The sequence below is a fragment of the Setaria viridis genome, chromosome 3, assembly GCF_005286985.2.
Source record: "Setaria viridis chromosome 3, Setaria_viridis_v4.0, whole genome shotgun sequence".
Classification (NCBI taxonomy): domain Eukaryota; kingdom Viridiplantae; phylum Streptophyta; class Magnoliopsida; order Poales; family Poaceae; genus Setaria; species Setaria viridis.
The window spans coordinates 19351623-19420501 of NC_048265.2; the positions used below are offsets into that span (position 1 = coordinate 19351623).

General features: G+C 45.8%; 9 protein-coding genes across 10 annotated transcripts; 5 read left to right on the plus strand and 4 right to left on the minus strand.

Annotated features, from left to right (window-relative positions):
* The first annotated feature begins 13354 nt into the window (after positions 1-13354).
* On the plus strand, positions 13355-14558 carry LOC117847635 (uncharacterized). 2 transcript variants are annotated; one of them, XM_034728877.2, is made up of 2 exons: positions 13355-13765; positions 13858-14558. In XM_034728877.2, exon 2 carries the CDS (start codon positions 13925-13927, stop codon positions 14267-14269), a length of 345 nt encoding a protein of 114 aa, XP_034584768.1. In that variant the 5' UTR covers positions 13355-13765; positions 13858-13924; the 3' UTR covers positions 14270-14558. The 2 variants fall into 2 exon arrangements, with proteins under 2 accessions (XP_034584768.1, XP_034584766.1); XM_034728875.2 differs by having other exon boundaries at positions 13357-13765; positions 13848-14558.
* Positions 14559-19957: 5399 nt separating this feature from the next.
* LOC140222106 (uncharacterized) lies at positions 19958-20507 on the minus strand. Its single transcript, XM_072292305.1, has one exon. It carries the CDS (start codon positions 20459-20461, stop codon positions 20093-20095), a length of 369 nt encoding a protein of 122 aa, XP_072148406.1. The 5' UTR covers positions 20462-20507; the 3' UTR covers positions 19958-20092.
* An 8717-nt stretch (positions 20508-29224) lies between these two features.
* LOC140222181 (uncharacterized) lies at positions 29225-30046 on the minus strand. The gene has a single exon (XM_072292383.1). The coding sequence runs from the start codon at positions 30044-30046 to the stop codon at positions 29225-29227; it is 822 nt and encodes a 273-aa protein (XP_072148484.1).
* A 1215-nt stretch (positions 30047-31261) lies between these two features.
* Positions 31262-32062, minus strand: LOC117847294 (uncharacterized). Its single transcript, XM_034728474.2, has one exon. It carries the CDS (start codon positions 31844-31846, stop codon positions 31538-31540), a length of 309 nt encoding a protein of 102 aa, XP_034584365.1. The 5' UTR covers positions 31847-32062; the 3' UTR covers positions 31262-31537.
* Positions 32063-33962: 1900 nt separating this feature from the next.
* Positions 33963-38673, minus strand: LOC117847293 (uncharacterized). Its single transcript, XM_034728473.2, has 6 exons — positions 38419-38673; positions 37946-38038; positions 36293-36506; positions 36005-36081; positions 35026-35142; positions 33963-34677 (listed from the first exon to the last, which is right to left on the minus strand). The coding sequence occupies exons 1-6, from the start codon at positions 38479-38481 to the stop codon at positions 34516-34518; spliced, it is 726 nt and encodes a 241-aa protein (XP_034584364.1). The 5' UTR covers positions 38482-38673; the 3' UTR covers positions 33963-34515.
* A 1079-nt stretch (positions 38674-39752) lies between these two features.
* Positions 39753-44165, plus strand: LOC117847292 (26S proteasome non-ATPase regulatory subunit 14 homolog). Its single transcript, XM_034728471.2, has 7 exons — positions 39753-39914; positions 41082-41292; positions 41373-41550; positions 42615-42696; positions 43224-43400; positions 43514-43681; positions 43791-44165. The coding sequence occupies exons 2-7, from the start codon at positions 41166-41168 to the stop codon at positions 43980-43982; spliced, it is 924 nt and encodes a 307-aa protein (XP_034584362.1). The 5' UTR covers positions 39753-39914; positions 41082-41165; the 3' UTR covers positions 43983-44165.
* Positions 44166-46981: 2816 nt separating this feature from the next.
* On the plus strand, positions 46982-51775 carry LOC117847289 (protease Do-like 10, mitochondrial). The gene is made up of 8 exons (XM_034728469.2): positions 46982-47480; positions 47953-48198; positions 48922-49117; positions 49203-49462; positions 49747-49874; positions 50653-50856; positions 51019-51069; positions 51174-51775. Exons 1-8 carry the CDS (start codon positions 47063-47065, stop codon positions 51417-51419), a joined length of 1749 nt encoding a protein of 582 aa, XP_034584360.1. The 5' UTR covers positions 46982-47062; the 3' UTR covers positions 51420-51775.
* Positions 51776-52871: 1096 nt separating this feature from the next.
* On the plus strand, positions 52872-54691 carry LOC117847291 (thioredoxin-like fold domain-containing protein MRL7L homolog, chloroplastic). Its single transcript, XM_034728470.2, has 4 exons — positions 52872-53730; positions 53953-54034; positions 54130-54241; positions 54345-54691. Exons 1-4 carry the CDS (start codon positions 53033-53035, stop codon positions 54464-54466), a joined length of 1014 nt encoding a protein of 337 aa, XP_034584361.1. The 5' UTR covers positions 52872-53032; the 3' UTR covers positions 54467-54691.
* A 634-nt stretch (positions 54692-55325) lies between these two features.
* Positions 55326-60455, plus strand: LOC117848880 (uncharacterized). Its single transcript, XM_034730459.2, has 4 exons — positions 55326-57045; positions 59213-59429; positions 59528-59726; positions 59937-60455. Exons 1-4 carry the CDS (start codon positions 55414-55416, stop codon positions 60052-60054), a joined length of 2166 nt encoding a protein of 721 aa, XP_034586350.1. The 5' UTR covers positions 55326-55413; the 3' UTR covers positions 60055-60455.
* Positions 60456-68879: the final 8424 nt, after the last annotated feature.

Genomic DNA, 68879 nt, shown 5'->3' on the forward strand with positions numbered 1-68879 from the left:
AAGAAGACAGTTACCTGCAAGAAGAGGATCAGGAAAACAAGAACACGATCAAGGAGGATCTACATCAGGAGAATAAGAAAAGGATCAGGACGATCTACATACCTGCGACGCTACAGCCCGAAGCCAGAGAGGACGACGGGAACAAGATCAGGAGAACAGGAAGAGGATAAGGAGGATCTAGATCCAGATCTAGGAAGGCAGGATGGGAGGAGTCAAGGAGCAGGGAGCGGAGGAGTCGAGGCGAGGAGGCGGTGCTGGTGGCAAGCCGACAAGGCACCAGGGAAAGAGGAACCAGGGAGGCGGTCAGGCAGAGGTGTGGAGGAGGTGAGTCGGGAGTGGAGGAGTCAAGGTGAGGAGGCAGCGCGCCGGTCACCGTCGGCCGTCACCGGGACGTGGGACTGCGGGTGCTGGACGGGACGGGAGGAGCCGAGGAGGCGAGGAGCCTGGAGCGGAGGAGTCAAAGTCGAGGCGAGGAGGCGGCGGGCGGAGGGGAGAATGGGGTAGGGTTTGCGAAGAGGGGCACGGCCGGTCGCGAGGGGCTTATATAAGCCCCCCTTCCCGACCGTTGGTGAACTGGTGGGCACCTGGGCCGGCCGGCTGTTCGCTTGATGGGCCGGCAACGGGCTAGCGGTTTGCTTTCGTGCCGGGCCATGCCACCTGTTGGGCCGAGGCACCAGCCCACGCCCGAAATGAGTATGCGGGCCGGGCTAGCCCGAGTTCGAAGAGTTACGGGCCAGGCTGGGCTATGTCTGGGCTAAAAATACAGGCTTCGTGCCGTGCTCTCGGGCTGCGGGCTGCATGTACATCTATATAATATCCGATTGCGTAGGCCGCATGCGTGCATCCCGCGACACGCGGAGCACGGACATTTGCGCATGCGAGGCCCTACCGCCTAACATCGCACGCAACGCAGGTAGCGGAAGTTATCAATGAATGGTCACGGTAAACCGAGTTACACGCGGCACCATAAAAATATATGAGAGACGGCGATTCACTGCGAGGCCTGGGAATTCTTCCGGACTATGAAGTTAGGGGTGTTTGTTTCTTACCTCCTAAATTTCCTACGACGTCGAATATTTAGATACTAATTAGGAGTATTAAACATAGACTAATTACAAAACCAATTGCACAGATGAAGACTAATTTGCAAGACGAATCCATTAAGCCTAATTAGTCTATGATTTGATAATGTGATGCTACAGTAAACATGTACTAATGATGGATTAATTAGGCTTAATAGATTCGTCTCGTGAATTAGCCTCCATCTATGTAATTAGTTTTATAATTAGCTCATGTTTAGTCCTCCTAATTAGCTTCCGAATATTCAATGTGACATGAATTTTAGTTAGGACTAAAGATCCAAACGCCCCCTTTGTTATGCCAGAGTGTTGGCGGCTGGGCGGCCGTCGTGGCTGCATGTGTGCTCAGGGCCATTGTGGCCTTGTGTATGGGCTATGGGCCAGGCCGGAATCTGGGGTTGCTTATCCCATAATTCGGCTATGATATGTTGGGCCTTTGTTTCGATCCGAATGCAATTTTTCTATCCAAATGATGTGGCCCACCCAAGCCGCCGCCGCATGAAAGAAACTTTGGACGGCCAAGTCTCTTTCCCCATTGTTGGCAGCAGGTGCTGCTCTCACATGCCCCACTGCTTGCCAGGGAAAAGAGACTGTGTTGGCGAAACACTCGAGGTTTTATTTAGTGATGCAAGTTATAAATATTTTAGATAATTAAATCGATCCAAAGATTGATAAAATGAGGTAAAATAGTATTCTGCATATTAATTTGAGAGGTAATAAAATAGTATTATGCGTAAATAATTTGAGAGGTAAAATAAACTAAAGTGGTATGTCACCATAATTATGAGATGACCCTCGTCACTTGCATCACTGGTTTTGTTCGATTAATCCTGAATTGAATGAGGTTGAACAAGATTAGAAGGAATTAATTTCCCTACAACTCTATGCATGGGTAAGCGCGGAAGCAAGAGAAAAGTATGCAACAATAAAGTGTTTAGAGCCGTGGGAAGACAACAAAACTATGAAAGCTCAAAACTGTGGTGCATGAAAAGAGTGTATGCGGTGATGATAGGGGGGCGGAGGAACGCCTAGGGCAAGTATGGCCATGGCCCTAAGCATTGGGCCGATTTCTCCACAGTGCAGCTACTGTAGCTATACAAGGTTGTTACGGTCCTGTTATGCTTGGTCGTAACTAGAGGAAATCATCGGGGAAGTCACGAAGGAGAGCGAGGCAGCAACAGGAGGAAGAAAGGGAATGATGAAGAACAGCAAGAACAGACTAGCGTAACGAATGCAGTTATCATTTTTTCCCCTTTCGTCCGAAAACAGGTCACACCCTTCTATCATTTACATGCCAAGCCTATGGCCCAACGCACGATCACAGACACGTCATTGCTTACACCCAAAGCCGGCCCAACACCCAACCCAGAACTCGCACATCTTGCTTCCCGCACCGAGCACCGCTCCTCAAGGCCATAACACTGCCCCCTCCTCAAAATCTAGCTTGCCCCCAAGCTGGAGCATCAGAAAAATGCCGGTGCAAATCAATGATTTCTTCCCAGGTGGCTATCACAGCAGGTAAGCATTCCCACTGAACAAGCACTTGAGACACCGAAGAAGACCCATGTTGAACCAACCGATGATCAAGCAAGGCAACAGGATGGACTTGGTCAGGTGAATTATCTGGCAACGAAGGCAAGTCTGAACTTACTATCATTGAAGGAGAAATGTGACCCTTGAGTTGAGACACATGAACCACAAGATGAATTCGACATCCTGCAGGAAGATCCAACTTATAAGCCATAGAACCAACTCATAGCAACACTCTGAAAGGCCCATAAAATCTGAATGATAGTTTCTGATTGGATCTAGAAGCCACAGAAGATTGGATATATGGTTGAAGCTTGAGGTAGACTAGATCACCCACATGAAACTCTCTCTTAGTTTTGTGCTTGTTGACCTGATTCTTCATCCTCTGTTGAGCCCAAAGAAGTTGCTGCTGAATCAACTTGGACTATAAATCTCTTTCTGTCAACCATGCCTCTAATTCAGGCACCGATGGAGCATTCAAATTGGTGATACCAAAATGTCTTGGTAGGTGTCCATAGAGAACCTCAAATGGTGTATGTCCCAATGCTGAATGGAATGATGTGTTGTACCAAAATTCAGCCAAAGGTAACCACTTATTCCATTGGTGTGGACAGGAATGCACAGAACATCTCAAGAAAGCCTGAAGGTACTGATTTAACCGTTCAATTTGACCATCAGTCTGAGGGTGATAGGAAGAACTCATCAACAACTAAGTGTCAGACAACTTGGAAAGCTCCTGCCATACATGACTAGTGAAAATCCTATCCGTGTCAGAGATAATTGCCTCTGGTAATCCATGGAGCTTGTAAATGTTGTTCATAAACAATTTGGCTGCTTGCAAGGCTGTGAATGGGTGAGACAAAGCTAGAAAATGTGCATACTTGGTAAACTTATCCAGAATAACCAGAATGGCCTTCATCCTGTTAGAGGAAGGCAACCCCTCAATGAAATCCATGCTAATGATAGTCCAAGGTACAGAAGGCACGGGAAGGGGTTGAAGTAAGCCAGGGGACTTGATATGCTCAGACTTAGCTTGCTGACATACTGAACACTGTTTGATAAAATCTCTGATCGTATCCTTCATCTTGGGCCATGAGAATAAAGATTTAACTCTGTGATATGTGCCATGAAACCCAAAATGTCCCCCAATGCCACTGTTATGCAAGGCTTGCAACACATGTTGTGGAGCCAATGTATTGTTACCAATCCACACCCTTCCTTTATATCTGATGACTCCATCCACAATAGTGTAGCCCTTTGAATCAGGTCCTGCAATTGCCAGTTCTATCAAAATCTATTAGGAAATGGGATCCTCCTCATAACCTTGCACCAATCTCTCCACCCATGCTGGTGTGCAAGAAGAAATAACAAAAAATATTGTAGTGACAGGACATCTTGACAGAGCATCAGCAGCTGCATTAGTGATACCTTTCTTGTACACAATCTTAAACTGCAGATCCATCAATTTAAGTAAGGCCTTGTGCTGCAACTTTGTATGAATTCTCTAATCAGTTAAGTAAAGAAGACTCTTATGATCAGTTCGAATGATGAACTCTTTATCTTGCAAATAGGATCGCCATTTCACCACTGTCATAAGGATGGCCATACACTCCTTCTCATAAGTAGACTAGCCTTGATTCTTTGGGCACAATGATTTGCTCAAATAAGCAACTGGATGCTTATACTACATCAACACATCACCCAACCCTTGATCACTAGCATCAGTCTCCAATACAAATTGTTTGCTGAAATTTGGGATAGCCAACACAGGAGCTTTCCCTAAAGCTTGCTTTAGCAATTGGAAAGCTTCCTCAGTGACATGTGTCCACTGAAATTGAACCCCTTTCTTCAACAAACCAGTGAGTGGCCTGCTGATCATCCCATAATGTCTGATGAATTTCCTATAATAGCCAGTTAAACCCAAGAACCCTCTCAACTCCTTAAGAGTTGTTGGAATTGGCCATTGTTCCACAACCACTATTTTAGAAGGCTTTGTAGACACTCCTTGAGCTGAAATGCAATGGCCCAAGTACTCTATATGCTGATGAGCAAAAGAAAATTTGGACAACTTAATTAGAAACTGATTATCTTGAATTATTTCAAGTACCTGTCTCAGCAACTCCACATGTTCCTCAAAAGTAGCTGAATAGACCAACATGTCATCCATAAAAATCAGGACTCCTTTTCTCAACAAGGGCTCAAATATTTGATTCATAGTGCTTTGAAATATAGCTGGAGCATTTGTAAGGGTAAAGGGCATAACCAGAAATTCATAGAGACCACTGTGAGATCTAAAAGCAGTCTTATGCTCATCACCTTTGACAATTCGTATCTGATGGTAACCAGACCTGAAATCAAGCTTTGAAAACCATTTGGAGCCAGCTAATTCATCCAAAAATTCATCAACTATTGGTAGGGGGTGTTTATTTTTGACAGAGATGACATTCAAATGTCTATAGTCAACACAAAAACGTCGTGTACCATCCTTCTTTCTTACCAATAGCACAGGATATGCATAAGGGCAAGTACTTGGCCTGGTTGTTCCATTCTTGAGCACCTCAGCCAGCTACTTTTCAATTTTAGATTTCTGGGCAAGAGTATATCTGTAGAGCCTAATATTCACTGGTAAGGCTACAGGAATCAGCTCAATCTGATGATCATACTGTCTTGGAGGAGGTAGTGTTGTGGGCTCCTTAAATAAGTGCTTGTATTGAGACAGCAGTTGTTGAATTTCATGTTGAACAGACAACTTGTGACAATCTAAAATTGAGTGAAGGTCCTCCAATTCATCTTGCAACTTGCACTTAGAGAGTTGAGGCATCATCATTACACAATGAGTAACAACATGTCTTCTCAGTAGGCCCTTTACTTTTCTTGCACCATTAGGTGTACATTTTGTTACCTCAGACTGTACCCCTCTCAAAGTAATCCTTTTGCCTTTATGAGTAAATTTCATAATCCTTTTCCTCCAATTCAACCACATAGGATTACAGTCCTCCAACAAATCCTCACCTACTATGATGTCAAAACACTTCAGAGGTAGTACTCCCACATTTGACAGAAATGTATGTTTTTAGTAGCCCATTGCAAGTTCTGAATCTTCCTGGTACAAGTCAAAGAAGTGCCATCAGCTGTCACAAACGAAGCTGCAACACAATCTTGGTGTGGATACTTTAACTGATCAGCCAAAGTTTCACTGATAAAAGATCCTACACTACTTGAGTCTACCAAAATCAGAACCTCCTATTTGCTAATGAAACCCTGCAACCTCATAGTTTTTCTCTTCATAGGATATTAAACTTGAGCATCTTCAATTGTCATAACAACATCTTGTACCTGTTCATCATCACTGGGACTACTAGCACTGTCATCAGTTGGTTCCAATGCATCCATCAGTTCCTCGATGACATGTAATGGAACTTGTGGAGGACACTTGTAATTTTGACCCCATTTTTCTCTACACTTGTAACACAAACCATTCTTCTTCCTAAATGCCATTAGTGACTTCACTTTATCCTCAGAATCACTTCTATCCACCTTAGACTTAATTGGTCCAGGTTTGTCAGAGGCAACCATTTTAGTTCTGTCAAACCCAAAAGATGCTTTGAAAGATGACTTGGAAAGCTCCTTGGCAAGATCTCGTCCCATGCACACAGCTATCTCTTCATCTTGTAAGAAAGTCAAGGCAGATGCTGTTAAAACATCTTTTGGCCTATGCAAGGCAATTGCTGACCTAATTTCCTCTTTGAGACCCCCAAGAACCTGGTCACAAAGTATGTATCGTTGTAGGCTGTGTTATACAACAAAATGCCATGAGAAAGCTCCTCACACTTCTCCACATACTATGAAACCAAACCAGATTGACGTAGAGCATCAAGATGACGCAACTGCGTTTGATATTGATCTCTGTCAAATCTGTTCATAACAGCATCACAAAATGTTTCCCAATCAAGCACCCTGCCCCTACGCTCAAATGTCTGAAGCCATGCCACTGCAGTACCCTTTAAGTTGAGTGCCGCAAATCATGTCTTCAGATGAGAGCTCACCGCGTACACCTCGAAGTACATCTCACAATGATCATGCCATAGTCGTGGGTTCTCGCCATCTAACTAGGAAAATTCATGTTTGGGAAAGGAAGCTTGCCGAGGCCCAAACTCTCAGTTCCCGGTCAGTGACTCAAATTGAAGGGAGGAAGGGAGGGAGGATCCCACCACCAACATCCTGGTTCGTCAAGTCGATGCGGTGCCCGCTGGGCCGCTCCGGCGTCAACGTGGGGGACTGCGCTGCCTGAGGTGGAGCCATGTTGAGGTCGAAGGGGTTGAACCATCCTAGTGGTGGTGGAGGCAACTGGCGGGGAACTAGCAGTGGCGCTGACTCCAATCGATACAGGCGCGTCACCGCTTCCTCTATCTTGGTCAATAGCGTGCCCAGGGAGCTATCCGTTGTCGACTGCCACGCCTCCAACCTGCTGATTTTGTCCAAGGACTGCTGCATCATCAACTTGAAGCCTTCAAACTTGTGCACAAGGTCCTCAAGGGTGGTCGCCATTTGAGTCTGAAGCTTCATCGGTTTATGAGACAGTGCCAGATCTTGCGGCTTGAAGGGTGCGAGAAAAATTATGGTGGAATTTTGTGGTGGAATCGGCTCTGGATACCAATTGTTACGGTCCTGTTATGCTTGGTCGTAAGCAGAGGAAATCATCGGGGAAGTCAGGAAGTAGAGCGGGGCAGCCAGAGGAGGAAGAAAGGGAATGACGAAGAACAACAAGAACATACTGGCATAACGAATTCAGTTACCGTTTTTCCCCTTTCATCCAAAAACAGGTCATGCCCTTATATCATTTACAAGCCAAGCCTATAGCCCAACGCACAGTCACAGACGCGTCATTGCTTACACCCAAAGCCAGCACAACACTCGACCCAGAACTCACACGTCTTGCTTCCCGCACCTAGCACCGCTCCTCAAGGCCATAACAGAGGCAAGTTCCAACTAGCATATCATCTCCACTGAATGACTCTAGGTGTGGGCTTGGCCCAGCTCCATCCAGGTGACAGCGGAGGTATTAGGTGGACCAAGACCACCACACAAAAAGAAAATAATGAGAAAAATAGGATGGTCATCATTATTATATTTGTAGCCTAGCAGCATATAGTATTCTTATTTTCTAACAAATAAATTTCAGGGGTGTTTGGCAGCATTCCACTCCAGAAAAAATAGCTCCACTCTGCCAACTCCACAAAATTCCATACAAAACACGTCCAGCTCCACAAACTCCAGCTCCAGAAAAAACATGGAGCTAGGAGTCAGATCCACGTTTTTCCTGAGTACCTCAGGTGCTCAAAAACACAAATTTCAAAACTCCTCGTGAAGTTCAGCGTTATTAACCCACCACTGCCACGGTTAGGCAACTTACGTCACTCTTCTCCCTCCCTCCCGTCACCCCGATCCTTTCTCCCCTCGTTTTTTCCCACCGGACTGCGCCTCCTACGCTGGTGTAGCCCGCTGGGGTGCCGCCCCTGCCACGGGTGCGTCGGCCCTATCCTCCATGGTCGGGTCACCGGCCGGGCTGCGCCACCCCTCAGGTCGCACCGTCGTTGCTCCTCCGGCCGCTCCTCCACCACCCGCTAGGGTCATGCCTTCGTCGCTCCTCTGCCCGCGGCGCTTCGTTGCTCCCTGTGAGGCCGAGCCACGCGAGCCTCCTCAGCCTGCGGTGCTTCGCTGCTCCCCGCGGGCGGTGCTTAGCGTGGCCGCGCCTGGCATAGCCGTGCCGCACAAGCCTCCGCTGCCCACGGTGCTTCGCTGCTCCTCGCAGGGCCGTGTACGGTGCGGCCGCACCACGCCATGTGAGCCTCCGCCGACCGTTGCGCCACACGCGCTGCTGCCGCTTGCAGGGGCCACGCTGCTGCCGTCCTGCAGGGCCAGGTCACACGAGCCTTACGATCTCGATTCTGCTTCCGCTTTGCAATCCCTCTGTCCGGGCAAGGAGCAAGCAAGCAAGCAATCGTGCATGCTTTTTGTTCTTTTGTCTTCGATTTGTCAATTCTGAAATGAAACCGAGTGATCGATTTTGAGGGATTGAGGGTCAGGATGCAGTGTGCAACGGCATCGATCAATTCTTCACAAATTGTTTTTTATAATATCAATCCTTCACGGATTGTTCTTCCCCAGAAGCTAGAGAACTTGGAGCATCATCCCTCCATCCATGGCCCATGTGGCAAGGATGCTCATGGTGTTCGTGGTGACGCTGGGCAGCGCCACTCGCACCCGCGTCTACCCGGGCCGCCGCTGTGCGTGAACAAAGGAAGAGAAGGGGAGAAAAGAGAGGAGGGAGGAAGATGAGGGGGTGAAAAGAGAAAGATTTATATGTGGGTCCATTTATAAAGGGTAAACTAGACTATTCACAACAAGTTCTCATGTTTCTAGAGATGGAGCACTGCAATCAGCTAAACACGTACAACAACTCCATGTTTTCCTAGAGTTGGTGGAGTGGAGCTGCAAAAGAATGGAGTTGGTTGAGTGGAGCCGCAAAAGAATGGAGTTGGTGGAGTGGAGCTATTTTTTTAGGAGTGTAGTGTTGCCAAACACCCCCTTATGAACTGTGAAAGACTTCTTGCAACTGGCCAACCTGTTTGGTCGAGTTTTTACGACCTCGTTCCCTTTGCTATTTTGGAGGTCCTCTTACAACGGTGTACCTAAAATTCTTACAACACGAATCCTTGAGTCCCTCGCTCCTTCCCCCATCCTCCCATCCTCCTCCATATATGGATATGGTGGCCCCTTCTTGCTAGACACGCGGCCACCACTTAACATAAAGGTCCTCCACCATATGCAATTGGTGATGTCTTATCACTACATCCACACCTACCACAATGGGTAACAAGCCATTGCCCGTATGCTCTCACCGAAGAAGAGCCCTGGCTATCTGAACCCTAACCTTAACATACCCAATGGTGATGATAAAGCTATTACAACGATGCAAGAAAGAGTGCGGAGGAGGGGGTAAGAACGAAGAGGAGCAAGAGTCCGCGAATAGAGCACTCTTAAGTTTCGGAGACTAAGAGGTTTTTGGCAGCACTCCACCTCACAAAAACAAGCTCCACTCCACCAGCTCCACACTTTTCCAGCTCCACTCCACCAACTCCAGAAAAATATGGAGCTGTTGTACGTGTTTGGCAGATTGTAGTGCTCCAGCTCCAGAAATATGAGAAATATGAGGATTTGGTGGGAATATTCTATTTTGCCCATGGTGGATACCCATGGTGACACCATCAGCTATGGATCCCACTTGTCATCCACGGGACCTACTTGCCATCCTCTCACGCTCATCTTCTTCCTCCCCTCTTCTTGCCCAGTTGTTCTTCCCAGCCGCCATTAAAGAAAACCAATCTCTCTGCCCCTTACTTCTCCCCACGCCGAACAAGAAGCTAGCAGCAACAGCAGGCACCAACCCATCTAATTTTTCTTTGCTCCCATCAAATCAAGCATGCAGAACTGGTCATCATCTTTCTCCCATCGATCTATTGCCGCATGACAAGCTTCTGCTCTTCCCCAAAATCAAATCCAAGCACCAACTTAGCTGCTCCGCCCCATGCCTCCCCGCTGATGTCATGCCCAAGCCGTCCGCCTGCGACCATGCAGTGCTCCGCCGCCCATGCCTGGAGCCGTTGAAACCGCATGCTTCGCCGCCCGCGAATGGAGCCGCGCTACAGGGGCGTGCCCATGCCGCCCACACAAATGCAGACTCCCCGCGCCGGCCTGCTCCGCGACACGACGGGATGAGGGGCGTGACGGGATGAGGGGGGCAACGGGATTTTTTCTTTTCTCAATTGAACCGGTATTTGTGTAATGAGTGGCAATGGTGATAAATACCCACCAACTCTATGAGGAGGTCCGAAACTAGAGTTTTTGGAGCACCCCTTGAGGTACTCCACCAAAAACGTGGATCTAACCCCTAGTTCCACTTTTTTTGGAGTTGGAGTTGGTGGAGCTAAACGTGTTTGGCTGCGAGTTTTTTTAAGTTGGTGGAGTGGAGCTAATTTTCCTGAAGTGGAGTGCTGCCAAATACCCTAATTCAAGAAGAGATGGGGTTAGAGCAAAGGCAGTGACCAACGTGCTAAGGCCCTGTTTGGCATGACTCCAACTCTAGGTGGAGCTGCTCCACTCCAGAACTCCAGGTGGAGCCAGCTCTGGGTAGAGTTGGAGCTGTCTGGTGAGGGTGTTTGGCTGGGAGGGTGTCCCTAGCTCCAGAAAAGAGAAGTTTGAGGGTAGATTGCCTTTCTTGCCCCTGGTTCAACTTGAACTACTTATCACAAATATAAAATGAAACTACATGCATTGAAGTCCAAAATAATAATAAATTACATGTTCCAAAAATAAGATGACTCCCTCGCAGTGCCTCTCCCAAACAATTGATTGTATCAGAGGTATAACAAATGTGAATGGCCATATGTAACTTCACAAATATACATATATGTATTTTTTACATCTATTTGAAAAAACAAGTTTTACTTGTTCTAAAAACACTACACATTTAGAATATAGTTTCAAGAGCCCAGTGACAGTGACAGAAAGTGTACTTTATAATATACTACGACAAAAATGCTCTACATGTAACATATTCAAGGTTGTTGATAAATGAGTAACCATGGACTAGGCATGCAAAATTCTTTGAAGAATATAAATGAGACAAACAAGCTATCTAACTGGTGGAGCAGGCAGACATTGCTCTTTGTTCGGATTGCTTCCACAATTCAAGATTTGTTACTGGGCATTCAAGTTTAGATTTTCAGAGAGTGGATGGGATGAAGGATCGATCAGACACTGACGGGGACAGATCAAAAGCACAATGTATTCAACATTCTATTTGTCTCCCAGTGGAAGATCAGGAACCGTACCTTGGGATTCAGCGGCGGGGGATCTCCTCCGGCGGTGGGCGCTGTGGCCGGCGGCGGCCTTCGGCGGCGGGGCGAGACGCCCAGCCTCGGGGCGCAGCGGCCGGCGGCTGGATTCAGCGGCGGGGCGCGAAGGCCGGCGGCGGGCCTTCGGCGGAGGGGCGCGAAGGCTGGCGGCGGGCTTCGGCGGCGGGACGCGACGACCGGCGGCGGGGCGCTGCAGCCGGCGGCGGGGCGCTGCGGCCGGCGACGGGCCTAGGGGCCGGCGGTGGGGCGCTCCGGCAACGGGCCTAGGGGCGCCTAGCGGCGGGGCTAGGCGGGCAGGCGGACCGGCGTCGGGCCAGGGCGCTTGGCGGCGGTGGGGCGCTGCAGCCGGCCGCCAGCAGGGGCTACGGTGGTGGCGAGCCTAGCCGCTAGCGCAACCCTAGCCACCGGCAGGGGCTACGACGGGCGGGTGAAGTCACGGGATGGAAAGAACAGAGGCGCACGGAGAATGGAAAGAAACAGGAACAGATGAAACGTTATTTTTGTGTAATCAGTGGCAGTGGTGGGTAATTACCCACCAACTCCACGAGGAGGTTCAAAAGAGGGGGTTTTGGAGCAGCAAAAGAGGTGCTCCAAAACTCCACCCCCATTTGTACTACAGCTCCATGGAGTTGGCAGCTCCATGGAGTTTTGGAGTTGGAGTGTTTGACTATTTTTTTTGCTGGAGTCGCTGGAGTTGTGGAGTGGAGCTGTGCCAAACAGGACCTAACTCTTAAGCGGGATGAGCACTAACCCTCCAAGCCAAAGCTGCCGCCACCGCCATTTCCGGAGTTGTAGGAGATGATCGAGCGCCCCATCATGCATGGTTACCTGTGGGTCGCTGTCTTGTGAACGTACGGCCCGGTGGGCGTCCGGTCCCCGTCGCAAGTCGCAACCACGCGTGCAGGACACCTTTGGCATCGATCGCGCGTGAGCCGGAGACGGTGCCGGTGCATGCACCCTGCGATAGCCGGGGAGCGCGGGAGGAGTCGGCCAGCGCAGTCGATCGACCAGCAGCAGGCCAACTTGCTGCGCTCGCTTTCCCAAAGCGATACCCGTGCAAACATATATGCGATGCCAATCAACGCGTAATCCCGCAAGCAGATAGCCCTGCGGGCACGGCTCGTTTACTTTAATTGACCCAGATATATATTTGATGCTGCTTGCTCGCGTCACGTCTCACAAGTGGAGGGGAGATACACACACAACTGGTTGTCTTCTTGCTTCAGTTCAGCTCGCAGCCATGGACTGCCAATAATCCCATGTCCCTTTTTTTTCGTTCTAGTGAAAATCTGTGATAATTCAGCAGGGGCGGCTCAAATTTATGGCATGTTCGCTTCAGCTTATTCAGCCGGCTTATCAGCCACCAAACAGTGTTTTTCTCTCACAACAAATCAGCCGTTTCAGCTTTTCAGACGGCTTATAAGCTGAAGCGAACAGGCCCTTAGTCACGAACGTACGAGAAAAGGTCGTCCGGCCGGTCAGTGTTGGACTACATGAATGTGTCCTTGAGATTTTTTTTAGGGCCTTGTTTAGTTTCCAAAGTTTGGAGGTGCCAAATTACTGTTACAGCACTGTAGCACACTGTAGCATTTCGTTTGTATTTGTAAATTATTGTCCAAACATTGACTAATTAGGCTTAAAAAATTCGTCTCGTAAAGTATAACAAAATTGTGCAATTAGTTTTTAGTTTCGTGTACATTTAGTACTCCATGCATGTACCGCAAGTTTGATGTGATGGGGAATCTTCTTTTTGCATAGTGCCAAAGTTGGAAGTTGGGGTGAACTAAACAAGAGCTAGAAATCCCTACTTCCTAGTACTAATCCACTAGCTACCCTCGGAATTCGGACCCAGAACCTCGAATGTGCATCCCAATCGAGGGTGTCTCATCACTCTGACTGACCTCACCGCAGGCCGGAAAAGTATTCGATCGAGCACGGCACAGGACGACCAACTTGCCCTCTAGTCTGGCCATGTCGTCCTGCATCCGCCCAGATGCACCACACCTAGACCCTTGCGACGCCACACCTACGTACTCCTCGGTCTTCATATCTCGCTGGTACAATCGCGTTGATCCGCATACACTGCACCGGGCCTTTCCAAATCTTCCTCGTCCGTGCTCAGTCCCAGAACGAGTCGAGAGCGATCCAGGTCGATCAATCTCCGCATCCACATCAGTATCCGTCCTTGGCCGTCGCGCCATGATCAGATTTGCTTGATCGAAGGCCATCAGAGGCGAGGTAACATGAGCAAATATCATTATCTATCTTCTTCTATATGTATGCGCCATTCCCAGCTGCCACTTCAGTTCAGCCTTGAAAGGTATTCGTAGCTGTCGTCGGCAGCAGCCAGCAGTGAGTGAGTGAGGTGGTCGACCCCGAGTGCTTACTTTCTCGCGCATGGCGCCGGAGAAGCGGTGGCCGAGTTCCCGTCCGGCCGGAGGCGGAATGCGCGGCGGCGGCGCCAAGTGCGTGAGCGGGAAGCTGCAGGCGCAAGGCCGGGCGCGGCCGGCTGCGGCGCCGGGGCAGGGGTACTTCACGGCGGGGCTGGCGGCGCTGTTCCTCTGCCTGACCGCGCTGCTGGTGGTCCTGCCGCTGGTGCTGCCCCCGCTGCCGCCGCCGCCGTTGCTGCTGCTGGTGGTGCCGGTGGGGCTCATGGCCGTCCTGCTCGCGCTGGCGCTCGTGCCGCTGCCGTCCGACGGCCGGGGCGCGAGCGGCGCCGTCGCCTCGTCGTGCCTGTACTGATGAGGAGCGCGCTTGGCACGTGCGCGAGGGAGGGGGAGCCGGGGAGTGCGTACATGTAAAAATGTGAGGTTTAACAATATTTTCTTTGTGTTAATTAAGGCTAGCATTTTCTTTTCCTTTTTGTTCTGTGCTCGGAATGATCTCTCCGCTTGTTTATGCAGAGGCCTGAGGGCCTCAGGCGGGTTCACAGTTTTCACACTCAATTTTTATTTGTATTTTTATTTATTTGTCGCATATTGAGAATGGAGATAATATATGTATAGGCTTGGGTACCGTATCGTGATCCGAACCCATTAGCTTTCAAAAATTTTCTAATGCGCCGCGCCCACACGTTCAATGTCGCTATAAGTAGTGTGTAGCGATGAAGCACACTGGGTGTTATGTTGTTAGTAGAGATTCATTGGTCGGAACCATAGAAGGTTGGGTCATAGGAGGTGGGGTCAGGCTTTAGTTATGATGATGCCAAAATAATACAAGAAAAAGAACATGGTTGAAAGACAGCCCCTCTTGCATTGGGCAGATGTGCGCTGTGCAACTGCACAAGGTCTTCAAATGGCAGCAAGTTCCATATGTATAGTGTAATGGTGTGCCTCTTTCCACAGCCTAGTTGAGTGATTCAGCATGCGTCGCTTCTAACGGCTTGTGAAATTACATCCATTGTCAAGCTCTTTCTGGCTGCTAGTACCGACTCGGTCATCCTCGACTCAGTCCAGCGCCGCTTCCATGATGACGTCATCTGGATACGTATCATGTTGCCAAGTATATGTGTATTATATATAAGGTGAGAGGAGAAGAAAGAGAAATACACGAGGGCACAAGGCTCATTCACCACTCACTTTCTCTAGTTACATGTAGGAAATAATTAAAATAATATGCGCAATATGTTGGGATAAGCCATATTTTCGCAGTGTGCTAGATAGAACAACAAGTACGGTGTGATGTGATTTTGTGGCGAAGCTTTGTTTTTATAGTGCCATAGCAAAAACAACAAGCACGTGGTGGTGCGCACAAAACTACACTTTTATCAGTGTTCCGAGACAACAATCCCAAGTTAGAGCACGAAGAAAAGGTGGTGTAGTCCAAAATTATCATTCATGGTTGCAGGAGGATAAAACTGAAAAGTGTAAAGGCCACAAACACATCATTCTCACATTAGCATTTAGCGATTTAGATCCTAATCGGACGGCACCAAATAGATCAATTTGCCACGAACCTTGCTCACAAATAGAATTACATGGTCGACGAACAACAAAAGGAAAATGATTTAGTAGGTGGACACATAGCAAGAAATTCGTAACACCTCCAACTCTTATTATCAATGATCCTCTAAGATCAAATCATCGGTTTAGGTGGAATGCCTCACGAGATGTTACTCTATACATTTTGACATTTTAACTAGAGAACACTAGTTTTTTATTTGGTAGGAGGGATCCATAGGAATCGGACGGTTGGTGTTTCCAACACAGTTAACCTCATCATCCATGGGATAAATGTACGTGAGTCTTATAGGGGTGAGTGCCAGGGGTGAGTGCCTGTGTATACGTTAGTGTCCATGGTTATCGGTGTTTTATATTTGGCAACCTACCGAGGGGTATCCCGAGGTAGTAGATTGGTTGGTGGGGGATCGCTAGATCTGAAACTCGAAGGTAAAAGTGAGGACACAAGACACGGATTTATACAGGTTCGGGCCGCCAGAGTAGTGTAATACCCTACGTCCTGTTTGGGGTATTGTATATTGCGTCCTGCGTTTGGGTGTTGTTTGGTGTTAAGGATTTGATCCTCTATTGTGGTTCTATGAGGTTTTTGCCTACCGATCTAGGGACCCCTACCATCCTTTATATACTGCAGGGGGCGGGATTACTAGTCAGTTGAAAGGAGAAGTTCTAGTAAGATTATAGGGGAATTCTAGTAGGATTTCACCTTCTTCTTTCCTTGCGGATATTGGTGATCTATCCCCGACAATGCTCAAGCGATTCGGGAAAAAAAAATCAAACCCGATGATGCGTAGGAACGCCTAGCGCCTCACGGGCCACTACCATCGAGCCGGCTCTGACGATCGCGATAAAGAAGAGGGTGCCGATCACCGAACCATACTTGCCATCATTTTCTACCGCGTTGTGTTGCTATAGGTGTGCGTGTTAGGTTTTCACCATGCTGTCCACATTTTTGCCTTGGATCCCCATTACCAAAGTGACTAACACGGTGCGTGTGGCTGAGACACTTGTGTGTGCTACACATATATGATCCCTACTAAACACACTTGTGCCACTCCAAGCACTTATGTGCTCTATCGTGTCAGCTGAGTGCCACCTTTATTTTTCGCTGCAACGTTATTATTTTTCTTGACTGGAGCCACCTCAGATGCATGCTACTCATTCCCACCCAACCGTTGGGTCTGGGTAGGACATATGGGAACCTCAATTTTACTTTGTGTTTGCTATCTTCCATTTTGAAAGAGAGAAAAAAGTTGTTTCTCCTCTGTCGCGCCGCACCTCCCCTCCTGCTCCGTCGCGTCTCATGCTCCGTCAAGGGGTTTGGTTCTTTCAAGGGGTGGGGGTCCGATGCACCGCTGGCTCGCAGGGGCTTAGAGGGATGTTGGAGGTGGCGGCCAACGGTGGTGGGTTGACGAGTAGTGGTGGGGTGTCGCCGATCAAGTGAAATAAGACAACCAGTAGGTGGGGTAGGCGTGGGTGAGCGTCGGTGAAGGCGAGCTTCAACGTGTTGATGTAAAATTTGAACTTCAGGCTTCTACATTGAACAACACGAAGAATTTGAGAGATCTGCTTAGCTCCAGTGCAGGCTCCAAATTGGCTAGCGAGTGGTGCAAGGCGTGCTAGTCAATTTGTCCTGAAAATTAATAAGGTAAACATTAAATTCCTAAGCCGATCAATGGCGAAGCCTCTCGAACTCATGGGTAGGCGTTCTTGAAATAAACACCACAACAGATAGATACTTAATGTAAGCATGCGGTGTAAATAAATAAAATATTAATGGCATATGCCATCGGCTATATCATCCGACGGACTAAAATAAAGCATTGTAACACAACCCCCATAAAAGAGGAACCCTTGTTAACCGCGCGCTTATCAGATAAGCTAACAGATCTAGCCAATGTCTTGATAAGTGTATTGAACTCGGACAAGGTAACACGAATGAGAGAGCATTGGTATCAATCTACTAACTTAAAAGATTAGAACATAGCAACAAGTACCGGCCGATACTGATTGTACGCAAGCCAGATACATTAACAGATCTTACCTAATATCTTGATAAGTGTATTGAACTTAGATAAAGCAACACGAATGAGAGGGCATTAATCTCGATCTGATAAAGTAGAAGACTACAGCACAATCACCAAAGACCTCTTACCTACCGCTTACAAGCCTATTAAGGTAACAAAGTCTAACCAATGCCATGACCGTGTAATTGAATTTAGACAAAGTAACACGGTGAGACAGCATTAACTTGGACCTGTTAATCTTAATAGACAAGCTCGCAGCAGCAAGGTCTCACATGTGCCCATGCAGAATTGGGAGTGAGGATGAAATGAAACTGAACGAACGAGGGCGAGCGGGTCCCGGTGCCGGCTTGCGGGCGACGGGGGCTTGCCCCAATCGCCGGGCACACAGGGACTGTTTGGATCACGACTCCATGCATTGAGCTGAGCCAAATTCTGGCTGTGGCTAAAGTCAGGGCCATGACAAATTTCAGCCGACACGGTGTACTAGCGCCATGAGCTGTGGCGTCGTGATGTTCAACCTCAGCGCCGCCAATGAGGCTGGTGTAGGTGTAAAGGGTAAAAAATTTTGTGAAAGGTTTCATTTTTATAAATAGTTTTGGAAAAGATTAGAAAAATGTGACAAATCATGTTGTGTTAAATCATCATTGGTTCATGACTCCATTTAAGTGTGAAACAGAAAGCCACGCACATGGATTTTTCAAACCCGTCGTCCCGTGCTCACGTTAGCCATCTAAATCCCGATCAAACGGGTGATCAATTAAGAAGTCATGTTGTCAAAAATCATCATTTATTCATTGTTCCATATGGATGAAACAGTTAGCCATCTAGATCCTGATTGAACGACACCAAGTGGAATTATTATTAAGATTTAAGAATTGTCGTGTTGATCCAAATTATCATTTATTTTATGATTTTAGAGGGATGAAAGTGAAAACCACCGTACGCACATTCTTTAAATGGATCGTCTTTGGTTCCGCGCTCACGTTGGCCATCAAATTCTGATCGACTCCTACCAAATGGAACCATTAAAAATTGCCGTGTTGTCCAGTCATCATTTATTTGTGCTTCTAGAGGGATGAAAGTGAGAGCCACCTATGCACATGCTTTAAATGGATCGTCTCCGGTTCCCGCGGTCATGGTGGCCATCAAATTGTGATCGAATGTTATCAAATGGAACCATTAAGAATTATCATGTTGCCCAATCATCATTTATTTATGATTCTAGAGGGATGAAAGTGAAAGCTATATGTCATATGTGCACATTCTTTAAATGGATCGTCTCCGGTTCGCGCGCTCACGTTAGCCAGCAAATCCCGATCGAACGGTACCGAATGGAACCATTAAGAATTGTCGTGTTGCCCAATCATCATTATTTATTTATAGTTTCAGAGGGATAAAAGTAAAATCCACGTATGCAGATTCTTCAAACACGTTGTTCCTAGGGATGATAATGGGGCGGGTCAGGACCGGGTGAAGCTTTCACGGACCCGTCCCCGAAATCCAAACAGTAAACCTGTCCCGAACCCGAAACCCCATTCGGGTGGAAATGCTGCTCCGACCCCGAAACCCGATGGGTCCCCCGACACCTGAGCCGTCGATGACGGCGGCCACGAGGCCACGAGGTGCAGGAGGTCGGATGCCGCACGCGAGGGCCGCGCTACCGTCGTGACCTCGCCAGCGTTGCCCCGTGGGGCCGCACCGCCCGCCGGGTTCCCCATCATACTGCGGAGGACTAGATCAGAGTGCTAAGGCAGTAGGGCGGGGCAACAAGGGGAGGCTCCGGCTGCAGATGGCCGAGGCAGGGAGCGGCTCAGGGGCGGAGCTGTGCATGCACTCGCGGGCAGCACATGGACATGAGGAGCAGGGTCGAGCTCAGCTTGGCCGGTCTGGGTTTGGGGCGATGGCGTCCTGCACATGGCGTCCATAGGCAGATGGAGGAGAAAGGAAAGTGGGTGAGGGAGGAGAAGTGGGTAACTGGGTCTGGCCGTCAAGATGAGTCGGGAAGCCGGGGAGTTGTGGCCTATGGGAAATTAGATGGACCTCTCAGCGGCGGGCCTTGGTTGCTAGAGGTTGTGGGCTCGCAAAATAGCATTGGATGCCGCTTCGTGGGCCAAATTCAGGGATCCGTGGGCCCCTGCGGGGGAAATCTTCAACCTAGCTCTGCACCCACCCTGTTTTGGTCCCTGAACCTGAGACTCGCGGGGAGAATTTTGCACCCGCCCCCACCTCCCTCGGGTTTGAAACCCGTGGGTCTCAGGTCCAGAACCGGTTCCCGCGCTCACGTTAGCCATCAGATCCCAATCGAACGACACCGAATGAATCAAGATGGCGCGAACCTTCCCGGAATTTGAAAATATGAAATAGATGAATACCAAAATGGACGCAGATAATTTAGGACTCACAACAAAGAAGCAAAAGTAATCGGAGAACCTCTCACCATTCTTGATCTTGATCCTCCAGGACCAAACATTTATTTTGTCCTCAGAACGCCTTACAAGATATCACTGCATACCATGGCATTCTACGAAACACACACCGACATGGAGGCTAGCTCCAACAAGAGAAGTCACTGCTTTTCTACCCTACGGATCTGAGGCGGCGCCGGCGCTCTCCTCTTCCTCCTCTTCCGCGGGGGGCTCTGACGCCTCCACCTCCTCCGCGGCCTCGGGCTGGAGGTCGTGGCACGCCTTCTTCTTCACGGGGTGCGCGCACGGCGGCTTGCCGCGGCCAGTGCCGAGGCACACGGCGAACTTGCGCTGCACGTAGGCGTCCAGGTCGTAGCCAGTCCGGTAGAAGGCCTGGGCCCCGACGCAGTAGCGGGCCACGGCGAGCGAGCCGGCGGTGACGATCGCGATGAAGAACAGCGCGCCGACCACCGGCCCGTAGTTGCCGCCGTGGTCGTGGTGGGACTCCGCCATGGCGCTCCCAAGTCCATACTGCCCCGACGACATTTTCACCAGGACGACGACGATGCCCTACAGCCCGTACGCTACACGCTCTCTCTCCGAGAGAAGATGGAGGGGGTCTCTCCGGTGTTTAATTTTGGTCGAGCTCTCTCCAATGGCTTTGGTTTAATAGGAGAGGGGGCAGGGGTAAAATGGGGGTGGTGATTAATGTGTGAGTTGCGAATTTGCCTTGGATCCCATCATTGCAAAAGTAATTAGTTCGGGCGCGTCTGACTGAGATTTTTTTTTCCTGTATGTGGACAAATACGGTTGAGACCGTCACAAGAGCCTTGCATGCGAATGTGCACAGCTAAAACGACACTTGTTCGTGCTACCATTCCATATGTATGCCACCCTCTTTTTGCTGGTGCATTACCGTTTCCTTTACCGGGAGCCAGCTCACGTGTTTACTCACCGCCACCCAAACGGGGTTTTGGTTTTTGCTCATCGGGCTCAGCTTTGCCACATCATGGCCCAATAGCTTGTTCTGTTTGTTTGTGCAGACCCCCCCTGCTGGGCTCATTGGGCCAGTCACACCACAGACGGACGCTAATTCCTCTGAAAACTGTACGAACACAAAAGGACGTGTTTAGAAATTTCAAAGAATTTGAGAAAATCGTTGTTGAATTAAGGAGCATGCTCTACAAACAAGGAGGAACTTAAAATTTAAAAATACACCACTATGGCTCCTTCGCCACAAACATGTACCGCCGCGCAGGAAAGCCGGAAAGGTAAGTGAAGGACAAAGAGGAAAATTTGGAACTTCTTTAAGAATGGCCAAAGTAAGTTGTTCAACTGGTAACGCTTCCGCGTTTAGCCTGAGAGAAACATTTACTTAGTGTTGGGTTGGCAGAAGGAATCGTACGTGTATACGCGGCCGATGTGTCCAGTGGAATACAGACTGCAAAATCAAGCTGTCCGTTGTGCAATCTTTGCCAGACCGAGTGCAAAATCTTGGCATGATCACTCAAATAAAATCAAAAGGAAATATATGATACCGTTAACATTTTGCTCAGACTTTGACTAATATTTATTTAATCAATTAGTTAAATAAAGTAAATGAGTGGCACCATATCTATCATACATTTGTATAAATATCTATAGAAAGGACCCGCAAAAAAAAATATCTATAGAAAGGACCAAAGGCAGTTGTTGAACTGGTAACGCTAGCCACCTTTTCCAGTGTTCGACCGGCACACGTTTACCAGTCGCGGATGAGCACTGAAGCAGAGCGGAAGCGCTGATCTGTCTGAAATGGAGAGGCATGTGGTATATCCCCTTTTGTAAATTGTAACCCCATCGTTAAACTTGTTGATCTTTTTGTTGCAGTCTATGTTAGGAATTGTTGTCAGTCTGTTTTAGCATAGGCTATTAGTACCTTGAATCAAGTCCGGTATTCCAGATTTATCTCTAACTGTGTCAGTTACTCAGTTTACTTCTTGTCAAAACTGCTGTATTTCCGTCGATGCTAATGGAAATGGAGCATCGAGTATAGCTTCGCGTCGAAAGGAATGGGGCAGGTGGAAACAGGCCGATCGATCGAGCTGCTTGTTGTAAAAATCTTTGCCAGACTTAATGCAAAATCTTGGCAGGATCACTTGAGATCAAAGAAATATTTTTTATTTTCCGAGAATACGCAGGAGAGCTGCGTACCTTTGTATTAAGAAGAATGACTAGAATTGTTACAACGCGGGCCTACCGGGCTCACGCACACGGTTTTGAAATGTAGCTTGAGCTTACATGGCAACTTATTTACATCCGTTTAAACACAAAGGTTAGGGTAAGAAACCACTAAGGTACCGTTGCTTCAGCGTCGTCCTGCTGTTGTCGCGGCCATTAGAACATTGCTAAGTGTTTGGCTCCTGCCGCGCACCAATCAGCAGCTTGTTCTCGGATTAGCTCAGTTAGTTGCAGAGGATTTCTTTTTGGGGCTCTATCAAAGTTTCTGTCGTTGCGCTGTTTCCAAATTGTCCAGGAGATCAACATAAACATGGAGTCCATCCCTTTTCTTAGCGATCTGCTCATGGCTTGCCGCTTATGCACCCAGTAGTCCGTTAAGGAAGTTTCAGATAGTGAGGTGGTGTTCTGTATGTGCAGCACTGTCGAGACGATGTGCCAAACCTCCTTTGTGTAAGGGCAAGCAGCTAGCAAGTGCACTGTCATTTCTAGCTCCTGTTCACAGAATGTACACTCCGCGTTTCCTTGTAGCCCATGTCGATATCTTCTATCAGCCGTCCACAACCGCTCCTTAACTGCCAACCAGATGAAAAATTTCACTTTCATTGGTGCCCATGATTTCCAAATCAGCTTAGCGGCAGCAAACTTTGTGGCGCCACAGAAGAAGGCGCGGTAGGCTGAACGAGCAGAATAGACTCCAGAGGCTTCCCATCTCCACAAGACTCGATCTTCAACTCCCTGGATTAGATGAACATTGGCTAGTTCGTGCCAGAGAAGAACATATTGTGTAAGAGCAGGCACTGTAGCGCATCCGGCAAAGTCTAGAATCCATTGCTTCTGGTGCAACGCCTGTGCGACCGTCCTTGTTCTTTTCACCTGCGGCGCGATCAAGTTACAGAGATCTGGTGCCAGAATAGAGGGTGAAGATTGTCCTAGCCAAGCATCCTGCCAAAAGAGCGCTAGATTGCCGTCCCCAAGCTGTATCTGAATGGAAGCCTGGAACATGTGCTGAAGAACAGTGTCTCGGGCAAACTCCAATTGCAGGTTCTTCCAAGGCCGGTTCGCGTCAGTCTTCTTCAGCCATAGCCATCGTAGACGGAGGGCGAAGGACGCCAGCCTGAGGTCCAATAGACCCAAGCCGCCATAGTCAGTAGGCCTGCAAACTGTTGGCCAGGCAACTGTACAGTGAGCACCTAAGACTTTTTCTTTGCCAGTCCACAGGAAACCGCGACGCCTTTTGTCAATCTCCTCTAGGACCCATTCTAGCATTTTCAATGAAATGAGTGTGTGAATAGGTATTGAAGTCATGACCACCCTAACTGTTGTCAGTCGGCCAACTTTGTTCATCAATGGCACCTTCCATGTGGGCATACTAGCTGTTACTCGGTCGATCAACGGTTGGAAGTGTGCCTTCCTTAATCTGCCAACTGTCAATGGTAGCCCCAAATATTGAATGGGAAATTCAGAAACCCTGGCTGGCAAAATTTCAGTGATTGCTTCAATCTGCTGTTGAGAGCATGCTATGGGCGCCACCAAGCTTTTCTGAAAATTGGTGTGCAGGCCAGACGCATTTCCAAAGAAGAGTAAAATTTCCCTAACCGTGACCATGTCCTGAATTGTCAGTGAAGCAAAAAGGATCACGTCGTCTGCATATAAAGAACATTGGTGTTGTATGCCATGATCGGCCGGTGCAGCCAAGACACCTTGCTGGACTGCTCTTTTGAACAGACGATGCAGCATCTCCATCAGAAGGATGAAAATCATGGGGGACAGGGGGTCTCCCTGCCGTAGCCCCCTCATATTGCGAATAACACCTCCTGGCACTCCATTGACTAATACCCTTGTTGTGGCTGTTGATACCAGTATAGATACCCAATCTCGAAATTTTCCCCCAAAACCCAGGGCTTGCAGGACCTGTAGCATGAACGGCCAACAAACCGTGTCAAAAGCCTTTGAGATATCCAACTTGAGCAGCACAAAGGCTTTTTTCTTCTTGTGTAATGATCTAGCAGCTTGCTCTACAAACTTGAAACTGTCATGGATGGATCTCTTCTTAATGAAGGCGCTTTGATTTACATCCACTAAGTGTTCAAGTTTAGGCGCTAGCCTGTTGGCCAAAAGCTTAGCGATAAGCTTAGCAAAACTATGTATCAAACTATGTATCAAGGACAGAATGTCCCCGCTTTTATCAGACTGCCTTTCCCTACCCAATGATTTTAATATGGAAAAACGAAGGTCTGGCCAGAACCCCAATATTTTCAGACTTTGGGCCCAACATTTCTCTCCTGTTGGCTGTCCTGAGCAGGTGACCCAGATACCCTCTGATTGGGCTGCCTTCTTCATCAACATGCTCATGTCTCCAGAACACTTCGATTGGGCCAAGCAGTTTCTGGCCTCCAAGACCTGGGAATTCCTGCTCTCGTGCTCCAACTCAACAGCTATGATGGCCTTCGCAATACCTCTGAAATATCCAAGCTCTAGCCCCCTCATCTGCTCGCTCCCCCAGGAAGAGGTGGGAACTTCGACCCCTGGAATTAGCAAGACAGTTGAAGCTGAAATGAAGGAAGCAAGGACACACAAAAGAGCTAGAATCCGATTGGGTACAAAGGCCACACCGGAGTGTGAATCTTCGGTAAGAAGGAGTGACCGCATCAAAGCTAAGAACAAAGGCTTCCGCAGATCTCCTTGCCAGGACAATACCTGCTTAGCCTGCAATGCTTGCCCGCCAACAATCAATGCTGAAGTTATTCAGAGCTTAGGAACAAAGGTTTGTGCGCTCGACAGATCCAAGGTATGCCCGGGAAAGCTGCTCTCCAACCCTGGATCTCAGATGCCTATAGGGAAGACGATGGACAGAAGACGCACTGAAGCTTCCAGCAAGGGGAAGGAGGCCATGTCAGAAGTCTCGTCCAATAGCTCTATCGGCGCATAAGGCGACCCGAAGCTGCTGAAATGATCTTGTCTTTTGTTGATTACTTGGGTTTTCTTTGGAGCCGCTTGATTAGTGCCTCTATAATGAACTTTGTTATATTATCCCTTGAACCTCTTATGGCTCCTCTTACTAGTGGTCGGTTATGTTCTTTGACAGATTTTGGGCTATATGTGCTTCAGACTTTTGTTCATCAGTGGTGCCTTGTTTATACTCCTTTTGCTTTTTGCCTCCTATGCTTCACTAAGCTAGGCGTAAAGGCACAGATGACTCATCTCTTCGTTTAAATGACTGCTAAAAGATCTTGGAATATTCTGTCTTGGAATGTGAGGGGTATCAACTCTGTGACTAGATGGAATGCCATCAGAAGCAAAATAGCTGAATCTAAGTCTGATATTATTTGCTTACGAGAAACTAAAAGAGACTCTTTCTCTGAAGCCTATCTTAGGAACTTCTGCTGCTCAAAATTTAACCAGTACGATTTTGTTCCATCAAATGGGAATTCAGGAGGTCTGTTGGTCATTTGGAACAATGACAAACTCAGAGGTGAACCTCTCTTTCAGAATAGATTTGCTCAGTCCATCGAGTTCCATTGCAAGTTCTCCGGGGACTCCTGGATTATAACAAACATCTACGCACCCTGTACCCCAGAAGGAAAATCTGAGTTTTTAAGATGGTTCAAACGAATTGACATGCCGGATGAGGAACGTTGGTTAGTTGTGGGGGATTTCAATCTTTTAAGAAGGCTGGAAAACAGAAACAAACCAGGGGGCAATCTTCAGGATATGTTCCTCTTCAACGACGCCATCAGCCGTTTAAGCCTGAACGAAATTCAATTAAAAGGAGGGAAATACACCTGGACTAACAAACAAGTCAGTCCCCTTCTGGAGAGATTAGACTGGTTTTTTTCTTCCTCATCCTGGATCCCCAAATACCCCAATACCAGCGCCTCTATCCTCTCCAGAGATTCATCGGACCATAACCCATGTGTAATTTCAGTTTCAAACCACATGCCAGTACACCAACTGTTCCGATTTGAAAACTATTGGTTGCATCATGAGCAATTCCCAGCACTCTTGCAAAGAGGATGGAACTACGATCCCCCTTACAGTCACAAGGCTAGGATCATTGGAGCTAAGTTCAAGAATCTAAGAAAGGAGCTAAGATCTTGGAAATCAGATCTACAAAGTTTAGCTAAAACTATTTAAAACACCAAAGATGTGCTTCTCTTCCTTGATGTCATGGAAGAATTCAGAGACCTATCTCTGGATGAATGGAATTTCAGGGGCGTAATTTCATCACATTTGACCTCTCTTTTACAACAACAGAAGATTTACTGGAAGCAGAGAAGCTCTATCAATTGGGTTAAACTGGGAGATGTACTCACTTCTTTCATGCAAGAGCCTCTATTAGAAATAAACTCAATCATATTACCTGCCTGCAAGATCAAAATGGTCAGCAAATAAAGGATCACCACGCCAAAGCCACCTTGCTGTGGGAAGCCTTCAGAGACAGAATGGGAAGAAGCAATTTCTCTCACATGTACTTTGATCTCCAATCTCTTCTAACTCCCTCAGATCACCTGGATCTGTTAGAAACACCCTTTTCAAGACAAGAAATTGATCGTATTATTAAGGATTTACCTGCCAACAAATCCCCTGGTCCAGATGGTTTTAATGGTGAATTTATAAAGAAATGCTGGCATCTGATAGCTCATGATTTCTACTCTCTTTGCGATGCCTTTTATGATGGGGAAGTATGTGTAAGGAGTATCAATTCTTCATATATCACTCTCATCCCGAAAAAGGACTGTCCCGTGGAGGTGGGGGAGTTCAGACCAATATCTCTCCTTAACTCATCAATCAAGCTTCTCACCAAAATTCTAGCTGAGAGACTTCAGAAGGTCATCCCAAGGCTGGTTCATAAAAACCAATATGGTTTCATCAGGTCCAGAAGCATCCAGGATTGCCTGGCTTGGGCCTTTGAGTTCTTACACATCTGTAAAGCCTCTAGGAAGGATCTTGTCATTCTTAAATTGGACTTTGAAAAGGCCTTTGACAAAATAGAGCATCGGGCAATATTGGAAATCCTAAAACATAAAGGTTTCGGGAACAGATGGATCAAATGGATCGAAAGTATTCTTACCTCAGGAACCTCTTCGGTAATTTTGAATGGGGTACCTGGGAAAGTTTTCCATTGCAAAAGGGGAGTCAGACAAGATGATCCACTTTCCCCGCTCCTCTTTGTGTTAGCGGCAGACCTCCTGCAGTCCATTCTCAACAAAGCCAAAGAGGAAGGTAGGATTAGACTACCCATTGAGAACGGGGCGGGCACGGATTTTCCAGTTATTCAATATGCAGATGACACCCTGTTAATCATGGAAGCATATCAGAGTCAACTCCTACACTTAAAATCCATCCTAGACATGTTTGCAGAATCCACTGGCCTGAAGGTCAACTTTGCCAAAACAGTTATGGTCCCCATCAACACAAGTCCAGAAATCCTGCATGACCTTGCTAACTTGCTCAATTGTCAAGCTGGCTCCCTCCCCTTTACCTATCTTGGCCTGCCCCTGGGAATGACCAAACCGAAGATTGAGGATTTTCTTCCCGTTATTAAGAAGGTAGAAAGGAAGTTGGGTGGTATTTCTACCATGTTATCTCAAGGAGGAAAGTTACAACTTGTCAATTCGGTCTTAACATCAACGGTAATGTTTCACATGGCTACCTTCAAGCTTCCAAAAGGGGTCACTGCCCAGATTGATAAATTTAGAAAGCACTACCTTTGGCGAGGTTCGGATTTGACATCTAGGAAACCATCTAAAGCGGCTTGGCCTTTGGTGTGCCTGCCCAAGAAACAAGGGGGTTTGGGGGTCATCAGCATCAACACTCAAAATGAAGCCCTCCTGCTCAAATTCCTGCATAAATTTTTCTCTAAAGTAGATACTCCTTGGGTACATCTTCTCTGGGAAAGCTATTACCAACATGGTAACCTCCCTAGAGGGCGTAGGAAAGGTTCCTTCTGGTGGCGAGACATAGTGAAACCCATTGACCTATACAAGGGGATAGCTTCTGCTAGAGTTTCAGATGGTAGTACAATTTTGTTCTGGAAGGATACTTGGAACAATCATCTCCTATCCCGTGATCTTCCACAGCTAGCTTCCTTTGCAAAAGATGAAAGAATCACACTCAAGGAGGTTTTACAAGGCCATTTGATCAATACAGTGCATCTTCCTTTGTCAGCAGAGGCACATGGACAGTTTGCATAATTACAAGAAATCTTACAACAGATTGACAATCCACAGCCTCAAGACCTATGGGTTTACAACTGGGGTAATCCTATCTTCTCAGCTTCCAAGACATACAAAACCCTCATCGGAGAAAGAGGAGCTCACCCGATCCACAGTTGGCTATGGAGATCCAAATGTCAAAACAAGCACAAAGTTTTCTTTTGGCTACTTATCAAAGACAGAGTTAATACCAAAGATGTCCTAAGCAGGAGGTCCATGGTTTTGGAATCCACAACTTGCAAAATGTGCATCCTACAGAAACGTGAGACAGCAACACATCTCTTCCTGCGATGCAATTTTGCTAAGGCCTGTTGGTGCTCGGTTGGCATCACTTACCCCTCCACTAGATCGGCCACCTCCATCTTCAATAGTATTCGAAGACAGCTACTTTTACCTTTCTCTATGGAAATCATAATTCTCATGACTTGGAGTATTTGGACAACCAGAAATGATTGGACTTTCAATAATGTGGCTCCGACGATCAGGGACGTCACAAGGAAATTTGTTTCAGAATTTCGTCTGGTAGCTCTTCATAGGGCTAGGACCCATTTGCAGCTCCTTATGTTAGACTGGGTAGACGCTTTGTAACTTGCTATTTGAACTCCTTTTTCTCCCTCTCCTTTCTCTGTTTTAGTCTTTTGTTCTTTTTGCTTTGTTTTTGTTTTGTACTTGTTTTAACTCATTTATATAATCAGTAGGGTCACCCTCCTGTTTCTTCAAAAAAAAAACTAATAGGCCTGTAGTCTGATGGTGACTTTGGCTGCTGTCCCTTGGGTAACAAAGTGATGAGTGCCCCATTAAGTTTGTGCAGTCGACCGCAAGCTACTCTGTAGAAGGCATCGAAAGCGGCCAGGATGTCTTCTTTGATCACTGATCAAGCCGATTTGTAAAATTCTGCAGTAAAGCCATCGGGGCCTGGAGACTTTTTATTGGGCAGCATTTTTATGGTGGCCCAGATTTCTTGCTCAGAGAATGGGGCATCTAAGTGTGTCAGATCAAGCTGCTGGACGCCAAGGGATTGCAGATCAATCACCTCGCTACGCTGCACGGCCGTTCCCATGATGCGTTTGAAGTAAGCATAGAGCATCTCCTCTTTTTCATCATGGGTGAAAGCAACAGATCCCTCATATTCCAATTTTGCTATGAACCTTTTCCTCGTTCTGTGGCTGCATTGCATATGGAACAGCCTAGAACTGGCATCCCCATCCCGAAGGTATATTATTCTCGATCGTAATCTGGCAATAGTCCTCTGTAATGATAGGAGGCCCAGCATCTTGCGCTTGAGGTCTTTTCTCAAACTACTTTCTTGAGAGGTTACTGCTCTGTGTTCCTGTGCAGCATCCAGCCACGAAATTATAGCCCTGGCAATGAGAATTTGGTTCCTGACATTCCCCACCGATTTCTGACTCCAACTGTCCAGCTCTCTCGCAGTGTTTTTGAATTTAATATCTAACCTTGTGAAAGGGTCAGTAACAGTTGACGGGCAGACCCACCCTTTAGCCACGGCCTCCAGGTACCCAGGTAATTTTAGCCACCAAGACTCGAAATGGAACCTGCGCTTGTTGGTGAACAGTGAATGTGTTGCAAGGTGCAAGGGACAGTGATCAGACATGTCTGAAGAGAGAGCTTGAAGGAAAGAGGAGGGGAAGTTAGCTTCCCACTCGACTGAAACGATCACTCGGTCAAGCCTCGCCATGGTGGGTTGAGAGCGTTCATTGCTCCATGTGTATTTCCGACCGCGTAGGTAAACATCTTTTAGTTGTAGGTCATCAGGGAGGCGTCTGAATCTTGCCAATGTTCTACGGTTTGTTGTTTCTATGTTTCTATCTTCGGCCTCCAGTACCATGTTGAAGTCCCCTGCAATAACCCACATTGGCGTGACCATAGTATGCACCATTCTAAGTTCATTGAGGAAATCGATCTTGTCAGCTTCAGCTTGTGGGCCATAAACATTGGTGAGACACCAGTGGTCGGAAGAGCCAGTCGTACTGATGGTGACAGTGACCGAAAAACGCCCAATGTGAAGTGTGGTGCAAGATAGGTCTGGCCCTTTGCATGCCGTCAATATCCCCCCGCTGGCCCCAATTGATGGTGCGAAGGCGTAAGAGGTGAAGGAACTTCCAAGCATTTCAGATACAAGAAATGGAGAAATTGAAGCAACTTTTGTTTCTTGAACACAGACGATCGTGGCTCTAGTCTCACGCGAGACATCACGCAAAACGTCTCGTCGGCAACGTGCGTTCAACCCACGCACGTTCCAAACCAGGACATTCTGGTTTGTATCTTGCATGAAGATAGACAGCAACCCAAGGCAATGATGCTTCCGGCGTCAGTCATCAGGCACCGGCTGCTTGGCCAGCAATCTGCAATAGATCATTATCAGTCAGTTCTCTTGCGGCTGGAAAAACATCACGCAGAGCTTCAAAATGAGCCGGTTGCATGGTTGTGGCAATGAATTTATCAAAGTTTCTTGCGTGCTCGATGTCGCCGTCAGCTGGAATTATGCCCAGTTTTCTCATAGCAAGAACCTCACCCTTTTTGGATGGCCTGATTGCAATGTTGAGAGCCTGTTTAGCTAGCCGGCCACTCCTTCTAGTTGCTGTCGATGGGGCAGGCGTTGCTGGTCTGGAAGCAAATGGCACCTGAAATGCTAGCCTGACAGAGTCCAAGAACATCGCTGCTTTTTCTTTTGCCACCGTGAGATGCTGTTGCGATGGCGGCGATGAAGGCAGCTGTGGCACGCCTGGATCCCTGTTTCGCCGGCTATTGGCCGGTGTAGCCTGGGTTTCAGCTCGGAGTACAGGCACGTTATCAGGATCTGGTTCAGGAGTTGTTGCTGGAGCGCCTGCCAGCAGGTTGGCACTTACGTCGTGTGCGCTTCGTTGCCCGTCCGGCATAGATCAAAGAAATATGAGACAAATAAAACTCCGCATCCATAACAACTACTCAAACAACCGGGAAGAATCACAAACAAGATCACCACTGCTGGGCGCTGGCTCTCATAAACGTGATCAAACCAAAAGAAAAGGCAAGTAATAATTCGTAACTTTGTATACAATCTCGAGTTCTCAACACATACGGCCACATCTATATACCTTGTACAACTTGAGGAACTCGCTGACTGTACTGTCTCACGAACGGAGCCTAACGTACACCTACGCCTACGCGCGCGCGCGCGGCGGCGTCATCAGGCAGCGCCGATGCAGGCGAAGGCGCGGACGCTCCGGGCCTTGGGCAGCGGCACGCGCAGCCGCCGGTCGTGCGAGAGCCCCACCTCGCCCGCCAGCTCCTCCAGAGACAGGTTCCGCCGGTGCAGCAGCGGGCCCTCCGCCGACGCCGCGTGGACCGGGGACCGCAGCTCCTGCTGCAGCCACCGCCGCCTCTGCTCCGGGTCCTCGAGGTCCACGGGCGCGGAGGCAGCGGAGGGGGCGCCACCGGCGACGTTGCTCCGCCGGTCCTTGATCGCCTTGTAGAGCAGCGGGATGAGACCCTCCATCAGCGTGCGGATCGCCGGCGCGTGAGGCGGAGAGGGGTTGGTGGGAAATGGTTCGTGTTTGGTCTGGTGCTTGGGTCTCGGTCGGGGGAGTTGGGTTTGGTCGGGTCCGACCTTTTATGGGATACTCTCTTCCGTGGCTAATTACATAAAGCATCGAAGCAGTCAAATCATATGTTTTTTTACTTTTTTAAGTATAAAAAAACAGACTTTTAAAGACACCTATCTAAGCGTAATTTATGACAAATTCCAGCACAACCGTGTCCGCGCATCTGAATTAGCCTCTGCTTTTCCTTGCTTCACAAATTTCTTGTACGACTTGGCTTCTGCGCGTGACCGTGACTGTGTGTGACGGCATCCTACTCGGCTGTTTGCTGATAGGTGCCATTTGGATTCTAATAAGTGTGTGATTTGATGGTAGTAGTAGTGGCTTTTCGGTTGCGTACCGGCAGCCGATTAGTTGGACGACCTTTCCTTTCCAATTGAAGATATTCTAAGATAAATACAAAAACGTAAAATAACTTTGTCTTACTCGTAGAACATGTCCATTGCTTGGCGTGCAGTCTACTCGAATCGCTCTCTGTCTCCTATCATCTCCGCCTTAGCATCTTGCTGCCTTCACTGATTTAATTGATCTGATCTTTGCCACGAAAAAAACTCTGAAATACCCGCATGTTCGAGTCTTGTAGTTTGTCGACTTGTTTCAGCCTCTTGGAAGGAAAGAATGATTGACAAAGAATGGAGTGTTGTGTCGAGTTGATTTGCTTGATATAGAGAAAGGTAAAAACTTGCAACGAAGTTCCTTTGCTTGGTGACTGCGGATCATGATATTGATGTCTGAAGCTAGATAAAGTTCTTCCCAGATTATTTTGTGGGGCATGGCAGCAACTTTCAACCGGTGCTGTTGTGCGTGACTTTTACTTGGCTGTCCCTCTTGTACTTCACTTGTATAACGAAAAGATTAGTGGCGCTTGCAATGAGAGATGGCTACACTGTCTTTTCGACTGTGATATTGTACCTAACTTCTTCCTTATTGCCTAGGAGTAGGTTGGATGAAGTGCGTGTGCGTGTGTTGGGGAACATTTTTTATTTCCAACCCTGACGCAGAGGATTTAAGCATATGTTTTCTGCTATCTTGATTGACTGGTTCAGATATCCTGATCTACCTAACCTATCCCAAATTTGCAGTATTGACTGTACCTAGTTCCCCAAAATTACATGACGAAGTTTGAATGGATCAAGAACTTGCGAGTTCAAGCAGGTACATGGATTTTAGCAGGGGCAAAAGCTTTAGCGAGTGTTTCATCTGGAGAGTAATCGCGTAAAAGTAACATCTTTGAAACACTTCTGTAATAACCTACTCTATCAATGAAATAGGCACTGTCTCGTGCCCATTCGTTAAAAAAAAAAAGAACTTGCGAGTTCTTTTTTGCACGAGATATGTCATGAATCGTAGAGAACTCAATGCATCGCCGGGCCGAGCTCAGCATCCACTGAAATACGGTAACTAACCACACTGGCACCGAAGAAAAGATTGACCATGCTGGAAACAGAACATGAGTCAATAGGTGGTGGCAGTTGAGAAGTGGCCATCAAAGCAACATCACCCTTTTTCGTTTTTCAAATGACAACGTAAAAAAATTCCTGAAAATTTCACCGCGTTTCTTATTTAATTATCAAAAGAAATCAGATGTATATGACATTGGAAATTCACTTCTGCAGCTTGTTCTTACCTCGGAGACTTGTTTGAAGTGCTCCAAGTAGCATGCCAAGTTTGAAGAACTGGGTTTCGTCGGCATGAACCCGATTATAACTAACCAATGCCTTTTGGACCAGTCACTAGCCATTCTTTATGACATTTATATGGAAAAGGATTTGGTGTTCCATCACGAAATTAAGATTGCCATGATTGCCATAGTGGCATGCATGTGGCAGAGTTCTGTGGATTGGTTGCAGGCCAGCAGCTGGAAAATATCACGGCTACCACTAATCATTCTAGCATTGACACTTAGGCCACAAGTGGAAAAATCTCACCACTGCGCCAGGTCCGCCATTCAGTTACAAGGGAAAAACTGAAAAAAAAATCGACAGATGGGAATATATATAATTGCAAGGGATATTGATTAAGGTACTCAGCAATAAACAGCAGGGGATATAAGAAAAACATCCCGAGCTTCTGTCAGTAACAATATGTATAGTGAACTGACAATTAGCAAGCATTTGCACAAACTGCAAATGAAAATTGTCTTCTTTGGAGCTTTGAAGTGAAAAGAAGATCAAAAGCTCAAATAAAATAAATGTGCATTTCCGTTAGTACTGGTTCAATGTAGTACCCACGGTTCCAAGTAACTAGGTAAGCTAGCAAATAAATGTTGACCACGGTCAGCTGGATATTTACAGTAAGTAGACCAGTGGCAACATTAAAACAAGCTTGACATACATGAGACTACACATATGTCTCTTCAATTTTTTTCACTTGGAAGTTGAAACTGGCATGGATGGATGCGTTCTGGCGCTGAGAAGAAAAACCAGGGTGTGCCACCTTTTCGGATGCACATCCATCTTCTTGGATAAGTTAACAGCTAATATAATCTAAAAGGAAACAACCAAATAACTTCAGGTAATGTTTTCAACCTTGCCGTCCTATGTGATGTACGTCAGCTTTCTAGCACTTATACCACAATATCGAAAGTGCTGCATTCTTCACACTGCATGTAGAGTGCAGTCAGGCCAAACATAGTCTGTAAACAGAACTTGGGCACTGATTTGCATCCTCTGTCAAAGTGCTCTGTATGTGCATTAGCCAATCGCTCTCGTAAGAACTCCAGCGTTATCTGATGGAACAAATCGCAGCAATTAGTTTCCTGGAATAATTTTTTTCCAAACAATTTATAAAGAACACCCGTGGCTGAACATCAATTATCCCAGGCTTTGGACAGCTGCCCTGTTTAACCCCATGATAGGAGTTAATGTGTAGCTCATACGGTGCACTAGTGTCAATATGTGTGTTTTTCGTTATTTTCTGCACTAATTGTAGTGCTGTATAATGGCTGGCAGGTGGGTCTTGAGCCCACCTTTTGTACCCTTCCTCTTCTATATAATGCAATGCAATGATATGCAGTTCTTCTGCATATTCAGAAAAATTTATAAAGGAGACCTCCAAAGATGCAAAAATAAACTACCTTATCTTCTCCAAGGTCAAGCCGTAGATCACAAAGAGTACAGTATATGAGGTTATGTGTATCCCGTAGCTCTCCTTTTTTGCATACTGGGCACCAGATCTTAGCATTTTCGGCACCCTGGCATAGATTATAGCATCCATTAAGTCTCCGAGCAATCAAAGGTGAAAACAGAACACAGATGACTCATTTATAAATGGGAAACTGAATAAATCTGGTTGCCGTAGTCATATAACCAGATGCGCTGCTTATGTGATTTCAAATAATATAACCCATCCGGCACACTAAGTTCAGAACAACACACCCACACCCACAGGTTCGTATCTTGGTATCAGTATACTACCATGCTTTTCTGAGATGTAATAAAAGATGCAAATTAAGCACAAAAAGCATGGGCTACTTATTTCACTCTAGTTGATTAGGATTGAATTGACAAACTGCTCCTACACTACTATATACTAAATCAAAACAGTAATTTTGCATTTTCAGTTTTTTACAGTTTTGGAATTTGCCCAGATATATTCATAATACTATATAATAAAGTGCATCTGGCCAACTCTATAGATGCGGATAGATGCACTGTGTATTTTGGTGATGAGACATGCCTGCTGTTCAGTAATTTCCTGTATCCAGTTAGTTTTAGCTGCCTGATGTTCTATGTGGTGCATGTCTGAGCCCTAATATTGGCTCTGTGCACCTGAGCAGTAACTAAGAAATCCTCCTACATCTACAAGTTCATATAAGTGTAATGTCCAATTTTAAGAACACAGATAAACATATGGTAAAAAAGGTTCAACAGTTACACAAGAAGCACACAACCATAGAGGAAATTATTGAACTCATAACATGCCCTTAAAAAGACCAGGTAGGCATGCACAGAGACAGCTCCAAGCACAAAAAGCATGTCACAAGAGCATACAGAAAATATCTAGTGTCTATTTTAATCAAGAAGATTTCTGAAACCGATGCTCAGTGAACCTACCCCACTGTCATTTAGTTGCATATGATCAAAAACAGCTTGAGATAAGTATGCATCTTCCTCATCAAGTGCCTCTAGTTCTGCAATGGTTAGCAACTGATAAATAATCGAAACAAAATATGCAGACCAATGAGCGAAAACCTTTACAACAGTAACTAAACAATTACGAAAGAAAAGGTTGATCAGGTTGTTTTCGGAGCTAAATTTCAGATATAAGGCAAGCAAAATAGATAGAGTTCGATAATAAAGAAAACTGGGATGAAAAATTAGAAGAAGTTACAAGTATAGTACCTTTTCTGAGTAATTCTTCTCTAAGATCTTCATAAAGAAGTCGTTCCATTTCAAGCAATATGTCTTCACTTTCAATGTCAGCAGGTTTAGCAGCCTGCGGTCCTTGGTATTCCCAGATCACATCCATTTTTTGGTCCTCTTGTCCTTCATTTGCCTGTTTGAGTTTGTCTATCTCATCAGAGATAATGTTCCTAACTGCAGATTCGACCTTTCTCTGTCAGTTGGCATATGTAGATAAATCAGATAAACAAAAAGGGAAACATATTGAAGTACTGATTATACAAGTATGTCTCAATTGGGGTAGGTGATTAGGACACTTTTCAATTTTATTATTCATGGCCAGCTTCGAGACATCTATTTTTTTTAAACAGGAATATTTAATAAAGTAATGGTAATACCTCGAACCAGAATTAGACAGTGATTTACTAGTGTGTAAACGGCTAACATTCATAATAGCACAATTCCGCAATACCATTACTAATTATCACTTTATGTTTTATCAATGTGCAAGAAAACTTAACACAACAGAGTAGAAAGTCAAGTTAAAAAGGGCCTGAACTCCATCATTCTTGGAGCTTGGTCAATTTGGAAGCATCGAAATCGATGTGTTTTTGATGGGATTTATCCAAGCCTAAATGGGGTTATGGCAGTTGTCAAAGAAGAGATGCTTTTGTGGAGTTTTGCTGGTGCTAGAGGAGGTTCTCATCTCCTTGCCCTGGCACCTTAGCTTAGTGTTAGCTTGGGTCTGGTCTCTCCCTCTGGTAACAGGTGATTAGTTTTTGTGTAAGATGATGGTTTTTTCTGCTCAGGTTTTTTCCTTAGAAACCTGGCTGTACCTTGGGTTTCTCAAACCCCTTTTCTTCTTAATAAATTGAAACGCAGCTCTCCTGCGTGTTCGAAAAAAAAAAAAGAAAACTTAACGCAAAAGAAAAATGTTTCAAACCAGAGGACCTAGATTGTCCACTTCAGGTAAATAAGGAGACCAGATGGAAAGAAAAGTTATAATAAATCTAAATATGACATGTTTGAAATGGCTAGTTTAATAGGACAAAGCATTCAGCAATACAGCAACCTGTTGGATGCAGGGGGAAGAACAACGACATCAATGAAAATTAGTTCATTCTGAATATCTTTACATTTGAACCAAGAACGTGAATTGATAAACAGAGAAGCATATAATATGTAAAGAAAAATATCTTGTATCCATAAATTGCAAATCACACAACACCTGCAACAGACCAAATCTGATACTAAGAATTGCACAGCACAATTGAATGCCAATTTTAAGCTAGCTGATGTAGAAGGCCCACCTTAGGCAGACAAGAAAACAACTAGATTGGAAGAAATGGTATGATAATTTCTAAATTCTAATAACATAATTGAATGCCAGACTGCCAGTGTATTTAATAGCTATACACGGTAAGCATCCAGATGCAGGAAAATGCATAGCATAATGATTTAGGAACTACGTTGTCCACAGAAATTAAATTCATGCCGAGCTTAATTTTCATTTGAACCAGGAGCGCACTTTGATAGCATATGGAAGAATGTAGCAGGTAGATAAGCATATCTTGTACAATTTTCAAGTTGTACATAAACTGCAATGCACTTAATAATCTGGAGAAAAGAAAGAATTGCACAACATTTCCATACCATGTCATTGGCAGGCAACCACCCCTGTGCCCTAAACTTCCAGAGCAAGTTGATCCTGTCCTTTTTAACTCTTTGCATGCAATTTTTCCTAAGCTGTTGAAAGCAAATAACAGGGGATAAGCACAATTTTCAGGTGATAGACAGCAAGGTACGCAATAATTCAAGAGGACTATGCAATGCAGATGATCAATATGTAAGGTATTCAACCAGAGCCGCCATATCGACAAAGGTAAATCCTGATTTCACAACGTATCACAGATTCGCAGGCAATTCTAGGGCGCATGCCCACTCCGGCAATCGATCGAACACCTGTTGCCCAACACGCCGGCGCCCCCAACCGTCACCAGAAGTCCTGACCCAACAATCCAACAGTAGCATCGCGCCTCAAATTCTCTCTGACCGCGTGGGCTACAGCATACGGACAGGAACCACATGCGCGTCGACCGAGGTGAGATAATGGGAGCTCAACGAACCTCCGATTTCCAGTCGGGGCGGTGGGATTTGATGGGCATCCTGCTGGGCCGAGCCGAATCCATGGCGGCTCACTCCGCGGTCGCGCCGGCGATCGGTGCTAGACAAGGCGCCCAAACTATCGATGCCGTCGGTCGCGCGTGCCCTGCTGCTCGTCGGTCGCGCGTGCCCTGCTGCTCGTCGCTGCCGCGTGCGTCGTTGAGGACGCCGAGTCCGAGAGGAAGACTGCAGCTTGCAGGTCTGAGGCCGCTGCCTGGCCTGCCTTACAAGTTTAGGGTTGTTTGTTTCTTGATTACTTCCTAGTTTGTGTCACATCGAATATTTAGATACTAATTAGAAGTATTAAATATAGACTAATTACAAAATCAATTGCACAGATACTAATTTGCGAGATGAATTTATTAAGCCTAATTAATTCATGATTTGACTTTTGGGAACTGCTCCATAACGCACCCTAAACGAAGATGGTGCGGACCTCTCCCTGACACCAACGCTGACCTCGTCATTATACTCTTTTACTAAGCTAACAATTAACCGAAGTTAACTAGTCCGAAGATGCCCGTTCTGTGATTTTGCAGGTGAAGATCCTCGAAGTTGAAGCCTCCACGGAACTCCCGGCGACTTGACTTCGGGGAGGCATACTTAGTCCCGACGAAGCTGACGAGCAGGAAAGGAAGGGATCTGGACAGCCCTAGGACCGCATTACTGTGGGTCAATTTTGTAATAAGGATCTTGGAAAGGGTTAAAAATGTAATCCCACTTTGAAAGCGACATCTTGAATAGGGGTCAAGTTACTGTCTTGTACGGGATATGCCCGGTATGTAGTTGTTGGGTATGGGTATAGCGGGTATGCAGAAATGTCTTGTACGGGATATGCTCGGGATGTAGTTGTTGGATATGGGTATAACGGGTATGCAGAAATGTAACTTTATGGCCCTATAAAAGGAGGTGAACCGTCCCCCTAAGACAGGTACTATTCATCGATAGGATAGCTACACCGTACCTATTGTTTGGTCGAGACCCAACATTGACAATGTGGTGCTACAGTAAATATGTGCTAATGATGGATTAATTAGATTTAATAGATTCACCTCGTGAATTAGACGTAGTCTCCGTCTGTGTAATTAATTTTATAATTAACTTATGTTTAATCCTTCTAATTAGTCTCCAAATATTTAACCTGACAAGTCCCCTTACACGCGCGGACGAGAAAGAGAAAATGATGAGGAGCCGGGCCTATTTGGATAAGATGAACTGGGCTGAATCTGAGTTTGTTTCTAGGTCGGCCTGTTTGGGTCTATTTGGAAATCCTAGAGAAGCCCATTGCGGCCTAGGGAAAAGGCTAAAATTCGCCGGAAAAAAGGAAGCTCCGATTCCATCTCGTTCCCGTCACCGTCCGCTCGCGTGCGTCCCCATCGCGGCGACAACTCCACCGCCGGGAGCTTCCCCGTCGCCGACGAGCGCATCTCCACCGGAGGCCTCCTCCAGGGGTCCGCAGGTACCTATGCCCCCTCTCCCTTCTCCTCCTCCATCCGCACCACGGGTCCACGGCAGGCCGGCAGGGGCAACCCTAGGTCGCCGCGTGTCGCGGGCCGCCTCCACGCCGGTTTAGACTCCCTAAAGTCTCTCTCCGCCCCAGCCCTGTCCTGGATCGACATCGAACTCTACTGCACAAGTGCACATACGCTAAATATTGGCTGCTCTGTACTTGATTTGATTGAATTCCACTATTGCTAGAGGAGATCGACCTGGGCATGCCTCTGTTGTTTAGTAGTCCAAATGCAGCACCATTCACTGTTGCTACTGAGGCTGGAGCAAGCCTATATATCCATATGGTTTAGTTCTTTAGTGTGTGCTGCAGTGCTGTGATATCAGCCATGCATGCTTATCAAGATTGTTTATCCTCCAGTTTTCTCCTTAAGACATGGCCTACCTTTTTATTTGTTTACATGATTATGTGCTGTCTAAGCTGGACAGTGTAGTAATCATAGATGTACTCCCAAGTGATTGATATGAATTGATTTGGCTTGTTCAGCATGCTGACGTCATTGCCACATAGACCCTACTGGTGCTTACATATATGAAGCCCAGTTGTTGTGAATAGTGTTTAAGAAATTGTAGAAGTGTTAAGGATGAGTTCAGTTACTTAGGTGATCTGAAAACCTATTATTTGGCAATGAGACTGAAGACTTAGCTTACTCTTGTCTGGACTGGAGCTGCTACTATTTAGTTGGGAACATTTGTTCAAGACACATCTATGTTCTAGCTGCTAGCATATTCCTTGCTTCAATTCAATGGAAAGCAATGTTGCACTGGTCCATTTTACGTCATGTAATCATGTAATGCATCTGTGGGTATAGTACTTGTTGGAAAGCAATGCAGCATATTCATAATATTTGAAGTATCTCCGGATTCATGTTTCAGTTCTTGGCGGCAAGTTTAAATTCTAGTTCTGGTAGTTGGATCTGTATGGATTTTGATGTCTGGTTCTGTGTTGTAGGTTATCGTAGCTTGATAGTTAATTGATTTCCACAATTGGACTGGTAACAGAGGCTGATATCTACTAAATTGTTTGTTTCTCTGATTTACATCATTTTTACTTTCCTTCATCTAATCTCATATAAATATTTTCCTTGAGTTGATTCTTCCTCTTGCTTCTGGACAGCAAACAGCCAATCCCCAAAAAAGAGCCACACAAGAAAAACACAAGCAGCTGAGAAGCTTTCCGGTCTCTTGATAGCACATCAGCATGGAGCGCCTGCAGAGGATCTTCGGCGCCTCTGGAATGGGACAGCCACCATCGGACTCGCCGCTGCTCGATTCATCCGAGCAGGTCTACATTTCCTCCCTTGCACTCCTCAAGATGCTCAAGCACGGTCAGTAACCCTACCCCCTCTCCCCCTTCCTACTGTCCCTGGACTGCTCAAGTTGTATCACCCATGCTGATGTGCTACAGGGAGGGCTGGTGTACCAATGGAGGTGATGGGTCTTATGCTGGGTGAGTTTGTGGATGACTACACGGTCAGGGTGGTGGATGTGTTCGCCATGCCACAGAGTGGTACTGGGGTCAGTGTTGAGGCTGTTGATCATGTCTTCCAGACCAACATGCTTGACATGCTCAAGCAGACCGGAAGGTGTGTGCACTTATCATGGTGTTATTCTTGTTCATATTTGATGCCAATCTAGACTTGGTTTGTTGAACTGCCCAAGTATTTTGTATTATTTGATTAAATCTTAATAACACAAGCATTATCAGGTCACTTGAACTGCGCCGCAGTCCCAACACATATCAGTTTTTCCTGTCAGTTTGGTGTAATTGGGTCGCTCTTACTCGGTTGCCACATTAGAAAAACTGAACTCATTATATATTGTGTCTATTTACGGCTCTCACCAGTTCCACTAAAACTAACTGACCTTAGAGAAAAACAATATTGTCTTAGCTTCCAAGCACAATCCTTAATATTTCCATTAGGTAAATTTTGATCATCATAAGGATCTTCTTGACATGGGCACACTCCTCGTCCTATATTCTTCGTTTGGGTATACAGAAGATGCATCACTTCTCATCCTTCAACAATAATGTTGGCCATAGTTTCATGATTGTCGGATTTTAGTAGCCCGGTAGTCTACCAGGGGGTTACCCAAGTGGTAGATTTGTAGGCAGGGAGGATGGCGAGATCAAGAACTCAAAGGTAATCACGAGAACACGAAGGTTTAGACAGGTTCGGGCCTCCGGAGAGTAATTCCCTACGTCCTGTGTTTTGCTAGTTTGTATTGCTTTGCGTGGGTGCGAAGAATAGATTGGATGCCCTCGGGAGGCGCCCTTGGCTGCCTTATATAGGCTGACGACCTAGGGTTACAAGTCGGTTTCAATCTAATCTAGTCGGTTGTTACATGGAAATTAACCTGAGTTGGATTACAACAAGTATCCTGCAATATCCGGGCTGATTTGAATCGCCCGGACTCCTTGACTTGCGCTCCAAGTATCTTCACGTCCTTGGCCCGCACGTTCTGGTCGGGCGGGCCCATTTGCCTGGGCCGGCCAGTATCCTGGTCTGTGGGGACCCATGGGGTACCCATATCCCTCAATGATATTTGTTTTTTGTTGGCACTCTTTTATCTGAATACTAGTTTTTTCTCAGTTACTTTGTAGCCAATCAGTTATATGCCTTTGTTGACATTTGTGTCTCTTTTACAGACCGGAAATGGTTGTAGGGTGGTACCACTCCCATCCTGGCTTTGGTTGCTGGCTTTCAGGCGTTGACATCAACACTCAACAGGTATGCCGCCTCACTGCCATAAGTTGTAAAAATATCTTTAACTTTTCTCAGCAAGCAGAGTCGCAGAGATAGTTGTCGTCCCACTACTGCATGGCGATATATTAAACATTTATAGTGTATTTATAATGAAATATGAATATGATAATGGAGTCGTTCAAATGGTACACATGGTTCCTAAGCTTTTATTGTCTTATGCTGTTCCCTTTCATTTACATTTTCATTCTCCCTTAAAGTTGTCACTCAACCTAGGATTAGGCCAGTCTGTATTCCTGTTATTGATTTGTCATTCAAAGTAGCACCATGCCAATGTCTGTGCTGTATTTAACCCTGCTTAGGAGTCTAAACAACTTCAAGAATAATAGGTGATAATAGATATGTTAGCATCGTGCTAGAGTTAAGTCATTGCAAAGGCTATTCCTGTTTTACTGCTTTGATTTTCAGCAAGTGCCAAATGGTACTAAATTATTCATACTAACATTTAGCTATATGATATACTGATATGTCTAACATCAAAATTGGATATGCAGAGTTTTGAAGCTTTAAATCCCAGGGCAGTTGCTGTTGTGATAGATCCCATCCAAAGTGTCAAAGGGAAGGTGGTCATTGATGCATTTCGTCTCATTAACCCCCAAACTATGATGCTTGGCCAGGAGCCACGACAGACGACATCTAATGTTGGGCACCTAAATAAGCCATCTATTCAGGTGAGTACTCCAGCTTCTGAACTTGTGTACTGTCGACTTCTCTCTTAACAATTAGCTTAACTCTTTGTACTGTCAATTTCTCTCTAACAATTAGCTTGTCCCCATATTTTCAGGCTCTTATCCATGGGCTGAACAGGCACTACTACTCCATTGCAATCAACTACCGAAAGAATGAGCTCGAGGAGAAAATGTTGCTGAACTTGCACAAAAAGAAGTGGACTGATGGGTTGATTTTGAAGAGGTTTGACACTCATTCAAAAACCAACGAGCAGACTGTGCAGGTAAGTCATACTCAGCCCTCGAATCCCATCGATAAGATCTCTTTAGTCCATGCAGCAAACTTGAGATTTCTTTATGATATGTTATTCACATTGTTTGCCTCATGCGCAGGAAATGCTGAACCTAGCTGTGAAGTACAACAAGGCGGTGCAAGAGGAGGATGAGCTGCCACCAGAGAAACTGGCGATTGCGAACGTGGGACGCCAGGATGCGAAGAAGCATTTGGAGGAGCACGTCTCTAATTTGATGTCTTCAAACATAGTTCAGACCCTAGGGACCATGCTCGACACGGTTGTCTTTTAGTTTGGTAGTAGCGTGTCCTCAATGAATGCAGCACTGAAATTATCTTTATGTTTATTTGGCTTTATGTTTATCAAAGTTGCCATAATGCAGTGAGCCAAATACTAGTTACGATTGTGTTTGGACAGATCATATTTTAAGAATTTTTATAATCTACTGTAGCACCATCTTCGGTGTGGTTCTGTATGGGCATCAAACATTTAGATTGTCGCTTGATCATATGGAACGTATCAGGGCCCGTTCGGTTTGGCCGGAATGACCTGGATTGTAGCCCAATCCGGGCGGATTGGAATGGCTCGGAACGAATACGATCCAATATAAAAATTGTTGTTCAGTTGGTTTGGTCCGGAACCAAACCTAGGTTGAAATGATTTCAATCCTTCCTTCCTTTGCCCGGAATCAATCCCACCTCATCCCTCCCGGATCGGTTCCTGGCCACGGATGCGAGGAGACAATGCTCTGCTGGCGGCGGGAGGTGACAGTGTGGCGGCGTGGCACATCTTCGACGGCCACCACCGTGACGGCGGCCGCCGCCTTTTCCTCTTCTCTCCCTCTCGCCCTAGGTTTCTTGCTTCTTGTGTCCTCCGCTCGATTTGGCGCTTGATCTAGGTGGGGGACTGCGGTATTGTGCTGGATCTGCTGGAGATTTGGTTTGCTCGATGTGCTCACGATTAGGTTTTCAATACGAACTGGTTCTCCGTCCGGGAGAAGAGCCTCCAGTTCTCTTGTTTTTGAGGTTGTTGAGCCTAGGGTGTAGTGGTGGCGGTGGCGGCAGCGGCAGCCGTGGTGGCGGCACCCTCCCACCCGGGGCAGTGGCGGCGGCTGCGGAAGGGTTTGTTTTACCCGAAACAGGGAGGCTCTGGGGGAAGTGTGTACGGCCGCTTCGTGCTGGGGGCAGGCGCTGCGCAAGATCCGGACCGGAGGGTGCGGGGGTCTCGAGGGTGGCGCCGTGGCATCGGCGTGATCTGAAATGGGATTGGGCCCGGCGGCGCGGTATTTGCAGCGAAGGTGCCAGCCATGACCACCAACACCAAGCGCGCGTACGAGCTCCATATCCTCGTCAATTTGTCTCTGCTATTTCACTAACTTTTTTGAATTTCTTCTCAGGGTGGTGCATAGCTGGGAAATTGCTGGGAATTCCTTCGCAGGATCTTTCATGAGCATAGCGCTCTTATTGATGGAAGAATTCTTTCTTTTCTAGATAACGTTAATCTCTGATTCTTGCCACGTTGCCTTACTTGCTATTATGCTTTAGCTGTTAGCTGTTGTTGATCTGGAGACAACTAAGTTGATCTAAAATGATAGGTGAATGCAGCTGGGTACTGTTTATTGCACATTTGAGTTTGGTGCTATTGTAAACTGTCATTCTGTTAGCTGTGATTTAAATATATTTCTTGTTATGTTTTATGACCGTTGTTAATTTCTCTCATCATGATAATAGATAGCTGTTCTTTCTCCAATGGTCTAGACTGAATATAAGTTAAAGAATGGTTACAACTAGGCTTTGGTTTTGACATAGTAGTGACAGTCACAGTTGCTAAAGCAGTCACTATTTTTTCCTTTCTTGCTTGCTCAAAACTATTAGCAATCTGTTGGATCTGCCTAACAGAGTGATGCTCTTGCCAATTTTCCATGCAGTATATAAGCTGAATCCTTGTAGTAAGTCTTGTTAGTTGTTCCATCTCTTATGCTTTGAAGTTCAAAGCAGTTGATTAGTATCCCCAAAGAAATAATATGTTTCCAAACAGCACCGAGACAATGAGCTTCTGTGACCTCACAAACTCTTCATTCCTGCAGGTTCTCCATCAGGTGGTGGCAGGCTGGCAGCAGCTCTAGATACGTTTGTTTGATCCCACAGTAGATGATTTGCTATGATGTTTCTGAGATGGTGATTCTACGACTATCACGATACACTCTGTTCTGGTGGCAATGTACTTGTGTTAGATATCATAGTGCTATGACTATGCTTTTGTAGACCACATTTGCCTGCCGTGGTGTTATGAAGATGCGTCTGTTGTTCTTGCCATGGTGCAAGTTATATTGGGGACAAATTTTGTGTTTGTTCTGGATAGTAACAAGGTTGTTTACTATTCATTTTTTGTGGTGGCCATGGATTGTAGACGCAAGCTGACCCGGAAGTGGTGTGGTATTTCTTATATTTTCTTGCTAGCTTGATCTGGATTGATTCCACCTGTGTGCATCTTCGGTTTGAGTGGATTGGTAGGATTAAATTCTAGCCGGATTGAGTGACACAGGTGGAATCACTTGAACTGGGCGTGGAAGTAATCCTAGTCGGGATCCAATGCGACCAAAACGAACGAGGCCTCAGTAGTTTCACCGTTGGATTGTTCCTCGTTCCAATCAGGTCATAATACTAGGAGATTCTCTGTCTCGGTGGCAACACATGTATATTAGGCATACTCCCTCTCTCCTAAATTACTATTTGTTTTGATTTTTGTAGATCCATAATTTTTACTATGCACCTAATATATATATATATATATATATATTATATATATATATCTAGATAGATATATGGTAAAAGATATGTATCTAGAAAAGTCAAAACGAATAGGACGGAGGGAGTACTGTACAGGAACATTGACCCCTACGAAGGCTTGGCTAACAAATTATGAGATTGACAAGAACCTTGAGATCACTTTCTTAATTTGAACATTGTTAGTTAGGACTACACTTGATACTAGTTTGGAGCCATGATTTTATTATTCTACCAAAAGACATCCTTCAACTGAAAGATGCCTCTCCTTTCAGAGGAAACTTTCAGAGGAAACTGTACTCCTATGCTACTAATTCTTCAACATTATTAGCTTGTATAAATTGACTAACTTAGATTGCTTCACACATTTTTTTCCTGCTTGAAATTCTTAATGCTGCGATGGATTTTGGGCACACGAATTTTAATTGTATTCGCTGCTGATTCGATGAACCCAAATACGGAAATACCCAAGTTTTGGGTTTACGCAAGTACCCAACCTAAAACCCACGAGCCGAAAACTCCCAAACCCTCGATCCGTCCTGCTGCCCCCTCCTCTCCTCTCGTCTCTCCCTCCGGCGAAGCCACCATGCTCGCCGCAGCTCGCTCCCTCCGCCGCCTCTCCTCTTCCTCCTCCTCCGTCCGCTCCCTCCGCGTCTTCCTGCACCCTCCCGCACCCCCGCCCTCGGCTCCGCCTCTCCGAACCCTTACCCGCGCCTTCCTCCCGCACCTCGCCGCCGCCCACCGCTTCTCCCCCGCCTCCTTCTCTTCCTCCGCCCCATCCCGCCTAGGCGAATGCGGTGGCGCGCGGGGAGCCCCGGCGATTCCCGAGGAGGTGGAGGGGGAGGAGGAGGAGGCGGCGGGAGTGCTGGTGCGGCATGACACGGACGCGTACGCTGCGGTGGAGCTGGCTCTGGACTCCGTGGTGAAGGTGTTCACGGTGTCCAGCAGCCCCAACTACTTCTTGCCGTGGCAGAACAAGGCGCAGCGAGAGAGCATGGGCTCCGGTAAGGCACCGATTTTGGCGCTCGTGTCGTAGTAGTGTATTGCTGTGTTTGGTTTGGATCTCTGCCACGTATTTAGGTGTCTGTGTGCGAGAGGCATCGAAAGTAAGCTTGTGGAGGGCTTGAGTGTCAAGTTCTCTTGAAATCGACCTAAAAAAAATCCACTCGTTTACATTACAAGTTTAGAGCTCGTGGTTGAGTAATTTGCTGGTTCCAAATTTGCAAAGGAAATTTGTACTTTAGCTCTGAATTGTGTGTCTCAATGTCTGTTGTATAGGCATATCATATGTTGTAGAGCACGGGAATTGTTGGATCTTTAGGTATACCGACAAGCTGATGTGGTTAATATTACTCCACAGTTCGCATGGTGTGAAAAATCAATCTTTGTAGACCTTATGACAACTGAGCAGATTCAAATGCACTGAAACAGAAGTCCTTCTTTGGTTCATCTCTGAATTCAATGTCCCTGTTGCAGGATTTGTAATTCCTGGAAGAAGGATTGTGACAAATGCTCATGTTGTAGCTGATCACACTTTTGTTCTTGTGAGGAAGCATGGTTCGCCTACCAAATACAAGGCAGAGGTCCAGGCTGTTGGTCATGAATGTGACTTGGCTCTGTTGACTGTTGAGAGTGAGGAGTTCTGGGATGGGGTGAACAGCTTGGAGCTTGGTGAAATCCCCTTTTTGCAAGAAGCTGTTGCGGTGGTAGGCTACCCTCAAGGTATGAGCCTGACATTGAGTAGTTGGCAGTCTGATATTTATTCCAGTATTTGTATCTAGAAGACGAACTTGTTAGTTATATAATTCCATTCCATCCATGACGGTATCCAATTCAAGTTGCACATGCAGCATACACATGACCATCTATTCTGCAAGGGTGCAATTGATGAATTGAAACATGTTAGTACTGTTTTGGATGAGTGAATGTGGTCTAATTGATTGCATCGGCAAGCAAACTAATAAATAATTGGAACACATGAATACAGGATGTTAATGGAAAGGGGAAGCTCAATCATCTTTATGATTTCACCACTTCTAAAATTCATAACAAACAATTTGCTTCTCTATTAACTTGGTAACCAATCATGAAAAATTCGTGATAAGCAGCCCAGGAATTTTATGTAGCAAGTGCCTTTCTACTTTCCTGTAACATCATCTACATGGCAGACTATATGACACCAATAGCTACTCCAGTATATATAGGTGCTACGACTTCCTGCCATTTCAATTTATGCATGCATGCATGCTTGTACCTGATGATATTCGTATGACTATTTATCTTATCTCTCAAAGATTGCCTACTTCTCCTAGTTGTGCAGCTCGGCAGGCTTCAATATTACTGCTAACATTAATCATTGTGCAAGAGATTCTCTCTATACTTCATAGAAAACAGAACTATGTCAAATGTTGGACAGTATATGATCCTAAACTTGCTGTGACTCAGGTGGAGACAATATTTCTGTTACCAAGGGGGTTGTCTCTAGAGTTGAACCAACACAATATGCCCATGGTGCTACACAGCTTATGGCTATACAAATAGATGCGGCAATTAATCCAGGTAACAGTGGAGGACCTGCAATTATGGGTGATAAAGTAGCCGGAGTTGCTTTCCAGAATTTGTCAGGGGCAGAAAACATTGGGTGAGTCATTAACCTTTTCCTTTTGCACCAATTTAACCTTTGCCACCTAGTTTTTTTTCTTAACGTTTTCCTCTTTTTTTTTCAGTTATATCATACCAGTGCCTGTGATTAAGCGTTTCATTTCTGGAGTAGAAGAGAATGGTAAATATTCTGGATTTTGTACTCTTGGAGTATCTTGCCAGGCTACTGAAAATATTCAATTAAGAGAGTGCTTTGGTATGCGGCCTGAAATGACTGGAGTTTTAGTTAGTAGAATAAATCCTCTATCTGATGCTCACAAGATTTTGAAGAAAGATGATATCCTCCTTGCGTTTGATGGTGTACCTATAGCAAATGACGGGACAGGTGAGCTTAAAAGTTTCCACGTATGCAATACCTCAATATGCATAACCAACCAATTTCTGTTGCATATTTGTTTTTTTTTCCATTTACCTTTCTATTTGTTATGGTATCTGTGAGTCTGTAGCACGCAATAACATGGACGCATATACATTTCACACCCTTGGTGCATGTTTTTGCATACTTCTTTGCAGCTTTTTGTGCAAATCCGTGAATCAATTCATGAACTATTTCTAGATAGTGGCATCACAGCATCAACCACTTAATATTGTCCGTTATATTGTCTGCAGTTCCATTCCGGAATAGGGAGAGGATCACCTTTGATCATCTGGTGTCCATGAAGAAGCCTGGAGAAACAGCTGTTCTCAAAGCATTAAGAGATGGTAAAGAGCAAGAATTGAGTGTCATACTTAGACCTGTGAGTCCTTGCCATATTATTACATTTGATTTGATCTGTACCTTTGATTATATGGGTGCAATTTATGGTTGCTTGCTGGTTACCAAATATAGTAGTGTTATTCTATTGCTATTCTTGTTTACCTTCACACCAATTTTGCAAGTGCTAGACATGGTAATAGGTTCAACCTTGAAAAATCTAGATCGGTACACTATCCCACATAAGCAATATCCCTGTTCCAGAACTCACCAACATATCAATGTAAGTTTGTACCACACCGAACCCATTGATATTAGCTAATGGGTCTGTTTTGGCCCTTGTAGAGTTATTTAAGTATCTGGGCAGAGACCAACTCATCTCTTATGTACTCCCTCTGTCCCAAAAAGAATGATGTTTTGGCATTCAAATTTGTCCCAAAAAGAATGACGTTCTAGGATTTAAATCTTATGCATGCATAATTTGGCGTGTTGATCTCGTGCATGCATGATTAAATGGAAACATATTTTCTTCATTTTCTATATGCAAACTGAACTAACTAAGGGTACATGCCTCTTTTTCATTCACCTCTAATCTGTCTGGAAAATCCCAGAAAGTCATTCTTTTTGGGATGGAGGGAGTAGGTCCTTAGCAGTCCATGTAATTTGAACCAAATGGTATTCTACACAGCTCTCCCAGTCTTCTCTTTTCACTCATCATTTCTTTCTTCGCTATTTCTGTGTTATGCTAGTGCCTATAGCTTTCAAAATGTTGACCCTTGAAGTTGTAACTGATTTCTTGTATGTGTTTTTTTATTATGCAGTTGCAGCCTTTAGTTCCAGTCCATCAATTTGATAAACTACCAAGCTACTATATCTTTGCTGGTTTTGTATTTATCCCGCTAACCCAGCCTTATCTCCATGAATTTGGAGAAGACTGGTATAATGCCTCACCACGCCGATTATGTGAACGGGCACTAAGAGAACTTCCCAAGAAGGCTGGTGAACAGCTAGTTGTCTTATCTCAGGTATTGTACCATTAATTCACTACATCACTGCGATTCTGTTCTACATTTCAATATTCCATTCACAAACACTTGGTACCAGTTATATAGAAAAACACTTGGCACCACAGGATTCCCATTATCTTCTGATAATATTTATCTTTGTACTGAATAATTATTTTTCAGGTTCTCATGGATGATATCAACGTTGGTTATGAAAGGCTTGCTGAACTGCAGGTATGATGCTATAACTACCCTGGTACACTGGTACCCAAGCAGAGACATCAATTCTCCAGCATATATCCTACTATTCAAGAAGCCTAATATCGCACGATCACCAGGTAAAGAAGGTTAATGGTGTGGAGGTTGAAAACCTGAAGCACTTGTGCAGCCTTGTGGAAAGCTGCACTGAAGAAAACTTGAGATTCGATTTGGATGATGAAAGAGTCATCATCCTGAAGTACCAGAACGCAAGGCTCGCCACATCCCGGGTCCTCAAGCGGCACAGGATACCGTCAGCCATGTCGAGCGACCTTGTCGAAGAGCAAGCGACTAACGGTGAGGTTGAGGCATCATGCACCAGCTAATGGGGAGATTTTTTGTAGACCTAGTTGGAGAGCTCCCTGCTGAAGCACAGTTCCGAGGAGCTCGCTTCATTTTTGGCAAGGCAGGCGCACCTGCCAATGACCTCCTGGAGTTGTACCATGGCTTCAGTTGCTCCTTGCTGAGCCGCTTCAGTTTTGACGAAAGGAGGGTCGTCAGAGAATAAGATTATGAGCGCCGGAGCTAGCCTGATATGTAACAGAAACGTAACCATTCTTTTTTCCAAAGCATCCATTTTTACCGGGCGTTGGCGTAGCGCCCCCAATGTTGAGTTCAGATCATGTATCGTGTGTATCATCAGGAAGCACAGCATAGAAAAAGAAAAAGAATTTCAGTTCAATGTTTCTTTGCAGACATGTTATGAAAAGGGGGAAAGAGTAAGAGAGAGGAGAAAGTGAACCTTGTTGTCAAGATGCGTCTTGCATCGGACATCAGGAAAACCTCCAGGAGCTCTGGGCTTTGACCAACCTGTAATGGGCCTCTAGGTGATTCATTCATTCAAACTCTCGGTTGGGTCCAATGGGCTTCAATAGGCTGTAAATTAGTGGATCTCTGCCTCATTTCCCCAATTTTTTTTATTTTCATATTTTTTATTTTAATATTTTACAAAAATTAATAAAAAATTGTAAATCTATACTTGTTGTACTGCCGTTTCAAACGGCGGAAGCAAGCGTTAAACCGACAGTAAGGACAGTAAGCTTCACGAAGTACACTTTCAAAAAATCATAACTAATTCATACGAACTCAGATGGAGATAAACTTTATATTAATTCATATGAACTCAGATGGTGATAAACTTTATATGAAACGAGATGCATAATTTTTTAGTTCAATCCGTTTTCATTTGGTGTCATCTTGGTATTCAAATAATCGACGCAAGTTTCAGATCTAAAATTCAAATTTTAGGTTTTCAAAAAATCATAACTAATCCATATGAACTCGGATGGAGATAAACTTTATATAAAAATTATAGATCTCATCGAGAAATACAACTTTATAGTTCAAACTATTTTCATTTGATACTATATTTGTGCTTAAATAATCGACACAAGTTTCAGATCTGATAATCGACACAAGTTTCAGATCGACACAGATCTGAAACTTGTGTCGATTATTTGAGCATAAAGATGGATCTGAAAATTGTGTCGATTATTTGAGTATAAAAATGGTATTAAATGAAAACAGTTTGAACTACAAAGTTGTAGATCTCGTCGAGATCTATAATTTTGTTATAAAGTTTATCTCCATATGAGTTCATATGAATTAGTTATGATTTTTTAAAGGTGTACGGTAGGTTGGTACCTTCCGCCGTTTGAAATGGTGGTACAGCTGTGGATTTGCAATTTTTTCTATATATTTTTGCAAAATATTAAATTAAAAAATAAAAAATAAAAAAAATTCCATTTCCAGGTTAGTTCAGCAGTTCAACTCACTGTCCACCTCCCGCTGCGGCGGCGTGAACAAATATCACGCCCCAAGAAGCAGAAGTGGATTACGCACGCGAAGCTTAGCAAGAATCACCTCCAATCTTACTGCTTGACTCGAGCCCTAGATTAGAAGAGAGGCGCACTGCGTGAGTGAGCGGTGGGACAGCACGATGGCGCTGCCCGCGACCTGTTCGACGTTTTGCCTGAAAGGGGCGGAGCAGCGCGGTCCACCCCGCTGGAGCTTCCACAGGTTATCTGCGCGCGCGGCGAGCCTCATAGGCTTCGGTTCTTGCCCACGCCGCGGGAGGCTCGTGCTCGCCGGCTGCGCGCGGGCAGGGGCGGGGGCGAGCGACTCCAAGGCCGTGCAGCTGGTGCTCGGCGGCCGTGCGCGCGACGACGCCGGCGACACCGACTCCGAGTCCAGCGATGACGAGGGCGGCGAGGACGGCGAGGTGCCCATGACGGACGAGGAGCGGAGGACGCTGCGCCGGAAGATACGGGAGATGATGGACCGCGTCCCGGAGACGGCGGAGCTCACGGACCCGGAGGAGCGGAAGGCCAAGATGCGGGAGCTGCTGACCAAATACGAGCTGGTGGTGGAGGAAGAGGACCCGGACTGGCCTGAGGACGCCGAGGATGGGATGGGCTTCAGCCTCGGCCAGTTCTTCGACAAGATCACCATCAAAGCCGAGAAGAAGGATGACGCCGACGAGGAGGATGACACGGGGAATCAGGGTGACAAGGAGATTGTTTGGGAGGATGACAATTACATCAAGCCGATTAGGGATGTCAAGACACAGGATTGGGATGCGTCCGTGTTCACTGATTTCGGACCGATGGTTGTGCTTGTGCATAACAGATATAAGAGGTACTGCAAAATTCATTCCTTGTTCTTTCTCAAGTGGTTGCACATTGCAGTTGAATAGATTTGAATACTTGATAGTATATGCTGAACCTGAACGGTTCTGTCTAAATTGCAAGGGAGCTAGTGTTTTGTCTTGTTTCAATTGTCAATGAATAGGTCATGGAATTTATTGAACACCCTTCCATCCAATGTCAGTTTGAGAAAGCATGATCTTTGTTCTTGTAGACCACAGGAGAATGAGATGGCAAGGGCTGAGCTTACTAAGGCGATCGAGATGTTTTGGGAACACAATCTGCCGTCACCAAGGGTACATACTTCGTTGCAACATCTTTCAGTAATTTCCTTGGTAATTGGTGCTTCAAGGAGCTTCCAAGTTCTGACTATGCACTTATCATTCTGCAGTGTGTGGCGGTAGATGCCTGTGCCGAGCCTGACCTTGTGGACGCGCTGAAGGTTTCTGGTTTCCCTGAGATTCTCTTCACTAATGCAGGGAGGATAATACACCGTGAGAAAGGTAGGTTGTATGGATCGTCATAGAGAAATAATCAGCTAATTCACCAACTTGCTTTTGATCAGCTGTGTTGTGAAGTTCCCTGACCATGAATCTCTCGTGCTAGTTGTTCGGTCGGCGGAGGCATGGTCGAGGATGATGGCGTTCTTCTACTACAAAGCAGCAAGGCCACCTTTCTTGTGTGAAGCAGATGGGAAGGGTCAAGAAAAGGTCCCTTTGATGTCATGAGAACAACGTGGAAGCTTAGCCTCGTATTAGTTATAGTAATCTAGTGCCTCGAATTGCATCAGTGTACACTATTAGGATTCTAGTGTTGAAACTCTCAACTGTTTCGACAAATCTCCACTAAGCAACCTCTTTGTGGTGCGGTGCAATGTCTGGAAATTTCTGTCACAAGGATTGAACATTAGACTATTAGAATATAGATATAAAGATCACAAGGATGGAGATGTCTATGAAGTATCCAAATTATCTATTTATTTTTCTTATTTTGATATGATACGAATATGGTGAGGATCCCGGTGTTATATCGGGTTGACTTTAACACTGCGACAGGTTGCAAACAAAGAACAAGCATAATTTTCTGACGATTGCTGGTATCTGCTTGATGCTTCGTCTTCCATCTACGGCGAATGCCAGTAAACTCTAGCGGCTTCAGGTTTCACATCCAAGTATAAAATCCGACAGGTTTTTTGAATGAAAAATTTGTGATCAGATATCCAAACCGACACAATTTCACCGTTTTAAAGTTCAAGCAGGGGTATTTGTCATAAAAATTGAATCCTAATCCTAGACCCTGCAAGCAAACGCGAGAAAAAAGAAATGTCTAATATCTCATAACCTTAACCAGATAAAAAAACAAGCTTTTATCGAGCGAACTCGAATGTAGATCGATTTTAGCGTGGTTTGCTCTCAGTCTCCCTCTATCAAAACTTTTCAGCAGGCGGAGCATCATATATTGAATAAGCATTTTCCAGAAGCCGACGGAGGCCCAAGGCCCAAACAACCAGGAGTCAAAAAAAGCCCGTCTCTTCCGGCACCCTAGTGGCTAGCGCGAGCGCCGCGGGTCTGTCTCCCCCTCTTCTCCCTCCCAGTCCCCAATCCCGTTACTTTTCCCATCTCATCTCCCCGCCCGCCTCCGCCCAAAAATCTAAACCCTAACCCTAACGCCGGCCATGGCGCTCACTACACGCGGCGGCGGCGCCGGCGGCGGGGATCCCGCGAAGGCGCCGTCCGCCTCCGACCCCAGCCTCGGCTTCCTCACCAAGCGCGACACCGAGGTCAAGCTGCCCCGCGCCACGCGGGTCAAGAACAAGACCCCCGCGCCGGTCCAGATCACGGCGGAGCAGATCCTCCGGGAGGCCCGGGAGCGGCAGGAGCCCGAGATACGCCCGCCCAAGCAGAAGATCACAGACACCCACGAGCTCGCCGAGTACCGCCTCCGCAAGCGGAAGGAGTTCGAGGACGTCATCCGCCGCGTGCGGTGGAGCGTCTCGGCGTGGGTCAAGTACGCGCGGTGGGAGGAGCAGCAGCGGGACTTCGCGCGCGCGCGGTCCGTCTACGAGCGCGCGCTCGACGTCGCCCACCGCGACCACACGCTCTGGCTCAAGTATGCCGAGTTCGAGATGCGGAACCGGTTCGTCAACCACGCCAGGAACGTCTGGGACCGTGCGGTGTCGCTCCTCCCGCGGGTCGACCAGCTATGGTACAAGTACATCCACATGGAGGAGCTGCTTGGCGCGGTTGCCAATGCGCGCCAGGTGTTTGAGCGCTGGATGGCGTGGCGACCTGACACAGCTGGGTGGAATTCTTACATCAAGTTTGAGCTGCGTTATGGGGAGGTCGAGCGCGCCAGGGCTATCTATGAGCGGTTTGTAGCTGAGCATCCACGGCCAGACACTTTCATCCGCTATGCTAAGTTTGAGATGAAGCGTGGTGAAGTAGAGCGGGCACGACGGGTATATGAGCGTGCGGCGGACCTGCTTGCGGACGATGAGGATGCAGAGGTGCTGTTTGTGGCATTTGCAGAGTTTGAGGAGAGGTGCCGGGAGGTTGAGCGTGCACGTGCTATATACAAACATGCGCTGGACAGGGTACCGAAGGGTCGGGCTGAGGAACTGTACAGGAAGTTTCTGGCATTTGAGAAGCAATTTGGTGACCGTGAGGGGATCGAGGATGCCATTGTGGGGAAGAGGAGATTTCAGTATGAGGATGAGGTGAGGAAGAACCCACTAAACTATGACTCATGGTTTGATTACATCCGCCTGGAGGAGAGTGTTGGGAATAAGGACAGGATCAGGGAGGTTTATGAGAGGGCCATTGCTAATGTGCCCCCTGCAGAGGAGAAGCGGTATTGGCAGAGGTATATATTCCTCTGGATTAACTATGCACTTTATGAGGAGCTTGATGCACAAGACATGGAACGGACCAGGGAGGTTTACAAGGAATGCCTGAAGTTGATTCCACACAAGAAGTTCACGTTCGCAAAGATATGGCTCATGGCAGCCCAGTTTGAGATAAGACAGAGAAATCTAAAGGCTGCTCGACAAATTCTTGGAAATGCAATTGGAATGGCCCCGAAGGGCAAGATATTTAAGAAATATATTGAAATCGAGCTGTATCTTGGAAACTTTGACCGTTGTAGGACTCTTTACGAGAAATACATTGAATGGTCCCCAGCAAACTGTTATGCCTGGAGAAAGTATGCTGAATTGGAGAAGAACCTTAGTGAGACTGATCGTGCTCGATCAATATACGAACTTGCTATTGCACAGCCAGCCCTTGATACGCCAGAGGTTCTGTGGAAGGTATGTTCTCTTGATTATGCACATTTTATGGGTATGCAATTGTTTTGTTATTATTCCTAAACTAACTGATCAAGTATAAATGATATTGTAATAACCTATTAGCACTGCCCTAGTTACTAAAATAATCAGAACTCATTTTGTAGTGAACTATACATTGCTCTTTAGGTGCTCAAAGAGCTACTGTTCTTTGGGTAAAATATGTTGTTGTACATATCCTGGATTTGCTAATATGTTTGCAAACTTTTCTGCTGAAAGTTTGTGTCACTATTTGGCCCTGCAGAAACACTTTTTTACTGTGCACTTGTATTTTGGCCCCTATTTCTCTGTATATTCCATGGTTTTTAAAGTGGTAAGGAAAAGCATGGCAAGCCACCCCTTCCAATAGCATACGTGATGCCTAGGCACTTATAAGGCCAGGCAAGGTGACGCCATATAAATCTAAGAAACTGCAAAATAGCTGATGGACAAGAAGAAAAAATGAAAAGGGAAAAAAGAAAGATGGAAGAAGGAATAAGAAGGGGCCTGGCCCAATCTACCAGCCAGCCCACATCCCTGGTGTGACCTACATATGCGGTTCCCCCGATCCCATCCAGGCCAACAGCGCTGCCGCTTCCCCTCCGCATCTCGCGAGTCACACTCCCTCTCAGGCCTCTCACATCCTGCTCTCTCTCTCTCCCTCTCTCCCTCTCCCTCCCTCTCTCCAGATGTGTTGCTGCCGCTCGCAACTTCTCCTCCCTGCCGCTTCCCTTCCCTTTCCTCATGCTCTGCACCCTCAGATTGAACGCTGCTGCTGCCCCCTTCCATATCGACCATGCCATAGGTGATGGGTGCATGTTCCGCGCTGGCCACCAGCATTAGAGCCGACGGGGGTGACACCGATTGCATGTTCTTGGTCTGGCTGGCTCACCCATTCTTCCTCCTTTTTCCCTCCCTAACTCTCATTTGCTGATTTTTGTCATGGCAACTGGGACAGCCAGAATCCCAGTGCGCCTCATAACCTAGACTTCCACGGTATACCCTTCTGAGATGAATAATCACAAATGTTTGTACAGTTCAATTGGCTGTTTGATCGTTGCCCAATAATGTTTCAGAATTCTAGCATGAATTTGTCACACCCAACACATCTTTTAGTAGTTTTCTTATTGAACAGGTAAGCAATGCATCTGACCATGCAAATTGTTCAGACATTAAAAGCTTTGTAAGATATTAATTGATCAATTCTTATGTCATGTCATTATGGTTAACCGCACAATATGCTTATTTAGAGACTTTGATCTTTATTGGATTATGGAGATCTGCACATTTGGCTGCAACATCCTAAAGTCAATTTGCATCTCAAGCTAAAATGGGCATGCTACATTTTGTTTCTTTTTTACCATTCGCAAACCTGAATCCTATTTATTGTTGTCTTACCTGGGACCCAACTTTTTTGCTGTAAGATTTGCATCTATTTAGTTCAGATATGTTCTCCTTTCATATTATATTCGTTACTAGATGTCATTCGATGTAATTTAGAAAATAATTTCATCAATTCTTCTACATTGAATCTATGCTACCCATTCTAGTTTATGAAAGAATAAGTTTTGCTCTGCCATATCACAGTCTTGGCATTCCTTACCTTTTTCATTACAAAATATGTTTGTTTTATTTTCATTTATAATCTTATTAAGCACCATTGCCCAGGGATTTTGTAGTGGATTTGTCTTTTGTGTAAACTTATGTACAATTTTCCTCAGTTTTCTTGGACTTTTCAGTAGGCTTACTGCTTGACATTCATACTACCATAAAAGTGTTAGGTTAGTTTGTAGTGCAAGTAACTGAAAGCACCTGTGTTATTGATTTCTGTTGGACTTTTCTGCCTCAGTTTATAAGAAGTAAACAGAATATAGTAGCATTTAGCTTCAAATATCTGTCCTGATAATGCATTTTCAAACTGTATGGTTTTAGGTTATGTTTAAAAATTCCGCAAATCTGGTAATCTACTTGGTGCAGCATGAGTTCTTATCACTTTGACATTTGAGACATTCTGAAAATTTCAGTTAATTCTTTTTAATTTTTTTACTAACTCATTTAGTGCTGTTTATTTCCTGTAGTACTTCTAAGTTTGTTTTATATATTTTTTTTATATGGATGCTTACCAACTCATGTCCTGCTTTTCGACTCACAGGAGTACCTGCAATTTGAAATTGATGAAAGTGAATTTGGTAGGGCAAGGGATCTATATGAAAGACTGCTTGAGAGAACAAAGCATTTGAAGGTATGGATCAGTTTTGCTGAGTTCGAGGCCTCAGCTGGCTTGGGCAGTGAAGACAGCGAAAGTGAGGAGAAAAAGAGTGAAGTTGGTTATCAGGAGCAGCAGATGGAGCGGGTTAGCAAATGTAGAGGTAAATGATGAGTTAGAGAATCCTACTGGATGTATTTCTTTTGCATTTATTTACTCACCGCTAAGTAAAAATAACACCTTTTATGCTATGATGGTCAGCTATCTTTGAAAGGGCATTCGACTACTTCAGAACCAGTGCCCCAGAGTTGAAGGAGGAAAGAGCTATGCTTCTTGAAGAATGGCTTAGTAAGGAGTTGAGCTTCGGTGATCTTGGTGATGTCAGCTTAGTGCAGAAGAAGGCTCCAAGAAAAGTCAAGCGGAAGAGACCAATCCCTACGGAAGATGGATCCACCATAGCGTATGCTCTTTACTCAGTTGTTCCTTTTTGCATTTCTGTTTCAGAAAGTTTGCATCTGCATGTGTAGCTATGTTATGCATTAGTCAGTATCCACTAAATTTTAAATCAGGAAAATAGCAAGCACAAAATCTGTTGCCTTTTTCTCTTTCCTTTTGTTTTCTGGATCTCTGGAAATATATGTACTGACATAACATTTGCTTAATCCTTCAGGTATGAGGAGTATATAGATTACATTTTCCCTGATGAAGTTGCTCAAGCACCAAACCTGAAGATCCTAGAAGCTGCTTACAAATGGAAGAAGCAGAAAACTGGCGATGATGATGAGTGATCTTGACATCTGAGTGTGGCATTGTCATATCTATTTTGCGGCAGCCAAAATCAGATGTAAAGCATATGCAATGCTGTGGATAGAGTTACAAGAACGGGAATGATCAATTTCTTGATGTCACAGGTGCTAAGGATGCTCTTGCTGTTGAAAAGAATCCCGAGAATCCCTTTAGTCTAAAACAGCACTGGGATTTCCTTTGACGTGTGATTGTTTTGGCAAAACTAGGGGGAAAATGACCATATTCTTCTCGTAGGCACTTTTTGTAAATCTTGTAAACTCACAAGTAGTGCTGTCATAGTTTTTCCCATCTGCTATTCATATTGTATCACTTTTTGTATTCAAATATGTATTTCCGCTGACCAAAAAAGAAGTGGTGGAAGGTTTAAGGCTGAGTTTTCTTAGTTCGATTGTTATCCACGAGAATCCTTTTTTTTTTTTGAGATCTTACTAGAATTACTTATACTTTTATTATTAAGGAACCTGCCAGGCAGGCCACTCTTTTTTTTTTTGGGGGAGTGCCAGGCAGCTTCCCCCTAGATGGGCTTCATGCGACCTCCTCGTCCTCTTCGTTTCTTATGCGGGCCGCCTAGTTGGGCTTCCGGATCTTCTTCCTTCGACCTGCCGCACGCCCGCACCCACACACCCACCGCAGCCGCGCTCGTCGTGGCATTCCCGTCGGAGCGCCGGCGGTCGCCGCGCCGGGACAATTCCATCCATGCTCGATGAACTAAGGCACATCCATGGTCGGCAGCTTCCACTGCAGGTAGCAACCACCATACACGCATTCGTATCATGCACGGCCGCCGTCCGATCGATCAATCAATCCATGGCCCGGCCTGGAGATGCAAACAAAGCATCGTGATTGCGTTCTTGCCGGCCGGGCAGAGCAATAGGCGCCTGGTACGTTGCGGGCGTGGCCAGGCCCGGGCCTTGGATGGCGATGGCACGGAAGTACGCTTGCTCATGTTTCAGGTAGTGTTCGAGGTGCGCTGGCACATGGGTATGGCACCATCGATTCCATTGCTGCTCGCTTTCTTGGAGGTTATCATTGCATCGCGGCGACGCTGGAAGAAAATTCAGGGACGGAGCCACTCATCAAGGATAGGGCCAGTCACTAGTATATATCACCTCTTCAATGTAATTAATGAGAAAATGTTAACCTTGTAACTAATTTAGCTTGAGATATGAGGGTATAGAGCTGTGTTCTCACCCCCCCCCCCCAATTGTTTCAGTGTTAGCTGCTGCTAGCGTGTTTGATCAAGAAGATAGGCATGCCATGATGCCATGCCACTGTGGTACGTGCTTTGCATATATAACATTATGTAATTTGTAAGTTCTTTTTTCCATTAATAATTTATAACGTACTAAAACATCTTCTGTCACTACTGGAGAACGGACCTTTCATCCACTTCATTAGAACCGGTTGGAATGAACTCGGTACTAATGTGAGCATTAGTACGGGGCATAACGGCTAGTCCCTCCTTTAGTACCGGGTGGGGGCACCAACTGGTACTAATGTGCATCCTTTAGTACTGATTGGTGCCCCCAAACGGTACTAAATTTCCTTCTATAAATCCGTCTTCTTCTTCCTCCTGCTTGAGCCATTCACCACAGCTCGAGGTTCATCCTATCCATAGCGGCATAGGGAAGGTGCTGCCGGATTGAAGATCATCTCATAAGGATTTCACTCATTCAAGTGTTCTAAATGTTAGAAACTTCATTCTCCCTTGATACATGGTTAGTATACTAAGTTTTAACTTTAGAGCTAGAGTAATTTGTCATTTTTAGAATAAGGTACAATGGAGAAAATTTTCATTTATATGCATGTGTTATTTGGAGCTCATATTTGTTATTTTTAGAATAAACTACATTTTTTTGGATGCTATATTTTCGTATTAGTCAAAGAAATTGATATGAGGTTAGAGTAATAATTTCATAGTTTAGTACTTTTTAAATATGAGCTAAATAAATTATATCAAATGTTAGCGAGATAAATTGTGGTACATAGAGATAATAAGATGAAATAGAGGTACGTAATTAGTCATTTTTATAATAAGCTACAATGAAGAAATTTTTCATTTATATGTTATGTTTGAGCTAAGTAAATTGTGGGGAAAATATAGCATTTGTTCATAGTTTAGTCATTTGTAAATATGAGCTAAATAAATTTTGGTACATAGAGATGGCTTCTGCTGCTGGAGGAAGTGGCGATGGTGGGGGTGATCGTCGTTCCTCTCGTGGTAAGGAAAAACCATAGTTGGCCCTCATGATAAGTCGAAGAAAATAAGCCCGTGGGAGAAAGCAATGCTTCGTTATTTGCAAAGATGTCATGAAGATGTTGCGGCAGGTCAGGACCCTCCTTTTGGTGGTCGTTATGCCCTACTGCCATTCCTTGGTGTTTCAGGTCCACTTAGTACTACTGTTGCAGGAGGCACAAATAAACCACAGGATGAGGCTGGATCAGTGAAACCTTCGTCTTCACCACCTAAGGATGCTTAAAGTCCTCCTAGATAGTACTCAGTGGATGGTTTGTCGTAGTGTATCATGTTGTTTGGGTCTGGAATTTAAATTTGTGTATTTCTATCTAAAATTTTAGCAACATTTGAGTTTGTCGTAGTGAATCATGTTGTTTGGGTCTAAAATTTAAATTTGTGTATTTCTATCTAAACTTTCAACAACATTTGAGTTTAATGGTATTTGTACCATATTTGTTATATTTCATGTATAATTGTATGGATGATTAGAATATCTTTGGTTCGGTAATACTTTGTAGATGAATCGGCAATGGATGCACAACGCAGACAAACAATCCATGGAGTACATTAATAGCTTGCATGATTTTTTCGATCTAGCAAAATCCAACAAACCGTCGTCCAGTTTCATTTATTGTCCATGCAGAAATTGCAAAAATGAGAAGGATTACGCATCCAGAAAAACTATTCACGCCCACATATACAGTTTTGGATTCATGCCTAACTATTTTGTTTGGACCAAGCACGGGAAAGAGGAGTCATGATGGAAGATGATGATGAAAATGAAAATGACAACATTCTTGACAAAATTCAAGGAGGTGCCTTTGCAGATGCTCCAATGGGCGAGGCTGAAGAAGAGATAGGCGAGGCAGAAGGTCCTACGATGATCTAGGTCAGGTGTTGCGAGATGCAAAGCTAGACTATGAGAATGTGAAGGAGTCAAAAAAGTTTGAGCGTATGTTAGATGATCATAAGAAATTATTGTACCCAGATTGTAAACAGGGGCACAACAAGTTGGGTACCACACTGGACATGCTGCAATAGAAGGCAAAAGATGGAGTTTCTGACAAGGGTTTTGATGAGTTAATGATAATCATAAAGAACATGCTTCCCGAGGGGAACGAATTGCCATCCTCAACGTACGAAGCAAAAAAGGTTGTTTGTCCTCTGGGTTTGGAGGTACAAAAGATACATGCATGTCCTAATGATTGTATCCTCTATCGCGGTGAGGAATACGAGAAATTGGAGGCTTGTCAGGTGGGCGAAGCGCTGCGTTATAAGATCAGAAGAGATGACCCTTGGTGATGTTGAGGGGTAGGCCAGCAAGAAGAAAGTCCCTGCGAAGGTAATGTGGTATTTCCCTGTAGTACCATGGTTGAAGCATTTGTTTATAAATAAGGTGCATGCAAAGTTGATGTATTGGCACAAAGAAGAATATAAGCAAGATGAAATGATTAGACACTCCACTGATGGGTCCCAGTGGAGAACAGTTGATAGAGAATTTCCCGAGTTTGAAAAGGATGCAAGGAACATACGGTTTGGTTTAAGTACAGATGGATTCAATCCATTCGGTGAGTTCAGTAGTGGTCATAGCACTTGGCCTGTGACCTTATGTATGTTCAACCTTCCGCCCTGGGTGTGCATGAAGCGGAAGTTCATTATGATGCCGGTAATTATCCAAGGCCCAAAACAACCTGGTAATGATATTGATGTTTACCTAAAACCGTTGGTTGATGAACTTTTACTGTTATGGAAGGAAGAAGGTGTACGTGTGTGGGATGAAGACGAAAAGTAGACTTTTAATCTACGAGCATTGTTGTTCGTAACCATCAATGATTGACCGGCGTAATCTGTCCGGACAGTCAAACAAGGGATATCGAGCCTGCACACACTGTTTAGATGATACTTGCAGCATGTATTTGAAACATTGTAGGAATATCGTGTATACGGTGTCAGTGTTTAGACTCAACAACCTACCGAGGGGGTACCCAAGGTAGTGTTTTATGCGTGGGGCTCGCTGAGATCAGGAACTCGATGGTGAACTCGAACACATGATTTAGACAGGTTCAGGCCGCTTATACCGCGTAATACCCTACGTCCTGTGTGTTAGTTGGATTGTATTGATTGAAGTTGTTTGGAGAGGGTCCCTACCTCGCCTTATATTGCCGGGGGTGTTTACAAGAATACTAGATGAATTTGACTAGAGAGTCCTATTCTAATTGCTATGAGTAGCTTCCTAATTCTCGACTAGTTCTTGTCCTCCATGTAGACCACGCCATCCTACACCATAGTCTCCGTGTATGACACATCTCGGTGTACAGCCCCATGTTGTAGGACTTTCCAAACTTTCTGGTGGGCCCATAGATGTATGGCTGACAAGTCCCCGAGTAGTTTTTAGTCAAATACAGCAGTCCCGAGTAGTTTTGTAGGCTTCTCCGACTAGTTTGTAGTATTCTCTGAGTACTCCGTTGGATCTCAGTCTTCAAACGTACTCGAGTACTGCCATGTGGCAATAATGTGCTCAAACCTCATTTAACTTGGTCTTGAATCTTGAATCTTGAAATTTATATGGAAGTGCGATGAAAAATCGCCCTCCATATGGAGTAGCCCCCGAGCCTTGAATCGAAAAATCAGGCTGTGGTCAATCTTGTAATTTCACATCTCTTTTACCTTAAAACCTAAAGAAAAAAGTTTTTAGCCAACGGGCACGTGGCATGCAGCCCCCGAGCTGTTACACGACTAGTTTAGGTATAAGGGTCAACCACCGGTCAACATGACCGTTCGCCAACAGTAACCTTATCCCTTCTGAGAAAATTGAAAACTGCCAACAATAATTTCAGGCTTTTAAAAATGAAATATTCTCGTTAATCTTGCCCTTGTTTACTGCACTATGGTTATAAATAACGGAGGAATTTATCCCTTCCATTTCACCCAAGGCATTGTGCCCGTTCATCTTCCTCACTGTAGCCCTAGCCCCACCGTTTGCCATTCTTGAGCTCGATTGCCACCGTCTCGTCCAGCTTAGCCCTCGAGCGCATGCGCAAGAAGACTCTCATGGCAACACAAATTGGTAAGAAAGTGTCATCCAGTAAGGCAGTGGAGACCAAGAAGAGGAAGGCTGTGAAGAAGGAGAAGGAAATCCAATTACCGGCACCGAATTATGGCAAGACGGACCAAACGGCTCCGCCCAACCAAGCCTACACCTGGAAGAAGTCCATGATGAAGGAGGCGGACATCTAGACATTGGTGGATGCTAATCTTCTCCAGGAGCAGGACTTCATCTACTGGAGGGAGGCCTACGGCAACCCATGGCCCATGGAGAGCTTCTCTAATGAGGCAGTCATTTTTGCGCACTTCATTGAGCACGATCTGGCTCTCCCTTCGTCTGACTTCTTCAGGGGATTATTGAGGTACTACAACCTGGAGTTAATCCACCTCAACCCCAATTTAATCCTGCACGTCGCTATTTTTGTGCACTTGTGCGAAGCTTTTCTTGGCATTCAGCGCCACTTCCAGCCGTTTAGGAAGTTCTTTAGAGTCAAGCCCTAGCCTAGAATGGATCACACCGAAGTAGTTCGGGGGGCAGGGATCCAACTGCAGGAGCAAGTAAAAGGCCTGTACTTGGATTACGAACTCATAGACTCCCACTCAGGCTGGAAGCAACGATGGTTCTACATTAGAAATCACGAGCCCTATCTTCCCAAGGTGACCGGCCACCGTCCAGTCTGGAACAACCAATGGTTGGACGAATCGAGTACCGTAGATGGCTTCCAGCTACCAGAGCTGCTTGAGAAGATCTCCGTGATCAAGAGGGAAGGTCTGACATGCATCGGCGTGGCCTTCAACTTCATAAGGAGGCGAGTCCAACCCCTGTAGCTGCGTTGCACATGGGGGTATGACTACTCAGGTCCCAATGACCCATCGTATGATGTCGTAGGACTTGTCCATGGATGAAGTGATGGCGCGGCTGAAGCGCTTCTTCAAGCACGCCAGGGGCATTCCAACGATTGTGCGAGAACGCTGCGCCGCCAACCTGCCAAACTAAGTAAGTACCCGTGCCCTACAGCCCCCGAGTACTAATTTGGCGTCTATCAATTTACTGACTTGTCTTTTGTTTGCAGGAAGAGCTTCAATTGCATTGCTTCATCCCTCCTCCACCTAGGTCAGATGGTCCGCGTGTACAGGCATACAGAAGGCAATTGAGGAGGAGGAGGAAGAGGAAGAATCGAATGGTTGGTCCTCCTTCAGCAGCTCTGATTCAGAGGCTGTTGAAAAATTTGTTGTCAAGCCCCAATAGTCAGACAATGTGTGTCATCTTCTGGTACATCCAAGCATAAAGTAGAGGATGATCTGGAAGCCGAATTGGCACCACCCTCGAAGAGGGCGCGTACTGCCACCGTGAAGCGGGTGGTGAAGAAGTTGTCGTCCGCCGATGAAGTCGTGCAGCAGGAGGTGCTGACGATAAAGGAGGTCGAGGAGCCTCCTGTTGACATGTCCAACCCTGTGATGGCGTAGACTACTCAAGGAGTGGAGACGACAGCCAAGGCTGGCGAGGATCAAGCTGCGATCCAGGGAGCCGCGTCGAAGAAGCCGTCGCCCACAGTCAAGTCCCTGCGCCTGGGGGCAGAGCCCACCTTGAAGATAAGGCGGTTCACAAAGTAAGTACCCGAGTACTAATTGTGAATTGTTGTTAGATTGTGATGTGTCGTGACACTTATCTGTTTCAGGAAATCCACCAGCGTGGACATTGGAGGCTCGAGCCCGAAGTCCGCGGGTGATGGTAGTATTCGCTCAGCCGAAGACCTCATCCCGGTGCCTTCAATTCCACCACCAGAGGAGCAGCAGGTGCCAGAAGTAGCCCTAGGTGTTGTATTCTCTGTCAAGCTAGAGGCGGAGACCGAGACAGTGGTGGCGATTGTTACTGGAGTCGAAGCTACTCTTGTAGCCCCTGAGCCCAAAGCTGAAGTCAAAGCTGCCGGCGCGCTATAAGTGTTGGCCGCCATCCCATCTTCTGAGGTAGGACCGTCGACAGTTGCAGCGCGGTCCCCCTCATGTCTTCGAAAGCTGGTCCATCGATTAGCCGGGTGCTGGTCCCTCTCGGTGTGCCGAATGCTGGAGGGCAGGAGAAGCATGAAGAAACTTGGATTGCTCCCGGGGTGGACTTGGAGAAGATCCAACTCCTTGCTTACCCTCTGACCACCATAGAAATGGAGGTCACGGTCATGGAGATGCATCACCGTGTAGGCGAGTTCATAGAGGCAAGCATTACCTCTACACTAGTCTTCAACTTGAAATCAGTACTCATTACTTACACGAGTATTTGCTCTGTTTTGCAAAAATTAATCGAGCGCACCTGCTGGAAATCAAAGATGCTCCAAGGCTATGGAGACACTATCATACGGGCTATGGAGTTGGCCAAGGAGCGATAGTACTCCTCCCAGCTACTCATGAAGTACGATGGCCAAGCTGCCGAGTACCAAAATCTCATGCAGAAAGCCACGGAGGAGAAGGATCACCTTCGGAAGCGCATCAAGGGATTGAAGAATCGATTGGAAGGTTAGCTATCACCTCCCGCTGGTCTTCGAGTACCATTTTGCAATTGATATTTTTGACTTGCTCTTTATGTTGCTCTTGTAGTGCTGACCAGAGAAAAAAAGGATCTCCAGGTTAGTGTCATAGACTGGCAGAACTCGTATTACCGAGTGATGGATCAACACGACAAGCTGTCCTCTATGTACGAGACTCTGGAGAACAAGCTTGAGAAGGAAAAGAAGTTGCGCGTCGATGGAGAAGTTTAATTGGTCGATATTATGACAAAACTCTGAGCGTAAGAGGCTAAGTTGGCGGCAACAAAACTTTCTCTAAAGGAGCTATCAGAGGCCACTCAGCCCATTGCCAACATGGTGGAGCCCCTGGCCGAAGGCGTGGAGCCCCGTCCCTTGGCGGAGGTACTCAAGGATGTTCCTGGGAAGATCACTGGCTACATCCAGAAGATGGTAGAGTCCGTCTCGAAGCAACTATTGGCGATGGTGAAGTCTTTCTACCTGCAGGCCAACTTAGCTCCTGTTGAGGAGGGGATTACGAAAGAGTGCACTGATGAGCAATTCCAACAGTATCTGGAAGAAATGGCTCCCATCGCTAAGGAAGCAGCCGGCCAGATAGACCTTGAGTAGTTGTAATGGAAAAACATGAAGTTATTGTAATATAAACAAGTCATAAAATGAAATGTAAATTATTTGAAGTCTTGTCACAATTTCTAGCGCTTGTCGACTTGTTTGGATTCTTCTGTTTTAGTGCATCTCCCGAACTAGCGTGGTAATTGCTCATGCAGTAGTCGAGAGTGTCAGCGCAAGGCTACTCTTGTGAGCCTCTTCAGATACACGATGTAGAGTACACTTAGGCTGCGACCACTTTCTGTGGAGTGCAAGTACCTGGGTATCTGGGTAGTCAGACTCTTTGAATGAGTAGACTCTTTAGGACTTCGTTATCTGGAGGATACCTTTGCAACCTCCCTGGGTTGTTCGGGTGTTGTGCTCCGAAGGTCTGGAACTACAAACTTGTTTATTACAAGTT

Excerpts from the sequence above, each read along its gene's own strand:
- LOC117847635 (XM_034728877.2), top strand. The coding sequence starts at position 13,925 with ATGGCGCCGGAGAAGCGGTGGCCGAGTTCCCGTCCGGCCGGAGGCGGA.
- LOC140222106 (XM_072292305.1), bottom strand. The coding sequence starts at position 20,461 with ATGTCGTCGGGGCAGTATGGACTTGGGAGCGCCATGGCGGAGTCCCAC.
- LOC140222181 (XM_072292383.1), bottom strand. The coding sequence starts at position 30,046 with ATGGCGAGGCTTGACCGAGTGATCGTTTCAGTCGAGTGGGAAGCTAAC.
- LOC117847294 (XM_034728474.2), bottom strand. The coding sequence starts at position 31,846 with ATGGAGGGTCTCATCCCGCTGCTCTACAAGGCGATCAAGGACCGGCGG.
- LOC117847293 (XM_034728473.2), bottom strand. The coding sequence starts at position 38,481 with ATGGATTCGGCTCGGCCCAGCAGGATGCCCATCAAATCCCACCGCCCC. Across the intron at positions 36,507-37,945 it reads GGTTGCCTGCCAATGACATG|AGAAAGGTCGAATCTGCAGT; the intron begins GTATGGAAATGT and ends GCCAACTGACAG. Across the intron at positions 36,082-36,292 it reads AGAAGAATTACTCAGAAAAG|AACTAGAGGCACTTGATGAG; the intron begins GTACTATACTTG and ends TAACCATTGCAG.
- LOC117847292 (XM_034728471.2), top strand. The coding sequence starts at position 41,166 with ATGGAGCGCCTGCAGAGGATCTTCGGCGCCTCTGGAATGGGACAGCCA. Across the intron at positions 43,401-43,513 it reads TAAATAAGCCATCTATTCAG|GCTCTTATCCATGGGCTGAA; the intron begins GTGAGTACTCCA and ends CCATATTTTCAG. Across the intron at positions 43,682-43,790 it reads CCAACGAGCAGACTGTGCAG|GAAATGCTGAACCTAGCTGT; the intron begins GTAAGTCATACT and ends CCTCATGCGCAG.
- LOC117847289 (XM_034728469.2), top strand. The coding sequence starts at position 47,063 with ATGCTCGCCGCAGCTCGCTCCCTCCGCCGCCTCTCCTCTTCCTCCTCC. Across the intron at positions 48,199-48,921 it reads GGTGGTAGGCTACCCTCAAG|GTGGAGACAATATTTCTGTT; the intron begins GTATGAGCCTGA and ends GCTGTGACTCAG. Across the intron at positions 50,857-51,018 it reads AGCTAGTTGTCTTATCTCAG|GTTCTCATGGATGATATCAA; the intron begins GTATTGTACCAT and ends ATTATTTTTCAG.
- LOC117847291 (XM_034728470.2), top strand. The coding sequence starts at position 53,033 with ATGGCGCTGCCCGCGACCTGTTCGACGTTTTGCCTGAAAGGGGCGGAG. Across the intron at positions 54,035-54,129 it reads ACAATCTGCCGTCACCAAGG|TGTGTGGCGGTAGATGCCTG; the intron begins GTACATACTTCG and ends ATCATTCTGCAG. Across the intron at positions 54,242-54,344 it reads GATAATACACCGTGAGAAAG|TTGTTCGGTCGGCGGAGGCA; the intron begins GTAGGTTGTATG and ends CTCTCGTGCTAG.
- LOC117848880 (XM_034730459.2), top strand. The coding sequence starts at position 55,414 with ATGGCGCTCACTACACGCGGCGGCGGCGCCGGCGGCGGGGATCCCGCG. Across the intron at positions 59,430-59,527 it reads GCGGGTTAGCAAATGTAGAG|CTATCTTTGAAAGGGCATTC; the intron begins GTAAATGATGAG and ends TATGATGGTCAG. Across the intron at positions 59,727-59,936 it reads GAAGATGGATCCACCATAGC|GTATGAGGAGTATATAGATT; the intron begins GTATGCTCTTTA and ends TTAATCCTTCAG.